Source organism: Lissotriton vulgaris, chromosome 5 (genome assembly GCF_964263255.1).
Source record: "Lissotriton vulgaris chromosome 5, aLisVul1.2, whole genome shotgun sequence".
Lineage (NCBI taxonomy): Eukaryota > Metazoa > Chordata > Amphibia > Caudata > Salamandridae > Lissotriton > Lissotriton vulgaris.
The window spans coordinates 1,953,253,254-1,953,325,342 of record NC_141693.1 but is presented as its reverse complement, the minus strand read 5'-3'; the positions used below and the strand labels follow the sequence as shown (position 1 = coordinate 1,953,325,342).

At 46.7% G+C, this 72,089-nt stretch overlaps 1 protein-coding gene across 1 annotated transcript; it reads right to left on the bottom strand.

Moving 5' to 3' along the window:
• Nucleotides 1–14,119: 14,119 nt before the first annotated feature.
• LOC147717849 (uncharacterized) lies at nucleotides 14,120–59,836 on the bottom strand. Its single transcript, XM_086924633.1, has 3 exons — nucleotides 59,526–59,836; nucleotides 37,568–37,678; nucleotides 14,120–20,873 (listed from the first exon to the last, which is right to left on the bottom strand). Exons 1-3 carry the CDS (start codon nucleotides 59,575–59,577, stop codon nucleotides 20,671–20,673), a joined length of 366 nt encoding a protein of 121 aa, XP_086780759.1. The 5' UTR covers nucleotides 59,578–59,836; the 3' UTR covers nucleotides 14,120–20,670.
• Between the last annotated feature and the right edge of the window lie 12,253 nt (nucleotides 59,837–72,089).

The following is a 72,089-nucleotide window of genomic DNA, read 5'->3' as shown; positions in this document are numbered from 1 at the left end:
AGAGATGGATGCGCGTTATCAGTGTTAGTGCAGATGCACGGCGATAAGCAGCGCCCTTGTGCATACTTTTCGGCAATGCTTGATCCTGTTGCGCGAGGGTTGCCTGGTTGTCTTCGCTCAGTTGCAGCTACAGCTGTGTCAATACGCCAGAGTGAAGGGATTGTGTTATCTCATAAGTTGTTAGTGTTGGCCCCCCATGCTGTTGATGCCCTTTTGAATCAGACAAAGACGCAGCATTTAACTAGTGCTCGTCTGACAGGATATGAACTTACGCTGTTGGCTCCTCATATTACGTTGAGGAGATGTGCAACACTGAATCCAGCCACGTTGTTGCCCTTCCCAGTGACTCAGCCTGAGGCGCAAGAAACACATGACTGTGTCTTTGTGACTGAGGAACAGACAAAGGGTCGTATTGATTTGCAGGATACGCCCTTTTCAGATGTGGATGGAGAGCTGTGGGTGGATGGGTCTTGTTTAAAGTTATCAGATGGGACCACCTCCGCAGCATATGCAATTACTACACTGCACACAATAATGGAGACAGCACGCATACCGCAGAAATCAGCTCAAGCAGCAGAACTGATAGCGTTGACGCGAGCATGAGAGCTTAGTGCAGGATTATGTCTGGACGTCTATACGGACAGCCGCTATGCTTTCGGAGTAGCGCATGATTTCGGCCTACTCTGGAAGGAAAGGGGCTTTTTGACATCACATGGAGTGCAGATAATGTATGGAGAATTCGTACAAAATCTCTTGACGGCACTGACCTATCCTAAAAAGATAGCTATAGTGAAATGTAGCGCACACAAGAAAGTAACAGATAAAGTGGGACAAGGAAATGCTTTTGCAGATCGAGTTGCACGTGAAACTGCGATGCAGCCTGGCTCCACTCTAATGTATGTTGTGAAGTCACAAGCTGAGCGGTGGCATGATGCTAGGGAAAAGGTGTTAGATATACAAAAGACTGCTACTGAGAAAGAACGAGAGCAATGGTCCAAAGATGGAGAATTGGACGATGAAGGCTGCTGAAGGAATAAGCAGATGGATAGGTGGAAGTTACCTACAGCCTTCGTACAACCTATGGTTCAGATGGCACATGGGCTAGCACATGTTGGAGCTTCGGCAATTGTGAAATTGCTTACACAAGTTTGGGAGCATCCAGAAATTGCTAGCACGGCTAAGAGAGTAGTACAGACCTGCATGATTTGCCTCAAATATAATCCAGGAAAAGGGACACGAACTCCAGCAGGAGGATTTGCAACACCCACTGCACCTTTTGAAGTATTGCAAATGGATTATATTCAGCTGGAACGCTGCAATAATCTAAAGTATGTCCTGGTTGTGGTTTGTGCATTCAGAAAATGGATTGAAGCATACCCTACAAAGGACAATACTGCAATGACTACTGCTAAGGTGCTGTTGAAGGAATTCTTTCCTCGTTTCGGTGTTTGTCGATTATTGTGGAGTGACAACGGGCCCCATTTTGTGGCGGACGTTGTTAAGTATCTCCTGAAGGGATTAGGCATTATGCAAAAGTTCCATGCAGTGTTCCACCCACAATCAGCAGGGTTGGTGGAAAAGTACAACGGCACGCTTAAGTTGAAAATTGCGAAAATACAGGCTTCTACCTCTCTGACTTGGCCAGATGCTTTGCCTCTGGCATTATTGTCTATCAGATCGGTACCGCACTCTCGGACGGGCTTAACGCCCTATGAAATTGTCTTCGGGTGCCCCATGAATATACGGGGGGTGCTAAAACCAAGTTCAGTGTATGATGTACCTTGTGTTTTAATGAATGACTATTTGGCAAAATAAACTGATAGCTTGGTTTCCATTCATCAACAGGTTCGAGAAGCACTCCCTGACCGGTCCACAGGAGAAGGCCATAATCTCCGGCCTGGTGACTTCGTTCTCGTGAAGTCTTTCGCGAGGGCGAGGAGCCGAGATGGTGTGGTCCTGAACAGGTCCTCCTCGCAACGAGAATGGCAGTGTGGGTGACCAATCGAAGAAATTGGATCCATTCCATCCATTGCCGGAAAGTGCAACCTGACCTGGTGGAGCCTGCTGTATTGACCGACCATCGAGAGATCCTGACTACGGAAAGAGGCCGTGCTGTGGTACCTGACAATTCTGAGGAGTTCTTCCCGGACCAGACAACGCCTGCATCGAGAAGATACAATCTACGGCCAAGGAAAGAATCTGCAATTGTATGAGAAGTTGTCAGAACGGTCCTTAGGTTAGTGAAACGGAGAGCCAATGAGGCAAAGGGGGGGGATCAGCCATGCATTAGAGTAGCGACACCCGTCTTGGCCCGATGGTGAAGAAAACAACGGCTACCTATGGTGTAAGAGTTCTGACAACACTTTAGTTTCAGGAAGGTACTGTGTACATTTGTTCAAGATGGACAAGAGGAAGATTTTTGGTTCTGTAGGGTTCATTATCGTTATAGCAGTCATCGCTACAGTCACGTGGTTTGTGGAGGATAAAGCTCCTGCTCGGGAGCTATATGCTGTTTCCACTCCAGTCCCTGATGAGCACTTTTTCTATACACTCCCGTATCAAGAGTTGAAACATCGACAGTCATATCTGAATAACACTTTTATCCAGATGTTGCATCATAACCACGTTGCTACAAATGCTACAGATTGTTGGATATGTGGGATGATGCCTGCGCATCAAAAGAAGGGGGGAACACCGTTCATACCTCTTCCTTTTTCTCATAATTGTTCTTGCAGAGCGTGGTATACTTTACTTTTTGCTATGAGAAAGCCTACAGTAGGAAGACTAATTTTCAAGCTGAATAAAGAATGCCATCAAGGTACAGACGGCTATCCACAAGCCAACGGAACTATATGGGAGTGGGAAGAGTATCGACCGGACAATGAATCGACACCTTATATCTTTACGAACACTAGAGACACTGTTGGGCAAGAGAAGTTTGTGATTTCAGTGGCCCAAGCACAGGCAGATTTATGTGTAGAGAGTGTGGGCCATATTCCTGTAGGTGTTAGTGATTGTGTTACTGTATTGAATATTGATGGTTTGAATAACAGTACTTTCCTTGCTTAACATAACACCTATTTTATATGTGGGAATAAGGGCTATTATCGATTACCAGCCGGATGGTCTGGAGTATGTTATGTATCGTTTTTATTACCACCTGTATTCTTGGCACCTGCATCATATCATAAAGACTTGAAATTATTGAATAATGTGACTGTAAATAGATTCAAACAAACTTTATCTGTAGATGAAGTTGACCAGACTGATACTAGTCTGCAGCAATATATAGATTTCAACTTAGGATTGTTTTCCTTTGTGGGAGCTGCTGTGAACAGCAGAAAGATACGACGATTAACAAGAGTAGTTGAAGCTGTCACTAACCAAACTGCTGAAGCCCTTGGGAACCTTACTGAAGAGCTACAAATTACTAGAATTGTTGCGTTACAGAACCGAACGGTTCTCGACGTTATGTTAGCAGACAGAGGTGGAGCTTGTAGAATTATCGGAAGTAGCTGTTGTGTGTTTATCCCCGATCATACTCCTTCTGTGTACAAAGCCATTAACAAATTACACAAGATTGCAGCTGATATACATCAAGAAAATGGATCTTGGACTTTCTCTGGGTGGTTTCGGACCTTGATTTCCACATGGGGTTGGAAGGTTCTCACTGGATGTGTAATTGTTGCCATATTATTCATGTGTTGTGTATGTATTCAATGTAGTCCAATGATATGTTCTCTATGCGTTTCTTTTTGTGTGCCTAATAAACAATCTGTTGCAGAAGTTACCCATAAGAAAACTATAACTAGAGAGATAGCTGATATGATGAGCATCGACATAAACGGTGAGTATTTAGATTATCCAAGGAAACTGAATGTCTTCAGCAAATGCTGAAAGGGTCGTCTGTTGTAAATAAAACAGCGATAGTATTAATCATTCGCTGAAGACATGCTATCATGTCTTTGTTCTAGTTTTCCCGCTCATACTTGAAATACGGCCAGACTCCATTTTGTTTTCTGGCATCCATCTTGTATGCTACACTTCGCCATGTGCTCACCACGAGGCAAGTCCTACCTCACTGATTGTCACCCTTGAAGTTTGCCCAGCAACAGGCTATAAATAGTTCCTTGTTTGTCCAGCGCATGTCCAGTAGGAGTCACATCTGTTCCTGATTAGCGTAGATTGGAATGTGTGTTCGGCGGGTCTCAAGAACTGTTAACTCCACCCATGTATCGATCATGTTCAAGAAATGTCCATGTATGGTTGTAAATCTTGCTTTGAGCTGTAACCGCCCACTTATGAGCCCCCTTCTTTGTGTATAAAAGGGGACCGCATGTCCGAGTTCTTTGTGCTACCTTGTACAATACTGTAGAGTGTTGTGTAAGCTGTAGTACCACCTTTAAAGGTTTATTAAACTATGTTTTTGTATTTCCAGTTTCCGTGCCAATTTCTTTTGTAGTCTGAAGACTTTAAGCACAGAAGAGCGAACCCTTTTGCTCTACAAGCCCTGCTGAAGCCTGTACTCATCATGGGGGTCATTCCAGTGCAGATTATAGTCACCAAGGAAATTGTCATTGGAGTGGGGGGAAACCTTAGCAGTAATGATTTCCATGAGGAGGTCAATTAATGTGTCGTTCTTACCTAGAGGGTGATAGAAGATGTGCAGTTTGCATAACTGAGTAGTGTTATTACAAATGGAGAGAACAAGGTATTCACAGGAGTCCGTGGGGTCTGCATGGAGTTCTGTGACGAGGAGGTCTGAGCAGTAGATGCATGCAATGCCTCCTCCTTTTTAGGTTTTGACTGGCGATGCGTACTTCAGTACGCATGCACCAAAAAACCTTTTGATGTGTGTGTGTGGGGTCGGGAATACGCCCTCTCCTCTCATTGGCTAGCTCCATAAATGGAGGCTAGCCATTGGGAGAGGGCTCCGTCCGTCAATCTCGGACCAGATTCGGGGGCGTTCCCGAGAATTTTTGGCTTTTGGCGACGTCACGCGACGTCAGCCAAAAGCCGGGAACGCCCCCGAATCTGGTCCGGCATTGAGCCGGCACCCGCCTTCCTGCTTGCGTGAGTGCTTTGTTTTTTTTGCCTTGTGTCTGTTCCCCCCCCCTCCCTCCGCTGTCAGTGTGTCCGTGTGTGTCTGTTCCCGTTCCCCCCCCCCCTCCCCAGCACCGAAGGCAGGCCCGGCCTGGCCATGCGGCCTTCAATGAGCCGACCACACACAGCAGCTATCCACACTGAAGTCCCTGATACTCTCTCCTCTGTCACGAAGGCCTGCTTGCATCACCGCTGCGGCCCCTCCACACTTCAGCTCACACTACACTGAGCAGGGCCTATAGTACTGCACCATGCATGGCTCACAACAGCTCTGCCACACAGGTCCGCTCCCAGCAGCAACACCGCTCCAGCACGCCCCTGCATTTCGGCCTACCAGCGTCACCGCCTGGCCCGGAGAGGATCTCCACTGCAGCCGTCGCACACCAGGACCTTTCTGCAGTGGAACGGATGAGGGGGCCTACGGCGGGGGTGGTAGTGTGTGGGAGGGACGGTTGAATCCCCTTTTCATCAAGTTGTGGTGAGCTGTGGTATGCTCACCGGAGGGGGTTGTTGCCCTACGATCCGATGTGGGCACCCGATCTCCGCTCTGAATCTCACATTGTGTGGTGTGGCGGACGTGTTTGCAATGTTGTGAACATGACGCTGAGTGACCCTTGTCTCAGAGGCGAATCCTGCTGTGTTTCCGCTGCTGCGTACATCAATCAGACACCAAGCCTCACAGGGGCCATGGTTCGACCCTGAGAGACAGATCAAAGGAGAGAGACGCAAATACGTCAGGAGAGCCGAGGATACATGGATGGGTGTACAGAAAGTCAGAGCCATGGATGGCTCAGTGCCGAGTACTGTAGGCATCAGATCCATAGATGGGCGGTGCACAGCCAGCCAGAGCCGTGGACGGGCACTTGGATGGATGGATGTACAGGCAGCCAAAAACTACAAGGGGTGGGTGGCAGCCTGGCAGACTAGAGACACAAGTTGATTGTGGTAGTTTTGATGACATATTAATGCCACTGAAAAATGCACATTCGTTCAATTTACATAATCTCTGAAACATACATTTTTCTATTATTCACTTAAAAACTCTTTCCAATCACGAATGCTTTCGTTCGAGCGAATGCGCATTTAAGATGTAGTAACATATAGCATTTGATTGAATTAAATAATGACTTTCATTGGGTTATAAAAATAATTTGTATGCAACATTTCAAGGTGGAAATACTGCGCCTGCGGACGTGGATCTATCTGTTTCTTGTCTTTCTTTCATGTGGGATAAGATAGATAGATAGATAGATAGATAGATAGATAGATAGATAGATAGATAGATAGATAGATAGATAGATAGATAGATAGATAGATAGATAGATCGATCGATAGATCGTTCGATGGATCTGGTCTCCACATTCTGTGATTCTCGGCAATTCACCTAATCCTGCCATGCCTAAAAAACATGATTGTCGCGTCCTGGTGTAACTGGTGTTCATGTAACGCGCTCCAGTGACTTCAGGTAGTGCTATATAAAACTGCACAGATACATGTTTGTGCGTGGGAGCACGACTTTGACGGCGCAAACTTGTTTCAACTAACAAAGCGCGTTAATGTGTTTTCGTTTGGCTACGCATGAGTGTGCGTGCTCATATATGAATTTATGGAAGTGTACTTACATACATAAATCTCCCAACACTCCCTCGACGTGTGTGTGACTGACTGCGCCTAGCGTGCACTAGGTATTCACGACTCTAAGCACTATAGCAGCAGACAGAGGTGGTGATGGTCTCCACCGTCTCCTCTGCACCCAGTTTTATACTTCTAACGCCCTCTACCTCCCGGGGCGAGTTAAGAGTCTTCTCTGCTGGGAGGTGTGGGGCGACAATTACAATCTTGAGCGAATACAGCCACATTCGCAACCGGCGCCTCGCTGAGGCCACGAGGCGCATTAAGTGTCCCGTCTTTTACATGGGATTCACTGAACTTCGTGTTAACCCACGGGGAGCACAGAGGGCAGCGCCTTCATGCACTGGGTACTCTGAGCGCTGAGTGTTTAACCACGAGGTGCACTGAGCGCATACACGGGGTGCAGCTAGCGCACAGTGAGTGACATTTGGGGTGCACTGAGCACTACGTATTGAACACATCGTGCACCAAGCACTGCGTGTTGGACACGGGGAGCTCTGGGGGCTACGTTTCCAGCTCACGAGGTGCACTGAAAGCAGGAGTTTAACACACGGGTGCACCGTGCGTGGCTTGTTAAAAATACGGGTGTCCTGCGTGGCTAACACACTGTGCGGCGAGCGCTGCGTGTTTGACACAAGGGTTGCTCTGGGCACGCAACGTTCGCCGCTATGTGTTTAACGTCATGAAGTACATTGAGCGGGAATGTGTTTATGCATCCAGAAATGCAAGTCTCAAGACAAAGAGTAAGGGTTGTGGGCAACTGCATTATTTATCTAGTGGTAATGCGAGTGGTATACATATATGTTAGAGATTGGGGTCATTGTTTAGCGTAGATGTATTTTAATGCCCATTTACAGTACTGCTTTTGTAAAAGCGCTGCAAAATATACTAGTATAATTATTATAACTGGTATTTATTTCCACGAACACGCGCCTACAAAGAATACATATGGGCACACAACGAAACCTACTACTAAACCCACGTTAAACGGGGCTTCAGGGGACAGGCCAGCTTCTTTCTTTCCTAGCATTACGTAACGCACCAGACGAGCCCTTTAACGACTAGGTTGTCAATCAGTGCCCATAAGTTCCATGCTGCCACCACCACCCCCTCATGTAGGCGCTGGAATGATGAAATGTTAAACCAGCGCTATCAGTCAGGAGTGTCTGCTGTGGGGCGGGCTCAATCACGCCCTATATTCAGCAGGGGGCGCAAGAGCCCACCGAGGGCTTGATCGGCCAGGCCAGGGGGTACATGTAAGAGGGAAGGGCCACTGCGAGCCCTGTCCCCGAAAAGGAGCCATTAGCCAAGGGCTCAATGACTGCTACGTTCATTACACCACGCGGCAAAGGCTGGTGTCCCCCCTCACCCGGAGAATGGATGGGGCACTCGCCCTCACCGTCCGTATCCTAAAGACGCGAGGCAAGCCCATGGCCTGGTCCTTTTGGAGGGTCTAACTAGACCCTCTCTAGATGCAGGCAGTACTGTGGCCTCTCTCCCGCCCCTTGTACCCACAGACCCTTCTCCTCCTCTCTCTCGATGCAGGCAGTACACTGGCCTCTCTCCTGACCCCTGTACGCACAGTCCTCCCTCTCTCTAGATGCACGAGATGCAGGCAGTACAGTGGCCTCTCTCCTGTCCCCTGTACCCACAGACCCTTCTCCTCATCTCTCTAGATGCAGGCAGTACAGTGGCCTCTCTCCTGTCCCCTGTACCCACAGGCCATTCTCTTCCTCTATATGCAGGCAGTACAGTGGCCTCTCTCCTGCTCCCTGTACGCACAGACCTCTCTCCTCTCTCTAGATGCAGGCAGTACTGTGGCATCTCTCCTGTCCCCCGTACGCACAGACCCTTCTCCTCCTCTCTCTAGATTGAGGCAGTACAGTGGCCTCTCCCCTTTCCCCTGTACCCACAGACCCTTCTCCTCCTCTCTCTAGATTGAGGCAGTACAGTGACCTCTCTCCTGTCCCCTGTACCCACAGACCCTTCTCCTCATCTCTCTAGATGCAGGCAGTACAGTACGAAGTACGCATGGGGTTCGTGCTTGCTGCTGGAACACCCCATTTCCCTGTTGAATCATAGTCACAGATTCAAATCCCAGCAGGTCCACTCAGCCTTTCATCCATCTGAGGTCGATAAAATGAGTTCCATTGAGTTGGGTAACAGTAAACACCTGTTATTCAGTGCCAAGATGCCCACTGGCTAACGTGCGCTTTACAAATACACACCTTATGTTTTGTTGGTGCAGGCGCGCCCCTCCCATTGATGGAGGGTCACCCCTGTCTGTCTTACACTACTCTTGCTGCACTGGCTCCCGCAGGGCCTCAAGCAGGCATTCATCCCTTGATTTCTGCTTGCATTGCATGCCAGTTCCTTTTTTGGAAGTCCTAGTTCACAGGTTTGGCTTCCCGGATACACCATCGAACTGGAGTGTTGTTTCCTCTGCCTGACCTTCGCCGGACCCCAGGACAATTGCTTGAGAGGAGTGATGTGTTTTTGAAAGGGGGGTGGGGGGGGGGGGGGGGGGGGGGTGGCGGAATTAAATGGGAGGCGTCGGCGAGAGCGCACAGGCACTGTAATTGTTTTCTGTACGTCCTTTTTGATCCTGCTGAATGTTATTTTGTGCGCAAGGTTATTTTATGCCTTCAAGGGTTTATTGTTCAATGTATGGAAGCGACACCTGCGTTTATTGCGTTACTAAATGGCAGAAGTAAAGGATGAACGCCGTGTAGAACAAGGCTTTATTATTTTGTTTCCACTTGAGATTTTTTTTGTTTGTTACCTTCATTTTGATTGCATTTGTAAATTAGTTTCAGTGCATGCACAATGAGTACGTGTGTACTTTTATTCACTTTATTTCTTAAAGCTTGCCATTTGAGTTAATTGATGCTTTTTTCTTTTTCTCCTGTGCCTTTTCTCTGGCCGTTTATCCGTGCACCTACTATGTGGTTACACTTTTTTTTCTTACGAGACATCCTTTTATCCCTTGTCACTATGATGAGGTGAGGCCTATCACGAGAATGTGTGTATGTACACAGCTCTATATACACCACCAGTGTCCCAATCCTCAAATTAACGTATGTAGGCTGCTCCTGGGTGGCATAGTTAATTTATTACTGTGTCTCAGAAACTGAGGGACTTGCTGTGTTTCGGCCTTGGGTATCTTGATCACATGATCCCACTTCAACTAATGGGTGCCATATTTAACAAAAAAACAGTGAAGATGAGACTGAAAATGCTACAATTGCATTAGAGCCAAAACCATAACATAAGATGGATAGCTGTTTACAATATCCGTATTATGATTCATTTCCAGGAGATGGTTTATTTAACAACATTGATAGGCATGCTGGAAGTGTTGGTCTGCCCAAAGGCTCGATTTCAAGGTAATCGGACTGGTGACTAAGCATGACTGCAACCTATATACCCAGTCCTACAATGTAACACAATTAATAGATGTTATTGGGGCTCTGTGTGTTTGTGTGTGTCATTTGCGAGAGATAAAGCTAGTGGCATTGTAAATGACAATGCCATTTATTTATATTAAAAAAACATAAATAAAAATAATGTCAAGAGCAATGCCAATAGCTCTAACTTTAACAAAGGCAAAACCATTGCATTGTAAATGCTTGTTTTAGTTGCTTATCAAGCCTAACAATATTGGAATTTGGCGGGCCCAGTAAATCAAGGTAAGGAGATGAAGATTCATTGAGCCAAGACTCAGTTTGGATAGCTACATCAGTTTTATGTCTCAGGATGAAGGCGGCGATGTCGGAGGCATGCTTCGCAGCTGAACGGCAGTTAAGTAGGAGGCCAGAGAGTGGAGCATCAGGACAAGTGTTGTAAGAAGAGGAGGATAGGGGTACCTGTGTTAAGTTTTTGATGTTTACTCCTCTCTTACGGAGCAATGATGATCTATTGGTGTTGATTGAGAAAGTGGGAATCAAGTAATCGACTTTCTTGTCAGGAGAACGGGGCGTCGGGGGAGGTCTTACAGGATGAGAGGAGGGCTAGAGTTTCCTCCGTAGTTGTGATGTTTACAATGGCAACAGTGTCTGCTGAACAGCGGCATGGGTTGAAGGGAAGGCATGATGAGCAGGGGAGGGACTGGGTTATGGGAGGGCTTGAGGGTGGCGATAGAGTGGTCAGTGAGAAGGATGTTCTTCAAATCTAATAAGCATTTCTGAATTCTCTGAACTATGTTGGATGCTCTGGTGTTCAGAGTTTCAAAGCACAAAGGTGAAGGTTGTACTTGTGGACAGGGGACCTGAGGGTCAGGGCAGATTTTGGTGGCATGAGCGGGAAGCCAGGCGGGGGAGCTCGACCACCCTAAGGCTTGGCTACTGGGAGAGAGGAGAGCTAGACAAGCTCAGTGGGGTGATTACATGACTGTTGAGATGAAAGTTAGGTGAGCTGAGGGTGAGGTGAGGGTTAGTTACTAAGCGAGAGGGCGAGGAGTGAGGATAGGAAGCGGGAAGCAATTATCATTAATAAAATTATCATTTTAGTTTTCCTTTAATTACTGCTCGCAGAGCAGTGAAGCAACGCTCCTTCACCTTAGTGGAGGAGCCGCCCCTGCATTCAGTCCCCATTATAACTCACTCCTTCCCCAGCTGCCGGTCCCTTCAAACACCAGAATACTCACTCATCCTAACCTAACCCTACACCCATCCTGTAGCATTAAGTAGCATGGCCACCTGGAAAGTATTTAAAACAACATTGTCATACTTTCAAGATGGCTGCCACGCTGCATGATTCACACAACCTGATGCAATATGGTGGCCATCTTGAAAGTATACAAAACACACTTTCAAGATGACCGCTGCTACATATTTTGACAATGCTTTTAGATTGTGTAAGCAGTGGCAAAGCCATAAGCTGCAGTCAAAAAGCACTTTTTACCAGGGCTTGATTCAACTGTGTTCCTTTTGCCATTACACTACACCTGGGGTGGAAATAGCAAAACATGTATTTGTAAAGTGTGCATTTACCCAAGGGCATCCTGGTGCTGAATAAGAGATGTTTTTTGTAAACCCAACTCATTGGTACTGAAAATCCAAATAAACCTCTTCCCCCTCTCCCCATCTACAAATTTGCCAAATGCGGAGAGAGGCTTTTCCATTTCCAGCATGTCATGGACAGACAAGGGTCCTCAACTGAGTGAGGGCCCTCTAAAGGGTGGGGTCTGAACCGACACTACTTGACTAAAAAACAAAGACCGAAAGGTCAAGTTAAAAACTAACACAAAGGACTTCATAAACAGTTCCACTTAAGAATTATTCCCCACCGGAGAGCAAGGACAAACAAATCAGTTGCACTCTCCCAGCTACAACAGTTACACACAATAGCAACTGATAATCTTGAAGAATGAAAAAAAGGAGTCCCACTCTATTTGAGGGTATATGTTTACAACCTCTGCGATATTCAAAGATATTGGATTAGAAGACTCACTCACATGCTTCATCATTGGCGCCCATCCACACTCTGGTAAGATGATACCACCCGGGCGGACTCAACCATAGGTGGAATGGGAGTTCTTGTATAAAGTAAAACTGAACAAGCAGGGATCCAGAAGAGTTGTTAACAATATCTTCAAGTATACCAAAATATTTTTCTTTATTAATAGGGTACCTGGGGTATGGATAAAATAAAAAGTAGTGTGGGGTTTCATTGAATATAATTTTTCAATTGTACCCCCTGTGTCAACATGTTTCGGCCCACTCCAAGAGCCCAATTAAGTCTGGGGTCTTTGTTAGGGCTAAACTCTGAATGTGCATTAAAGAACACAGGAGTATGTTTAGATGTAAAGAAACGATTACCAAGCTAATGCGCCATTTATGTACAGTTTGTCCCACAGATGACGATTTCGCATGGACGGTGATTGAAAAATTGCCATCTTCAGCTATCGAGAAACAGTTAATGAAACTTGAACAAAGATGGATATATATATATATAAAACTTTACAAATAAATACAGACTCTCCAGTACCACAAAAGGATTGAACAAAGAAATCCCTTGGAGTTCACTTTCATAAATGTGGCACATGGCTAAATAAGGAGCTCCACAACTATCTCTAAAAATAACACATATCTTTATATATGTTTAGGCATCGGAATCAATACAATCAGGTAGGTACATTTTCAAGAGAAATACGTTTGCATTTAAAAAGTCTACAGTGCATTTTTCAGAAGCTGCAATGGTATCCTATGGGAGGAAAAGCAAGTACAGCATTCAGGTCCAGTGCAGTGACTTATGTGACCAATCTCCTGGACTTAAGGTGAGTATGGGTCAAGACAGCACCAGCAGGCCACCTCCAGCAGCAATAGGGTGGCCAGGTGCAGTGGTGCTAAACAGCATTGGGTGCCCAATGTTAGTTAATGGGATCGGTCTGCATGAAAAGAGGCTGTAGGTTTTGACTAGGAGCCAGTCAGACTGAACCAACAGGTGGGTTCAGACCTCATGGTGCTCGAACACGGGGGACACATTTGTCCTCTTCTCCAGGAGCGACAGGGGCGTAGATCCTCGTCACTGGAAGCAGTCGTGGTAGATGGGGTCTGCAAATAGAGAATGCAGGTGCGTCCAGAAGCCCACTGCGGGGAGACCCCAGGTGGGTTTATAGTCTGGAGGGTCGAGAGACCAGGTTGGCACCATTGGCCCACTTCAGCTCGGGCTAGGCGGCAGTGGTGCTTCCAGGTGTTGGGTTTTCATGGTCTTGGGGCCTCACAGCTAAGCCTTTGATATCTGCAAAATGCAGGGTAACAGCTCTGCTATCGCACAAGAGTTCCTGTGTCTTTGGAGAACTGCTAGCTGTCCTGCCAGGTTTTGGAGGATCAGCAGCGTGCAGCGAGACGACTTTGGCGCAACTGTGTGAGAAAGGCAGATGGAAGATAGCAGCAAGATGTGGGGAGAAAAGAGGCATAAGTGTCCAAGAGAGACACAACAGGGGAAAGTGGTGTGACTGGAAGAACAGGAGGGAGTGCTTGAGACAATCTGAAGACTGCTGTCTCTCTACATACCTGCTATTGTTTAATTCACTCACATTTTCAAAATTGATAGTATCTTTTAATTTGAATTATTCACACCAAGCACCTGGATACCATCTTCAGTGGTTAGTACGCTACACAAAATAACATAACTTTGCTGTAACTGATTTATGTGACACTGGTTACACGCACTAGCTAAGCCAATAGGTTGGGTTTGTTTTAGGTGTGGAAAGGCGGGATTATTTCTCTAGAATTAGCATAGTATTCTCCAGAATCCCGTCACAGGTCGACTGGACCTTTTTACCTGTCATAGAGTGAAATAGGCAATCTATTTAAACAAATCATAAACCACTTTCAGTTGACTCCCATCAGTCATCCCCAAAGAACCACCGACTAAGGACTAAGTTCAAAAATGTATTACAAAGCCAAAGACAGTTGGATGTATAAACATCTCAGCAAAAGATTCAGGAGATAAACAGGCACTAATACAAACATAATCCTACGGAAGAGTCTCAGTCGACATAGGAAAAATACAAGAATTAGTTCCAAAATCATCAGGCTAACAAGAATTGCTATCACTTGAGTTTTAGTATGCATTTAAAAACAGAATAAAAGCCAGGTTAATCTGTCCCTACGCTGCACTAAGTGACATCCCTACTCAACAGTACCCAACCTAGCAAAAAGGTGTCAGCCGTGGTGACTTCCAAAGAAGTTCACTCACTTTCCTCCAATCTCGATCTTCAGATTACTCAGTCATAGCTAAGCTGTCTGCCTGACCAACCACTCTCTCTGACTCCCAGTCCATCTGCTCTACATCCACCCTCGGGGTGCTGTCCCTAATACAAAACCCCACAATGCGGACGACACGCCCAGAGGTACGCCCCTGTCGAAGGTGTTGACTTTTGGAAATTTCCAGCATGGCACCACTCCATCCTTGTCCGTTAGAGCATCCTTGGGTCCCAGACTCTTCTTCGCTTCTGGTTGCCTCCCTAAATTCCTCAGTCACTCCTCCATGTCTAGGTCTGCCATTTTAACATTCATACACAATGGGCCTTTTCTGCATTATCTACTTAGTCTGACGCCTGCAAAGGAACGCGTATGAATAGACTCACATTTCAAATGTTGCAGTTAACCTTTAACTAAAAGCAGCCTTCTAAAAAACATTTCTGCGATTAAATGTTAAGCAAAGTATTTTCAATCTGGCCTACACGAATTTCAAGAACTAGGCCTCTGCACGTTTATGTGTACTAATCACGCTAACACAAGTAATACATTTCATTCTTTGGGCCTTCATCATTGAAGCAAAACACATTTCTTCAAGTTAAGCAATTTTATCACGTCTAGGTATAACTGCGAGTTTAATAAAGCAGATCTAAAACACTCTGGTAATCTATCAAGCATTTCTTTGATTGGTGTAATTCTTCACTACAACCGACATTTCTAGGTTAATATGGAATCAATGCTTTTAAACCCTTTACGTTGCTTTAATCATCTTTAACACGTTAGTTCTTAGCCCTACGTTACATTCAAACACAATTAATAAGTCCTCTACATATGTGGGTGCTGACTACTCGTGGATATGATGCACCCCTACAGATTTTTCTTCATTTTTGCGCTCTCTCAGGTGTGTGTCTGTTACAGTGTGACATGACTGTTGATGAAAGCTCACAAAAAGGCACCAAAATACTTGTTGGGTGGTACTATGGTAAGCACAGGATTTTACTTCACCTGTTTAAGCCTCGCCATTAATTATGAAGACAAAGCCCCTTGGACAAGATTCCTTGTTACACATCTTATGGCAAGCCCCTTTTAGATACCCCACTTTTATCATTCCACTTAAAGCCCTGTCAGCCATTGTAACTTTCCATCATAGGCCCCAGCAGGGGCTAACCCCAATGGAGTTTACTGCCACTCTAGGCCGCGAGTCCCTTCTCCATGGCCCTGGCCGGGCACAGCTTCCAGCTTCCTTCATTGCTTGCACTGCAGTAGAGTCTTGATTGTGTGCTACTAAAGCGGTCTCTGTTTTTGCTTTTAATGTTTAATTCCTCGGTCCCTCTGATGAAGGATTTTCAGTGCAATGCAGGGACAACTTTACAATTCAGACATCTTAGCTGACGTCCACTTTTAATCTGGGTTCATAATGTAGGCCCCTGCAGCCACCATGGTGCAGGGGGGCACCCAACCCTAAGGGGGGCCCCTATTCAACCCAAGACCAATGAATATCTGTCACATATGGGAGCCTCAGGGGTCCTCTTCATGTTCTGCAGGGGGCTCTATCATGTTGCGTTACACCCCTGTTTCAATCCTGGTGAGACTCAAGGCAAAAGTAATACATCACGTTATCCATGGTTTATGTCTCTAGATAAGTCATAGCAAGGGGAGTCCGCGTTGGGCACTGTTCCAAAGTGGTATTTCAAACTCAGGCTGCAAAAAAGGCTCTGTTATCTGTAATTCCCTCAGGTTTGGGGGGCGGGGCTTTGGTATCAGCACACCCTCACCTACAGCTCACAGAGAGGTTGGTTACATTGTGGATTTAATCACTACAGGAATCGTATCAGATTCCCCATGGTTTGGGCCAGCCCATAGTTTCTGCTGCTCTAAGCAAAATGACTGAAGTATGTCCACTCATACGTCCCCCTTCATGCCACCCATGTACATATTCATGCACAGCTACATGAGCAAAACTAATGCATTTTCACTTACGGTAAGTCAGAGGCATCCCTTTCCTACATAAAATGCTTGAGGCTAAATGTCACTCAAAGTGAACTTTGAAACAAACTGCCACTTAAAGTAGCAGAGTTGAAATGCCCACTGTACATGGTCAGGAACAAAATGAAATGTGATGCTCGTATGTTTTTTTAAAAAAAGAAACGGTTCTGTGTGTTTACAGTGATGGATGGCAAAAAGCATTGGCAAATCCAATAGATCTTCTGCTCGATAACAACTTTTGGCTTTGTCAATTCTCGTTTTGCTTTGACATGGTTTTTGTAACCTTTGTTTTTGGGGGTACTGCTGGGCTCTCTCTAATATAAAAGACGAACATTAGTGAGGGCAAAAAGTACATTTTTTGTCTGTATCAAAAAGTACGCTTTGCAATCATAGTCACTGGCACTGTAGGGAATTACTTTGTGTGCAGATGAGCCTCTTGTGAAATAGCATGACGAAGTCACTCACAGCCAATAGCCGAAAGGGCGTCCCTGTTGCTGTATGCTGTAGTGGGCGGAATAAAAATGGGAATGACACAACAGACCCATGAATGAAGAAGAATTTGTGTTGGCTTGACAACACTCTTCCATTTGAGCCACAAGTCAAGGCATTATCAGGAATGTGTTTTGGCATTCTTAAAAGCCTTAAATCGATAATTGGCCTTTCTATCTCCTGCTTCAGCAAATTACTGTACAGTCTTTATCATCTCGCCACTAGACTATTGGACATTCTTTGTCTGGGCGCTGCCAGGGGCAGTATTACACAATGCCGTGCATTTACCTTGTTTGTATCGGGCGTACCTTTCCAAAGGTGCGCCCTGCCAAACAAGGAGAGTGCGCCATATTATATTGAATCCGCTGCCCCCAAAGCAGCCGCAAAGTCGTGCTGCCCTGAGGGCAGCGCATTCAAGTGAAATATGGCGTGGCTCTGAAGCAGCCGCTCCGTGTTTCACTGTGCGGGCGGCAACTTGCCTGCAGTTTTAAGAGGGATGAGGGATCCCCTTGCAGCCGGGTGCAGCAACGAACTGCACCTGCCTGTAAGGGAACATCTAAAAGGTCCTTAATACCCCCTTCTCCCCCTCCAGAGGCCAGCCATCAGGGGACTCCCTGACAGTGCACCTCCTGACAGATTCTTTGCTTCTGCAGCCACATCTATAATTCGTCACAGGCACCGAGTCAGAGATTCCCTCATTTGCATGGGGCAACGCCCCCATGCAAATGAGGTAACGCCCTCTTATGATAGCGAAGTCGCTATATGTGCTCCAGCGCTATCTGTATTACAGAAGGGGCCGCATAAGTGTCTGCGGCCCCTTCTATAACAAAGTGTCCCAGGGGCATGCAAAGCAGGCGCAAAACGCTTGAGGCTAAATGTCACTCAAAGTGAACTTTGAAACAAACTGCAACTTAAAGTAGCAGAGTCAAAATGCCCACTGTGCGTGGTCAGGAACAAAATAAAATGTGATGCTCGTATGTTTTTTTAAAAAATAAATGGTTCTGTGTGTTTAGAGTGATGGATGGCAAAAAGCATTGGCAAATCCAATAGATCTTCTGCTCGATAACAACTTTTGGCTTTGTCTATTCTCGTTTTGCCTTGACATGGTTTTTGTAAACTTTGTTGTTGGGGGTTCTCCTAGGCTCTCTCTAATATAAAAGACGAACATTAGTGAGGGCAAAAATACATTTTTTTCTATATCAAAAAGTACTCTTTGCAATCATGGTGACTGGCACTGTAGGGAATTACTTTGTGTGCAGATGAGCCTCTTGTGAAATAGCAGAACGAAGTCACTCACAGCCAATAGCCAAAAGGGCTTCCCTGTTGCTGTATGCTGTAGTGGGCGGAATAAAAATGTGAATGACACAACAGACCCATGAATGAAAAAGAACTTGTGTCGGCTTGACAACACTCTTCCATTTGAGCCACAAGTCAAGGCATTATCAGGAATGAGTTTTGGCATTCTTAAAAGCCTTAAATCGATAATTGGCCTTTCTATCTCCTGCTTCAGCAAATGACTGTACAGTCTTTAATCATCTCGCCACCTGACTATTGCAACATTCTTTGTCTAGGCGCTGCCAGGGGCAGTATTACACAATGCCGTGCATTTTCCTTGTTTGTATCGGGCGTACCTTTCCAAAGGTGCGCCCTGCCAAACAAGGAGAGTGCGCCATATTATATTGAATGCGCTGCCCCCAAAGCAGCTGCAAAGTTGTGCTGCCCAGAGGGCAGCACATTCAAGTGAAATACGGAGTGGCTTTGAAGCAGCCGCTCCGTGTTTCACTGTGCAGGCGGCAACTTGCCTGGAGTTTTAAGAGGGGTGAGGGATCCCCTTGCAGCCGGTTGCAGCAAGTAACTGCACCTGCCTGCAAGGGAACATCTAAAAGGTCTCTGCTGTAGGAGAGCAGTACTCGTTTGACTGGTGGTGGTTTTGTATTTCAAGGTTGAACAAGCAAAACAGAAAGCAGCTCCACATCCGGGCCGGGAGGAGACCTGGGAGGACGAGGGCTGCCCGCGCGTGCGCGGTACCTGTAATTTTTGCGTATCCTGCGGCTCGAACCCAGTGGCGGTGTGTGCGGCCGGTGCAGGAAGTGCGTGTCCCCTTCCGGGGCTCCCGTGGTGAAGAAGGAGCCCTGGCGCCAGAGAGGAAGTGCGGGAGCTCAAGTCCCAGGAGAGGGCTGGGGTGAAGAGCGGCAGATAGCATTGCAGTGCTCCCATGACTGAGGAGAGAGCCCCGCGTCGTGCTGGCAGAACTACAGAGGAGCTGGAGGGCTCTGGAAGCGCGCCGCAGCCAGCCTCCATTCAGGAGGATTCCCCCCCGCAGACCGGATGAGTGGGGGATTCTCCGTTTGTCCGGTGGTTGTGCCGATGAAGGCACAGTGTACACGTTTATTTCCTGAGCGGACCCATCGTAGCGGGCCGCTCCAACGATGGGCGAGTTTATTTAACAGGGGAGAGAAGGCAATTATGTAAAACTGAGCTCACGTTCGCATAAAAAAAAAGTGAAAGTGAAAGTGAAATTACATGAGGCTTGCTTGAGGACGGAAGGGAGACAGGAGATGTTCACAACGTGTGGCTGTACGTGTTCGTTCACGACCTCCATTCGCCCTGCGCATGCCCATCTCCAGTCTCCCTTCCGAGGCAAGTCAGCGACAATAGATCTCCCTGGTCACCAGGGGAGACCTAAAAAGAGAATAACACTATTTATTGGATCAGCAAAGTATTACTTTTAATATTTTCTTAATATCACTTTTGTGATGCAGCGGCATTGTAAACAATGTGCCACGTTGGAACACATTTACAACGTGAGGCATCTAGGGAGATGTGTCATGTTGTAAAGCCCTTTGTCACATTATACCTGCGTCAGGTATAATATACACAGGGTGGGCGTTCCTACGCAATAAAGCCTTGTAAAAGCGATGCAGTGAAATCTACAAGATTTCACTGCGTCACTTCTACGACGCCACTGCGTCAAAACCTTACGCCCGCTTGAAGCAGGCATAAGGAGTGACACAGCACAATAGAAAGAGGCATTTCTGAGCATTGCTGGAGTTGCGTCGTGCTTGCAACACGTCTACAGCAATGTGTTACCTTTATGCCAACAGATGAGTGACGCATCTGTCCATCCTTGCGCCATGGTGCGCCACATTGTAAATGCGGCACATCCATGGTGGCGCAAGTGTTTTTGCGTGACACAATTGAACTGACACATCTCTGCTAAAATGCAGAGATGCGTCAGTTCTTACAAATCTACCCCCTAATACTTTGGTCAATCTTTTGACAATGCAGCATACAGTGAGTAACATTACAATAATGTAATGGTACAGAACAAGGCATTTTGGTCCTTGACTACAGCCGTCCACTGGAGCATTGGAAAATCTGACTACTTAATAAAACTGCAAACAATATATTAAGTGTAATAGGATGGCAACGTCAAATTGTATATTACACATTGAAACTGAGGCACGCTAGAGACTACTTTATTGCATTAGGATTATCAAAGTTGTGCCCTCCCAGGCTACAGTGGAGAGAGCCAAAGAACGAGAGAGCAGATCTTGTAACTTCAGTGGGATCTAAGCTTGACCCCATGGAAGCCTAATGAATTTTGCTCCATTTCAGCCATCCTTCATCTCTCTCCGTTGTTGCCAAACTGTAAAATCTCAATGAGAAAGCTACCAAATAAGCTTGAGCAAATCACTGATTTCTTTGTCGGAGTTCAGTCTAGCAGGGCAGATGGTGTCAGCATGTGGATCCCTCAGAGGAATGCCATGAGCAGTGTAGACAACAGTGTCAGCAGGCCCGCCAGCAAGGATGGCCTCGTCAAGGAGCCGGCGTTGCAGAGACTGCCGAAGCAGCAGGAGTTGACAAAAGAAACCTCCTCTCCATTATAGACCTCCGTGGAGGTGCTCAGGCAGTTTAGGATACTCAGACAGTGTTTCTTCACTCCATTGACGCCGACTAGTGCAAAAGGAGAGAAAAAGAGATTATCAATTCTGAGGTTTTACAACAGGGCATGGGTTCTGCTTTTATTGGGATGCGACAATACGGGAACAACATGGAGAAACGCTTTGGCTAGGGAAGAATCAGTCAAAACTGTCACCACAGAGTTAGTCCCTTCACATCCACTTGTTTAATATCACATTATATAATGTGCATTTTCCCTTTGAAAGGCAAGGGTCTGAAGAGATAAACTTTTATTTAAATTAATTCATGAAAAATCCAAGTAATCTTTTCAGTCAGAGTATATATCTGAGAAAGACCCAATCAGCATTTTAAAGAAGGACGGCTATACATGCAGAGAGAAAGTTTTGAAAAGGAAATAAGAAATTTAAGAAACAACTGCAAAATGTAAATGCTAACTCTTCATGTTGCAATGTGAAGTAAATTAGCATGAGCGCTCCACAGTTGCTTAAGAAAGGCTGCTTTCTGGCTAAGGTCTGCTGTGCCACCTTGTCTTTAGGGTGACAACCTTAACCCAGATCATTACAGCCACAAGCTTCAGCCCTGAACTTTTCACCTATGAAGCATTGATTTCATGTGTGTTGGTCTAATTAGTTCAGCGAAAGCAAAGCAAGACTACAACACCCAAAATGCATTAGGCAATCACACAAAAGTCCAGGTCCAAAACAATGCCCATAGTGACACTGGAGTGATGTGGCCACTTTACTTACTTCCCTTAGTGAAGCACTGGCCCAGATTCTTGGTTATATCAACAGAAAACATCACTTCTAATTTAAACAATTAGGGGAGAGGATGTAGCCTTACGGCTAGAGCGGTCGACCTTGAAGCTGGGGAGCGGGGTTCGAGTCTCTGCAAAACGCTCAAAATCCTATGATTCTGGGCAAATCACTTATTCTCCCCATGCCTAACAAAACATGAATGTGTCCTCATGCAACGAAACTGGTGGTTATATAAAGTGCTCCGATACCCCATGTCTCGGGTCTAGTTCGCGCTATATAAAACTCTAAAAAATAAAGCTTTTCTCTGACCATTCTTTCACTCATACTGTTTTATGTCATAATAAACAATATGTGTAGAGATCTATGACCCCCAAGTGACCTCGTGTCTGGAGATGTCTCAGGTTTGAGCATGACTAAGGGAGTGTGATTTGCTGCAAATGGGTTGGGGGGCTGCAAGACAAGATCCACATCTGATGTACCCCTGAGGGTGTGCCTGCAGCCTGCGTAGCTTAGGCAACAGGGTGCTGATTGGCTGTCTGCCTGCGGTGCGTAGCTGTGAATGGATGATGCGAGAACGCTGACCCGGAATTTGGTCAGTTCAGATGTGAACCCGCCTCTCTCCCGTTCCACTCTCCATTGCTCCCCTCCTCTTTGTGCAACTGCTTTTTGGCCTCATCTTTTAAACCTTTTTCCAACTCAGCAGCTGTTTCCCTGATCCTTGTCCTATAACAGAATCTACCTTAACGATATCCTTGTTGCTGTCTGCCTGTTCCTTCAGTCTCTTGAGATTCACCACTGTCCTCCAGCACTCACACACCGTCTATCCCTCAAGCTTTAACCCCTTGCATGCGGCCCACATTTTCGTGCTGTGCGGGTGATTTGAAAAGTGTGCGGGATTCGGACTGCCCCTGGCCATCCTCCACACATGCCCACCGTGATGTCGATGGCCGGGGGCCGTCCGAAGCATGCAAGGGGTTAATCCCCATCACTGCTTGCTGCCATCCTCCTGGAGCGATATGACTCACCACTGCCCTCCAGCACTCACTCACTCACTCACAGGGCCACCACTGCCCTCCAGCACTCACTCACAGGGCCACCACTGCCCTCCAGCACTCACAGGGCCACCACTGCCCTCCAGCACTCACAGGGCCACCACTGCCCTCCAGCACTCACAGGGCCACCACTGCCCTGCAGCACTCACTCACAGGGCCACCACTGCCCTCCAGCACTCACAGGGCCACCACTGCCCTCCAGCACTCACTCACAGGGCCACCACTGCCCTCCAGCATTCACAGGGCCACCACTGCCCACCAGCACTCACAGGGCCACCACTGCCCTCCAGCACTCACAGGGCCACCACTGCCCACCAGCACTCACAGTGCCACCACTGCCCACCAGCACTCACAGGGCCACCACTGCCCTCCAGCACTCACAGGGCCACCACTGCCCACCAGCACTCACAGTGCCACCACTGCCCACCAGCACTCACAGTGCCACCACTGCCCACCAGCACTCACTCACAGGGCCACCACTGCCCTCCAGCACTCACAGTGCCACCACTGCCCACCAGCACTCACTCACAGGGCCACCACTGCCCACCAGCCCTCACTCTGCACTACCCCCAAGCTTCAAAACCCATCGCTGCAGCCCTCTTGGGTCCACAGGACTCACCACTGTCCTTCAGTACTCATACAGTATTCATGCCCCTAAGTCAAAAGTTATATTACACACTGAAACAGATGCACGCAAGAGACTTTATTTTTTATTTAAAAGGTTTTATATAGCGCTGGCTGGACCCGAGGGTATCAGACTGACTGACTGACTTAATATTTCTAAAGCGCACTAATGCCGAGGCATCTTTGCGCTGAGATAAAATACAGGCTAGTGCAATGTGACAGGTTAGCTTTAAGAGAAAAGCCATGTTTTTATTTGCTTCCTGAAGAGTGTCCTGCTGGGTTGAAGTCGGAGTGGTATCGGAAGTGAATTCCACAATTTAGCTGCTTGGTGTGAAAAACGCTTCCCCCCCACCTTACTCTGTTTATCTTGGGGCAGAGTACCAATCCAGTGTCTGAGGATCTGAGACAGCGTGATGGCTTGTAGCAAGTGAAGAGGGCTTGTAAATCATAAGCACCTCCTCCGTAGATGGCTATTTGGACTATACACAAGGCCTTAAAGTCCACCCGTCGTTTTACTGGAAGCCAGTGTAATTGCTTTACAATGGCAGATGTGAAATGGTGCTTTGGAAGATTAAACAACACTCTTATGGCCGCGTTTTGTAGAGATTGTAGTCTGGAAAACTGGGCTACACCGGGTCCCAAGTATAGAGCATTGCAATAGTCCAACCTCGACAGCACTAAAGCTCAGACCACCGTTTTTCTTAGGAAAAAAGAGATAAAAGGTAAGATCTTCCGAAGGATTGTCAGGGTGAAAAAACAGGCTGAAGACACCTGGTTTATCTGTGGGGCAAGAGTGAGGTCTCTGTCTATCAGGACACCCAGGTTTCTAGCTTTGGATGCCGGCACCGGGCAAATTCCGGCTTCAGGGGGCCACCATAGTTGGCTCCAAACAGATGCTTTTGTGCCAAACTCTACAACCTCGGTTTTACCTGTGTTCAGTTTTAGAAAGTTGCGGTTCATCCAGGTCATCAGATCTGTGATGCAATTTCGAAACCGTTTCACCGTTGCGTCTACGCTATGTGTCACAGACACCACTAGCTGTGTGTCGTCAGCGCAGGACACAAGCGAGAAGCCGTGGCTCTTTATTAATCTAGCTAAGGGAGCAACACAGATGTTGAACATAGTGGGGGACAAGGTTGAGCCCTGAGGGACTCCACCAGGAAGTGTGTACAAGTGTGACTGGAGTCCATTCCAGTGGATTAATTGTTCCCTGGCTGACTAGAATGATACAAGTAGGGTTAGGGCCTTTCCGCTGATGCCACCCTCCTGCAGCCTTCGTATCAGTACTTTGTGATTTACAGTATCGAAGGCTGCCGTGAGGTGGAGAAGTATAAGGGCCGCTCAGCCATTCCTATCCATTGATTTACGAACTTCCTCAGTCGCCAAGATCAAGGCAGACTCACTGGAGTACCGAGATCTAAAGCCATGTTGAGTGGAGTCTAGTACGTTATTGTGATCTAGGTATGATGTTAATTCTGCATTCATAGCTTTCTCCAAAACCTTGGAAGGCAGAGGAAGACAGGAGATGGGGCGATAGTTTTTAGCCTCTAAAGGATCGAGCGTGGGCTTCTTCAATACAGGTCTTATACAGGCCCTTTTCCAATCAGATGGAAGAATCCCGGAACTTGTAATGTGGTTTAGCAATGGCATCCGAGAGACAGTAATCTCCTCTGCGGCCAAATGTAAAATATAAGGGGGGCAGGGGTCGAGTGGGGACCCAGATTTAATTTGAAGCAGTAGGTCTTGTACCTTTCCTTTCTCTAATGCAGAGAATTGAGTAAAACTTCCTTGTGGTGCCTTCTCTAAGTTTTCCCCCTGATGGGTAATCCAGTCTGCTTCAGCTGTATCTGCAAATTCGTTGTAGACGTTCTGACCTTTGCTTTGAAAAAACACAGCCAGATTGTTCACAAAGTTTTGATCCGGTGCAAATAGAGCATCTCTCTGGGATCTAGACAGGGCATTGACAGTTTTAAATAGCTCCGTCGAGGTATTAGAGGCCTCCTGAATTTTAAGAGTAAAATAGGCTATTTTGGCCTGTTTTATGGCGGTCTTATATTCCGCAAGAGCTAGACAGTAGTCTTTTACAGAGCGTTTTACATGTGTATTAATTACAAATAAGGCAAAATCTTACAAAGAGGAAGTATACAGTAGGAAGGCAGCATAAATATGACACAATCAAATTACAAAAGTTGCAAAGGGCTACAGCAAATCCAGAGAGATTAGGCTAATGAGGGAGGGAAAGAATGGAGAAGAGGGGTAAAGGAATGGGGAGAGGCTAGGGGGGTAGGTTGAAGGCAATATCATACCGCTATACATTGATAATAAATAGTAATGTAACAAAATTACAATGAGGTAGTATTCAAAAACATTAAAAACAACTCCAGTTTTTCATGATCAAGTTACATGTATTGCAATGGGCTACTACAAGTCCAGAGCGATTAGCTAAGCGTGGGAGGGAAAGGATGGAGAAGAAGGGGGTCACAGTATGAGGTCGGATGAGATGAGTGTTCAGGGAAGGGATTAAGGACCCCAGTATTTGTTGAGCAAGAGACGTTTGAGGTTTTTTTTTAAGCTGATATAAGAGGGGTTGCAACGAAGATCTTTAGGGACGGAGTTCCAGATGTTAGGTGCATTCCCAGAAAAGGAGCGTGATTGTGTGGTTTTCTTGTTTAATAGAGGAGGGACAAGAGCAAGAGTGTTGGAGCTCCTCAATGCTCTAGAGCAGCCAGCTTTGTGAAGTTTATCTGAGAGGTACTGCGGGGAGCGTTGATGCAGGGCTTTGTGCGTAATGCATGCTGTCTTGTAGGAAGCTCTACCTTCAACGGGAAGCCAGTTGAGGGCTTTAAATGTAGGGGAGATGTGATCAAACCGTTTGAGATCGGTAATGAGCCTAGCAGCCAGGTTAAGAACAGATTTGATTGGGGCAAGGTGGGCTTTAGGAGTTCCAGTGAGGATCGCATTGCTATAGTCGATTTTCGACAAGACCAGCAATTGGACGACATAGGTCCATATATAGGTAATCTACATTTACCGATTCTAAAATACAACATTTTACCGATTCAGTATTTTAGAATCGGTAAATGCTATGTTGGAAAAAAATCGGTAAATATTACCGAATCGGTAAAATTCGGTAATTACCGATTCAGTATTTACCTATTCGGTATTTACCGATTCGGTAATTCCCATACATTCCTATAGGCCTGGAGGCCCATAGGAATGAATGGGAATTACCGATTCGGTAAATACCGAAACGGTAATAGGGGGAAGACTTACAAGGGTGGCAGGGTGTCACATTGACACCATGTTGCACCCCTGAATAGTGCATGGGTGCACATGTGGCAGACATACATGCCCTAAGGGCATGTATGTCTGCCACATGGCACTTTTGGAAAAGCACAAATTTGCTTTTTCAAAGGTTTTCAATATTTACCACCAACTTGTGGTTGGTGGTAAATACCAAATCCTTAAATGAAAAATGCACTCACTTGAGTGCTCTCTACATTAAGGATTCATAAATTTACCGAATCGGTATTTAAGAATTCGGTAATTTACAGATTCCTTAAATTACCGTTCGGTAAATTACCGAATCCTTAAACCTGCCTCCTACATCTCAAATGCCCAATATCGTTGGCAACGGCCGAAATTCGGTAATTTCGGCCATTACCGACCGGTATTGGGCTACCTACATCTGGCCCTAAGTCGTCTGCAGAAAGGAAGGGTTTTATTTTCTTGAGGTGATGGCTACTTTATTGCATTAGGATTATCAATGTTGTGCCCTACCAAGCAACAGTGGAGAGAACCAAAGAACAAGGGAGCAGATCTGGTAACTTCAGTGGGATCTAAGCTTGACCCCAGTGTAGTCTAATGAATTTAGCTCCATTTCAGCCATCCTTCATCTCTCTCCCGTCTTATATCTCCATTGTTGCCAAAATGTCAAATCTGAATGAGAAAGCTACCAAATAAGCTTGAGCAAATCACTGACTTCTTTGTCGGAGTTGAGTCCAGCAGGGCAGGTGGTGTCAGCTTGTGGATCCCTCCGAGGAATGCCATCAGCAGAGTAGCCAACAGGGTCAGCATGCCCGCCAGCAAGGAGGGCCTCGCAAGGAGCCAGCACTGCAGAGACTGCCGAAGCAGCAGGAGTTGGAAAAAGAAACCTCCTCTCCATTATAGAACTGCGTGGAGGAGGTGAGGCAGTTAATGAGACTCAGACAGTGTTTCTTTACTCCATTGACGCAGACTGTCCTCCAGCACTCACACGGCCACCACTATACTCCAGTACTCACACAGCACCTCCCCCCAAGCTTCAAAACTCTTCGCTGCCTCACCACCACCCTTCTGGAGCCACAAGACTCACCACTGCCCACCAGCTCTCACAGAGCCATCATTGGCCTCCAGGACTCACTCTGCACCTCTGCAAGCTTCAAAGCCCATTGCTGCCACTTTCTTGGGTCCACAGGACTCACCACTTTCCGTCAGTACTCATACAGCATCTATGCTCCTAAGCTTCAAAACCCATCACTGCCTCACCACCAGCCTCCTGGACCCACAGGACTCACCACTGCCATCCCGCACTCAAAAGGCCACCATTGTCCTCCAGCACTCACACAGCACCTACCCCTCAAGCTTTAAAACTTATAGCTGCCTTACAGCCATTACAGTACTATCCTCCAGCACTCAGATGGCACTTATATCTCCAAGCTTCCAAATCCATTGCTGCCTTAGCGACCGCTTCCTGGACTCGCCAGTCTTACCAATGTTGAAGCCCCACACACATCCTTTATTTTCACATGGATCACCTCTTGCTACCACTTTTCAAATATCACCCTTTGCTGCTCCAGTCCCCCGGTAGACTGTGCCATGGTCACTGACTCTGGCTGCTCTCAGCCCAGCACCTTGCACAATTGGGTTAGCCACATAGACAATTTGACAATGACCAAATGGCCCCAACTGGTTAATCGCACTGTTCATTGGCAGTCATTCCAAGAGCATCAAGTTCCCACTGGAGTCTGCGTCGTCTGAATATGAAGATTTGCAATTTTAATAATCAACATTAGCGAAATCTGAACCTTTTGCAGAAGCCAAAAGGCGTGTGATGGTTGTGGCTGTTCCACTCCAAGGCTGACCGCTATGTTTCGCGTGCAATCTGATGCCATTTGTTGTCTGGAGGTGCATGTTACAGCATCTCTGTGATTGTGATTGTCACCATACTTGTGCCTGTGATCCAGTCCCTGTGCTTTTTTTTTCCCAGCCAGTATTTTTGTTGGCTCACCTGCCTGGGCTGCTCCACCTCAAACACAGTATCTTGGTTTCATTGGGCCAGACCTGGCTATACTTTGGTGGCCCACCAGGGCGTGACATCATTGTTTGGAGAAAGAGTGCTAAAATACAGTTCCCCCTGCTCCAATTAATGTTACCACCAGGCAGGAATGAGAGAGGTGCAGAATAAACAGTGATAGAAGAGAAAGGACTCAAAGTCTGTCTGTAATAAATGACCCTATGACTTCACACCCTTTGCCAGTTTTATTTTTAGTAATTAAATATCCTGGTGGAGAAGGATACTGCTTTGTTGAATGGGTAGGCATGTGGACTCCAGCTCACTGATTAGTCAAGACCGTTTGAGTAAAATCTGTGTGTATGGACTATGCTACTTACCAGTATGCATTTCACTATCCATCTGGCTATTCCTGATTTTGAGATGCGATTACCTTTATGTTGCGGTGAAAAAGCAACAGACAGTTGCTTTGTTTTCCGAAATGATTTAGTCCTGTCAACATAATATAGCAGAGCTCTCCTTACATCTAGTGTGTGTAGGGCTCTTTCGGCTACTGACTGGGTTTTGGAAGAAAACTGGCAGTTCTGTTGATTGATTGATGTGGAAAGCGGATATGACTTTTGGCATAAACTTAGGATTGGTCCTAAGTACTACCCTATTTGCATGTACTTGCATGAAGGGTTCTTGAATTGTTATTGCTTGAAGCTCACCTTCTCTCCTGAGGGGGGTAATGGCAATCAAGAATGCCACCTTCCATGTTAGAAATTGCAATTCACATGAGTGGAGTGGTTCGAAAGGAGGTCCCATAAGTCTGGTAAGTACCAAATTTAAGTTCCAGACTGGTGAAGGTGGGTGCTTTGGAGGAATTATCTTTTTAAGGCACTCCATAAAAGCCTTGATTTATGGTACCCTAAACAGGGAAAGGTGTTGACTGTTTTGGAGTTATGCTGCTATAGCCGATTCTGATAACACAGAATCGGCTCTATCCAAACTAAATAATACCCTTCTGGATACCATAAACTCATTAGCCCCACTAAAGATAGTCAAAGAATCCTCGTCTGCCAAAAAAGAAACATGGTACACCGAAACCTTAAAAATAGAGAAATAAAAATGCAGAAAGCTGGAAAAACAATGGAGAAAGAATCACTCTCCCGCTAGTAAGGAACTCTATTTGCAGGCAATGTCCACTTACTATAAAAACATTAAAAAGGCAAGAAAAACCAGCTTACTATCTCAGCTTGATGAAGCCGGCAACTCAACTAGAGAATTATATAAAATCCTTAATACCTTTACTAATCCTTCGGCTTGCGAAAGCCCCGACACCTTCTCTCAAGAGTTGTGTAATAATATTTCTCAATTTTTCGAGGATAAGATCGAAACTATCTATAATAAAATCCTGGCCAAACACTCCAATATTTCGGAAGATCACAGTATCTCATGCCAAAAAATCCCCACAGAAACCTTCAATGACATTCCAGAAGCCACGGAGAGTGATATTTTATCACTACTGAGCAACATGAAATCTGGCTCCCCTCTTGATCTTCTCCCTGCCAGACTTACAAACAACCTGAGCAGAATATTATGCCCAATCATTCAAAAATCCTCAACCTTTCCTTTAAAGAAGGTAAACTTCTGCAGCAATGGAAAGAGGCAGTTGTGAATCCGATACGTAAAAATACCACCTCTCCTTGGACGGAACTCTCCAACCTCCGCCCTATCTCTCTTCTGCCCCTACTGAGCAAGTTGGCATAGAAATTTGTTAACACCCAGATTTCCAGTTTCATAGAGGCGACAGGGGGCCTGGGCCAATCTCAATTCGGGTTCAGGCCCAACTACAGCACCGAATCAGCACTCCTCTCCGTGACCGATAACATCAAAATGTCACAGGATAGAGGAGACTCAATGATTCTGGTGCTGTTAGACCTGTCAGCAGCTTTTGATACTGTATCTCATAAAATCCTGTTGAGCCGACTGCAAGGAGTGGGCATTGGAGGTCAAGCCCTGGCATGATTGGAGAGTTTCCTCTCCAGACGCTCACAATCTGTCAGCCTGGGCCCCTACCATTCCATCTCCAGGGCGCTCACGAAGGGGGTGCCACAGGACTCATGCCTAAGCCCCACATTATTTAATGTGTATGTGGCCCCCCTTGCTGAGATTGTGAGGAAGTATGGATTCACACCAGTGTCTTACGCCGACGACACTCAACTCCTCTACCCTTTCCATGCCCTTAATTCTAATGTTAGGGAAAATTTTGCGGAAGGTATGAGAGCTGTTTCAAATTGGATGGCTTCCAACTACCTCCAATGCAACATCGGGAAGACAGAGGTGATGCTCTTTGGGAAAGCTAGCATACTCTGGTCTCCCGACTGGTGGCTCTGGCCTTAGGACCTGTACCCTCTCCAAAACTGACAGTCAAAAATCTGGGTGTGAAATTGGATCAAAACCTAACCCTAAGAGAACACGTAAACGTGATCGCTGGAGCCTGTTTCCACACTATTGGCCTGCTCAGACGAGTTTTCCCTCTCTTACCAGACACCTACAGAAAGACCCTTGTGCAGACCCTGGTCATAAGTCGGTTAGACTATTGTAACGGGCTCCTGATACAAGCTAATGAGGATGCCATCAATCGATTACAGGTGGTCCAGAACACGGCGGCCAGATTGATTCTGAATGCTCCGTCAAGAACATCTTCCAGACCCCTGCTGAGAGAACTACACTGGCTCCCTATACGCCAACGTGTCAAATTCAAGATCTGCTGTACTGTCCATAAGTGCCTGTTTGGAAACGGCCCTAACTACTTAACTCAAAAACTACAGCTTTACAAACCGGACCGAGATCTGCGGTCAAGCAATCAACTTCTGCTAAAACCCCCATTTATCAAAAAGACCAGACAAGGCGGCCGAGCTTTCTCCTTAGTGGGACCGACCTTATGGAACAACGTGCCCCTTAGCCTCAGACAGATCACTAATCATCTATCATTTAGAAAAAGGCTAAAAACCAACTTGTTTGCAGAAGAATAATCTACTGTAGTCCCACCTCTGTAACCTCTAGCTCATTTGCAATGTCCCTGTTTTGCACCAACTTAGCGAGCAAAGCACGGAGATATCCCGTACGGGGTCGATTCTTGCGCTATACAAGAAATTAAATAAATAAATAAATAAATAGCAACAAGATGTAGCCTTATAGAAAAGTATGCTAGGTTGCATCTTTGAAGATGCAAGAGGTAACAGATAATGTTTTGGATGGAAGCATCTAATGGATTCATTTGGTTATTGTTGCAATAGATTACAAATCTTTTCCATTTAGCTGCATAGCATGCTCTAGTAGTTGGCCTTCTTGCCTCCTTGATAATGTTCATGCAATCAGGAGGTAAGTTAAGGTATCCGAACTCTAAGACCACAGGAGCCAGATCGCTAGGTTCATCTGATTGGGATCTGGGTGTTTGATTTCTCCATGGTTCTGAGTTAAAAGATGTGGCGAGAGGCACAGTTTTTGATGGGGGACTACTGAAAGTTCCAGGAATGTCGTGTACCATGGCTGTATTGCCCATGTGGGAGCAACCAGGATCATTGTGAGTGACTGCTGCCGTAGTTCGCGTGCCACCAGCGGAATCAGTGGGGCTGGTGGAAAAGCGTACGCAAACCTGCCTGACCAGATCATCTATATCGCATTGACCTGTGACAACGAATGTGGGAACCTGGCGACAAAGTACTGGCATTTTCAGTTTTCGTTTGTGGCAAACAGATCTATCTCTGGGTGCCCCCATTTCTAGAAGAATGGTTGGAGAACTTGGGGGTGAATCTCCCATTTGTGTAGCTGTTGGCTGTGTCTGCTTAGCAGATCTGCTACTTGATTGTCTTTCCCTGGCAGGTGTTCTGCTAGTAGAAAAATGTTTCTTGGAATTGTCCACCTCCATATGCTCTGTGCTAAGTGGGACAGCTGTGGAGAGTGTGTCCCTCCTTGCTTCTGGATGTAGTACATGGCTGTCATGTTGTCCGTCCGGATCAACACGGCCTTGTTGTACAAGTATTTTTTGAATGGTTTTAGTGCCAGAAATATTGCTAGCAACTCTAGTTGGTTGATATGCAGTTTCTTTTGTTTGATTGTCCAGAGCCCTTGGACTGTGTATTGAAGTAAGTGAGCTCCCCAGCCTGTCAGTGATGCGTCCGCTGTTAGTACTAGTTGTGGAACCGGCTCTTGGAACAGTCACCCCTTGGAAAGGTTTTGTGGGTTCCACCACTGCAGAGAGTTGTAAGCGCGACTGTCTACCAACACTAGGTCCTTCAGTTGTCCTTGAGCTTGGTTCCACTGCCGTGCTAGGCATTCTTGCAGTGGACGCATTTGAAGTCGGCATGAGGGACAATGAATATGCAGGAGCCCATCATGCCTATGAGCTGTATGAACACTTGAGCTGGCAAAGAGTGTTGTGGCTGAAATCTTTGAATGAGTCTGCATGTTGGCTATTCTGTCTGAATTTGGGTATGTCTTTGCTTCTGAGTTGTCTATTGTAGCTCCCAGATATTGCTGTATGAGGGAGGGCTGTAGATGCGATTTTGGGACGTTTATGGAAAACCCCAGGCTGTGTAGCAGCTGGAGTGTCTGAGATGTGTGGCTTGCACACTGCGCCTACGAGTTTGCTTTTATGAGCCAATCGTCCAGGTATGGAAACACGTGGATGTGTTGCATTCTGAGATGTGCAGCTACTACCGCTAGACATTTTGTGAATACTTTTGGGGCTGTGGTTATCCCGAAGGGGAGAACCTTGAACTGAAAATGTTGACCGTCTATTGTGAACCTGAGGTATTTCCTGTGAGCTGGATGTATAGGTGTGTGAAAGTATGCGTCCTTGAGGTATAATGTTGGTAGGTAGTCGCCTTGCTGGAGTAACAGGAGTACTTGTTGTAGAGTGATGACATGAAAGTGCTCTGAGAATATGTATTCGTTCAGCGGTCTGAGGTCCAATATTGGTCTGAGGGACCCGTCCTTCTTGGGAATAAGGAAGTATAGCCAGTATACTCCTGTCCCTTGGTGTTGAATAGGGACTGGCTCTATGGCCCCCTTTTCTAGCATGGATTTCACCTCTTGTTGTAACAGGGTGAAGTGTTCTTTGGACATAGGATGGTGTTTGGGTGGTATGTTGGGTGGAGTAGAAGTGAGTTCCAGGCAATAACCATACTGGATAATTTGTCTCACCCACCTGTCTGTGGTAATTGCGTTCCAGACTGGTAGGAATTGTTTGACTCTGCCTCCGACTGGTGTTAGATGGTCTGGAGGGAATGTGATGAAGTCACTGTTTGGTGGCAGTGGAGGCTCTGGTGTTATTGCCGCCACGTCCTCTGCCCTTGTTGTTATTGCCCCTATAACCTCCCCTGTTAGAGTTTTTGTTAAAGGAACTTTGGGTTTTGCTTTTATATGTAGAGGAAGTCTGTGAAGTGTTGCCTCATGCGGTGCCTCTGTAGGAGGAGCGACGAAAGGAACCTCTGTGTTGTTGAAACTGCAATGTGCCCATAGATTTAGCAGTTTTGGTATCTTTTTTCATTTTATCTAAAATGGTGTCTACTGCAGGGCCAAACAGGAAGTCTTGGTTAACTGGTTGGTTGAGGATGGTGAATTGCACCTCATTCTTAAAACCAGAGATGCGTAGCCACACGTGTCTGCGTAGTAATACGCTAGTATTAATGGACCTGTCTGCTGTGTCGGCTGCGTCAAGCGCACATTTAATGGAGGCATTGGTAATAAATTTGCCTTCTTGAATGAGGTCATTAGTCTAAGCTGTGTAAGGTTCTGGCAGGTGTTGCATTAAACCCTCAAGCTGGTCATAGTGTGCTCGATCGTAGCGAGCTAGTAGAGCCTGTGTGTTTGCGATTCTCCGTGAATTAGAAGCCTGTGAGGCCACTCTCTTGCCTGAGGCTTCCAATATCTTAGAATCTTTATCAGGAGGTGGAGCATCTCCTGTAGTTTGCGAGTTTGCTCTTTTGCAAGCGTTTGCTACTACCATTGAGTCTAGAGGCAACTGGCCTTTAATGTAAGCAGGGTCTGTAGGGGCCGCTTTATATTTCTTTTCAATCCTGGGATTGAGTACACGTGCTCTGGCTGGATCTTTGAATATATCTGGCGCATGTTTTAGTACCCCTTTTAGCATAGGAAGTGTCCTGACATTTTTCTCATAGGTAGGAAAAGTGTTGAATAGAAAATCTTCTTCTTTTGGGTCAGTGTGCATGTCGACCATGTGGTATTTTGCTGCCCTACCTAGCAGTTGGTTGAACACAATGGTGTCGTCGGTAGGCAACGGCTTTGTAGGGTAAGGGGAGGTATCAGGGCAATGTCTTTGGCTTACTGACTTGTTTGTGACTTTTTGGCTCTAGGGCCTTCGGTTGTGGAGTCTTTTGCGGCTCTACCGTTGCTTTGAGGTCGGTAACCTTTTTCGGTTCAACGTCTTTTGTTGGTTTAGCCGTCTTTTTCGGCTCGCCGGCTGTCTTTGGGTCAACGCCCTGTTTCGGATCGACTTGAGCTTTTGGTTCGATACGCTTTTTGTGCTTGACAGTTTTTTTAGGCTCAATATTTTTTGTCGACTCAATGACTTTTTTCGGTTCGACTGGTTTTTGTTGATCTCTACTCTTTTTAGGATCGACGGCCTTCTTTGGGTCGTGTGTTCCTTTCGGATCGACGACCCGCTTTGGTTCGAGGTTTTTCTTCAGATCTATGGCCTTAGACTCAATAACCTTTTTGGGTTGGGCGACCTTCTTTGGTTTGACCACCTTCTTCGGCTCGACGATTTTTGGCTCAATGCCTTTCTTCGGTTCGACGACCTTTGGCTCTACGGCCTTCTTCGGTTCGGCGACCTTTGGTTCGACGACCCTCTTGGGTTCGACAACCTTCTTAGGGAGAACATTACTTGGACCTGGGCTATCGGAAGGCTTTGTTTTTGGCTTTGTAGCAGAGCCGGAAGGCGGGGCTTCTGAAGGGACTTGTCGATCTCGGCTAAGGCCTTTAGGCGATGCTTCGACCGGAGCCTTCGGTTTCGGGATAAGCGGCATTGGGGGCTGTGTACTCACGGTTTGCCCCGGTGGGATCTCGTCGTCGGAGTCCGACTGGTCCTCTACGGTGACGATCTCTAGATTCGAGTCCGCCGCTTCCGGTAGGTCGTGTTCGTCATTGAAGATGTTGTTTGGTTCCGGTACTGGTCGCTGCATCTTTTGCCTAGCGGCCTGTTGAATCCGGATGGTCTTCTTCGAATGGAATTGGGTACAAGCTGGGCAATTTTCTTTGTTGTGCTCCGGTGATAAGCACTTGTTTCATACTGTATGTTTGTCAGTATGCAGGAATTTGGAGTGGCATTGTGGGCACCTTTTGAACGCACTCCTTTCCATCGACAGCAGGCCCACGTGGCGTCGAAAGGCCCAACGGCCCGCGTCGACGACCGGATCAAGATGGAAAGTTTGGTCGAGTCAAGAAGTACAGAGCGAGAACAATACGTCAAAGTCGAAGGCCTTTTGGCCTTTTAATGAAGTTTAGTTTTGGTTCCGAAGTTGGAGTAGAGGAATAACATCCGAACCCAATGGTGGAAAAATACAATCTGAGAATGGAGAAGATGCCCATGCGCACTGTAGTCCAGGGGAGGAGTCACCTATCTCGTGATACTTCGAAGACTCTTCCAGGACAACAAGGTGCAATCATCCTGACCCAACACTAGGGGCGATCTATGCACAAGATATGAATTCAGCAGCCCACATGCCTCGAACAATATACTTATGTATAAGAGCTTTCAACCACCTCTCTTCAACCCTTGGTCTATTAGTGTGTCATTCACATTTATCACCCACCACAGCATACAGCATGGGGCACAGGTCAGCCCACTTCAGTCATTGGTTTATCTCTCTGTCAGTGATGACAATCTGCTCCTGCACAATTACACACACATAAAAGTAGCCTTTCCCAGTTTTACAAAGGCCATTCACAAATGTTGGCGAAGTTGAAAGATGTGGTTCAATGCTGGGGTAATTGACTTTGCCAGTGTTTGTTATTAGCGTGTGTAAAATGCCACTCAGAGCACCTGTGAAAGTCAGTACTACATTTGTGCTGTCTTTTAAAAAAATGTTTATAATCATCCATCCTCTCCCCACCCTTAAGCCATGGCATCTTTTATTCACACTGCCAACCTCTTTGGCTGTTCTGACTGTCTCGCTCCAGCACCCCAAAGTTCACAGACAAGCAATGAGGTGCAAAAGGTCATAATTCACAACTTTGGGCAATTTTTTATGTTAAGGATAATGTTTGGCCCTATTTTGACTCTGGTGCCTGAATATGTTCTTTTTAGAAATTCCCTAAACATTGTCGCAGCCCCGAAATCAGTAAGGGACATGTCGGAGATGGGGAAAAGAAAGAAAGAAACAGAGAAAGAAAGAAAGTGAGGGAGAGAGAGAGAGAGAGAGAGAGAGAGAGAGAGAGAGAGAGAGAGAGAGAGAGAGAGACCTAGAGAGAGAGAGAGAGAGAGAGAGAGAGAGAGAGAGACAGAGAGAGAGACAGAGAGAGGGGAAAATTGACCTTAACAATTGAAGTGTGTATTAGGGACAGTTATCATGGCGAAGTAAAATCATTAAGAGTGCTTTATCAAACCGAACTGTTGGAACAATCTAATTGAATAGGTTAATAATTGTACATTGATATTGCTGCTATGGGCGTGAAGATGAGAATGGATCATAAATTTAATGAAATTTAGACGTCAATCAACAATTAGACTATGTATAGGCCTTGATAAAGTGATATGGATATTGCAGAACACTTCTTGGCCCCTTTTTTCAAGCACAAAATAAAATTGAGATAAACCCAGACGCCATCTCTTTGAAGACCAGTCCGGGTAGAGTGTTTAGGTAAACACAAAAGTGCAGTTCCAGTATAAATGCATTCCATTAAATGCCAGTGGTCGGTTACTCGTTTATAAAGGCGTGAAGTGTGTGTGAAATTGGGAGTGCACGCGCCAACTACTTGTTATGTGCGTTCGCGCGCAGCTGTCGTGCTACTCACCAATGCCGTATGTTGGCGTGGCGGTGTTGCATATCTGCCCAATAGAGCAGGTCTCGGTGGTGGGTAGAAAGCAGAGGCCGATCTTGCAATAGTAGCATGTCAACGCATCCCCTGCAAGAGAAAGAAGAACTGTGTGAGACAAGAAAGCAACGGAAAGGGTGATGGCAAGGTGGGTTGGCAGGACAAAATTATACTAGGCAACACCCTCCGCCCTCCTGAATGCGCCGGGCCTGTGGACTGATTGGGGACAGACATCACTCATGCACCATGTAGGACTCTGCATGAGCAATGGCCTCGTGTCAGGGACGGCTTGGTTTACGGGCAGTCGGGCATTGGCCGAAGGACCAGTGTCTCAGTGCCCTCTGTGGGCTGTTTTTTTAGGTCTCGAGTAGGCAGAGCTTGCGCTGTCTCTTTGAGATATGCTGTATTCAGGATATGTGCATAAAGCTCTGCCTACTTACAGCCCCTCTTTTTAATTGCCTCCTGTCCCTGTCCTTTGTAAATGGTGGCTTTTCATTAGTCATTAGGCTTTGTAGTCCCTCCTTAGTCTCTTCTTGTAACCTCCCATGAGGACACTCCCTGTTAAATGTGTTGTTACACCCTAGGTTTTAATTACAGTCTCAATGCACTATTTTCTCAAAGGCCTTCAGACAGGACACTCACTTGGTCCTAAACTAGATTGACAGTGGTTACTTTACTCGCTAGTACATCTCACATTTATATTAGACCTTCTATACATTTCCCTTCACCAGCTCCACATAGAGTACCAACTAATCCGGAATTAATATAATACTTCTTATGTCGTTTTTCAAAGCTACTAATCGTATATATGGACATAGCTATTAAATGTACATCTGCTACAGTCTTGCATGCAATGCATTATGGGTAGGGGTGATTTACCATATCTTCAAAGATTATGATGCTCACTAGGGACCTCTAAGAGCAGCTTGCAGTACTGCATCTACCACATCTCACATTCATATTAGATCTTCTATAAATTTCCCTTCATCAGCTCCACATACAGTACAACCTAATCCGGCTTTAATATAATAATCGTTTTGTCACATTTTAAAGCTAATAATTGCATATATAGACATAGCTATTTGAATATACTCCTGCTACAGTCTTGCCTGCAATGCATTATGGGTAGGGGGAATTTCCCATATCTTCAGAGATTATGATGCTCACTAGTGACCTCTAGGAGCAGCTTGCAGTACTGCACCAACCACATCTCACATTTATATTACATCTTCTATGAATTTCCCTTCATCAGCTCCACATACAGTACAATCTAATCCAGAATTAATATAATCATTCTTTTGTCACATTTCAAATCTACTAATTGTTTACTAAATGTCTACTAAATGTTTATTGCAAATTCTAGAACTTACACAGCCTTTTTGTGCCACACCCCTGAGGCTGGCGGCATATTTGTTTCATTGCATTTTACACAGCTATATTTGCCAACAACCATCCGGGCAGGCAGTGCTATCAGTCAAATTTACCTTTACTTTCAACACAAGTCCCATGCAATAGAATCGTTGCTACTTTCAATCATTTACGATATGAAGATAACAATCCCCCACCCCAACATCCATCCAAACAGTACTGTATACATTATTAGGCACTAATAACTAGCTTTACTATTCCTGTCTGCAAACTTATCCTATATGCAAACAGCTTATTGCGGTGTCAATCATGTCCTGTACCATTAGGGCCTCGATTCTTTACAACAACACTGATAAGTATACCTGTGAGTACATCATGTCTCGCCCAAGTGGAGTGCTGCAATCACAAGTCTCCTCCCCCCGACCTCAGCCACCCCGCAAATGGTTCCCAAATGTCAGATGGACGGGATCTGCTGTGGAAAACTGATCTCTGCAGTAAGTGACTGCTTTTATCCATCCAGCTGTCGTGGAAGGTGCAGGTTTCTTCCAATGTATGGCTACCTGACGTTTTGTCAAAAGTAGCAACATGGCTGTGAGCTTACGGTTCTCCTTCGGGATTTCCTTCACATATCCCAGCAGCGGCACTTTCGGTGTGTCTGGTATGATGCCATTTATTATGTGCCCTACATGTTTGAATATTTCAGCCCAATAGGTCGCTATAGACCCACAGGTCCAAGCGAGGTGAGTAAAGGTGGCATCTTGTGCACCACATCTCCAGCAACTCGCATCTAAAAGTAGCCCCATGCTGTGTAGCTGCAACGGCGTGCGGTATAGTCTGTGTAGGAAATTAAAGTGAATTAGTCGTAGTCTGTAGTTTGGCGATAGCTGTTCCATTTGGGAGCAGCAAAAGTGACATTGGTCTTCCGTTATGATCAAGTCAGCCTCCCTTTCCCAATCCTCTCTGGATGTTGTACTAATGACTGGGTAATCGCTCTGTGTCAAGCTATATATACGTGTAATTAATTTGCGGGGGACAAGTTACTTAAAACATTCTCCAGTGCTGATAGGGTGGGCGGTTCAGCTGGGAACTCGTCAAACCTGGCTTTAAATGCTGCTCTCAGCTGATAATACTTACAACAAGGGGTGGTGAGGGACAGAGTCTCTGAATTAAGCAGAAAACTCTCACCCAGTCAAGAGATCAGGGCTAGGTCCAACACCGTTTTTTAGCTCAGCTGATAATACAGCAGCATATCTGAGGCAGTAGGCACCTGTATGCCACACATATTTTACACGGTAAAAAATTCCCAGTTTGGGAAGAGATCACCCCCTGTCTCCAGTTTGTGTGCTCTAGCTCTCATCTTAATCGCCTTGTCCGTTAAGGGGCCAATCAGCGGGTTGTATCCTATGGGCATAGATGGCGCATACAGTACTTCTTGGTGTACTCTCTTAGCTATACCCTCCACGGCCAACTCATCGTCTCCACCATATCTATTTCTGCATGGGGTCGTTTATATGGGGCGTATACAGCCGTTTTCAGTAGCAAAGGTTTAACCCTGTCTATTTCTATCACCACATGGGGCTGAAAAGGCGTGGGGTGATGCCAATATTGTAGAAACTGGGCCTGTGCACTGTAAGCGTGTAGTTCAAAATTTGGAGCACCTAGCCCTCCTTGTGTAAATGATAGCGTTAGCACCCTCCATGAGATCCTGGGTTGTTTTCCTGCCCAATTTAATTCTAGCACGCTAGATCGTAGTCATTTTAAAGAATACGCGTTTAGTGGCATGGGAATATTGACAAATAAATAAAGTAGCTTAGGCAGTATAACCATTTTGGTAATGGCTATTCGCCCCATCAGGGACAGCGGTAACCTTTTCCACCTTTGAATTTTGCTTTCCAGCCAATCTATCAGTCGGCCATAGTTTGCTAGCCATAATTCCTGCAGTGACCTACTCATCCAAATGCCTAAATACCTTGTCTCTTCAACTACCCATTGTATCGGGAATTCCGTAACGAAGGGGACCGTATCATTAGTTAGCGGTATCATCACAGATTTTGACCATTGATCTGGATCCCGGTTAGACCCCCATATCTTATCAATTCCCTCATTACCGTATCAAAGTTATCATTAGGATTGGTCAAGTAAATCGTCATGTCGTCCGCATACATGGATATTAAGAGGCCTCTGGTCGTGAAACCTATGTTCCTCTGCGTGTGGTGTTGCCTAAGCTTAGCAGCTAACGGTTCCGTAGCTATGGCAAACAGTAACGGCGACAGTGGGCAGCCCTGTCTTGTCCCTCTGGTGATAACAAAGGGGTCAGATTTCTGTCCCTTAACTCTACCTCATGCTGCTGGGTTTGCATATAATATTTGAATTTGCCTGATGAATATAGGGCTGAGGCCCATACGGGTCAGTAAAGTAAAGAGGAATTTCCATTCTAGCGAATCAAACGCCTTCGAGGCATCCAAAAGTGCAGGGTTGGCTTGCACATGAGGGGCTAAGTAATGTAGTGTGCTGAAAAGCATCCTCAAATTATGCGCAGTGGAGCGCCCCGGTATATAGCCCGATTGGTCTGGCAGCGCTATCTGGGGCAGAATGGGTTGCAGTCTATTTGCTATTAATTTGGTATACATTTTGGCGTCCAAATTTATCAGTGATAATGGACGATACGAATCCGGGTTAGTTGGGTTCTTGCCTGGCTTTAATATAGTGATGATTGTGGCCTCGCGAAGAGTTGGGGGAAGTATAGCCGTTTCCATCGCCTCAAGGAATACCTGCAACAGTCTAGGGGCTACGATCTCGGCATATTCTTTGTAAAATGCCGTTAGGCCGTCCGCCCATGGGGCCTTATCAGCCGGCATGCTATTTATTACTTGTCGTATATCTTCTGTCGTTATTGACTGCTCCATGTATTCCCTGGCGCCGTTATTAAACCATGCCAGAGCCACGTCATCCAGATAATCATTTTTATCAGCCTGGGCCGGGTCTGTGTGTAAGGTATACAATTGTCCATAATAACGTGCCATTTCACGTAGAATATCAGGTGGTGCTCTCACCATGCTTCCGTCTTGCGATCTCAATTCAGTTACGTACTCTGATCCTCTGGGCGTGTGCAACAGTCCCGCTAACTTTTTTCCCGGTCTGTCACTTTCTCCGTAGCGCCTAGCTTGTGTGTACTTAGATAGATACTTTGTTTCCCTTTCTGCCTCTTCCTGAAATTCTGTCAGTTTAGTCCGTATCTGCGCTATGGTGTCAGGGGTTGGGTCTAATCGTTGTAAATTTTCTAGATCCCCTATCTAGATCCCCTGCTCTAATCTCTGTAATGTGTTGCCTAAATCCCTTATCACTCCAGATTTAAGCGCCATGCAGTGGCCTCTTATTACTACCTTAAATGCCTCTCATAACGTCCCCGGTGAGTCTACTGTGCCCTCATTAAGCTTGAAATATTCCAAGACCTTTTCCCTCAGCCCCTCGCAAATAACCAAGTCTTTTAAACCGGCCGATGGAAACCTCCACGTGAAAGTCTGGGCATATGCAGAAGGGATGTTCAATTGTAGCTGCGCAGGTGCGTGGTCTGAGAAGGTACGGGGTAGATGTGTGGCATCTAACAGCCAGGCATGAAGGTCCTTAGAGACCAACCAAAAATCTAGTCGCGATCACGCATTGCAGTGGTGTGTTACACATGTTCCCACCCTCGCTAAAGGGTGTAATGTTCTCCAGGAGTCGGACAAATGAAGGTCCCCTACTATAGTGTGCAACATTGCTGCCGACTGTGGATGATGCACCCGGGACGTTCCCTATCTCTCTGCGGTCGGCGAGAGTACAACATTAAAATCTCCCCCCCACATGATCGCCGTAAAGCCTAATGCCTGTATCTGTTCTCCAATGTGGTGAAAGAAGTCTGGGCTATCCGTGTTCAGCCTGTATGAGTTCACTAAATCCACAGGGGTATGACACAGCGTCCCCTACAGAATGATGTATCTACCGTCTCTGTCCTTTATCGTATGGTGTGTCTGCCAATGTAGCCCCCTATGGATCAATACCGCCACTCCCCTTGAATAGGTAGAATATCCAGATTCTATAATCTCTCCGAACCTCCTATGCCGGAGCACTCCTGCCAGTGTGTCAGTTAAATGCGTTTCCTGTAAAAAACAAATATCTACCTCATGCCTGGTAAGAGAAGAGTGGATTAGTCTTCAAGACACTTTAAGTTGGGTAAACTAGGTGAACCTGTCATCAGTAATCAGTAGTGTGCTGGGCGTATGGTATCTCACTATCGGACATTCCACCGCTGTACTGTGCTGGTGCCTGTGAAGTGCTTAACAGTGTCACATGTTTGCAGTGCTATATACCCCTAAGCTTGCAGCAGCTTTCCATTGCCCTCGTCACTCAGTGCAGTGCTCGGTACTTCCGCTTGGACGGTAAATTTAACAACTTTCCCCCCTCCACCCACACCAACCCCCCAATTAGGTTGTGCAATACCCCCCCCTTACCCACAACAAGAAACATCCTACATATTGTATCTGAAAGACGGGAATCATACCATGGGGTGCGTGGGGCTGCCGGCTAACAACCCTGGACTCAAGGCAGGGTGGCAGAGCATGTATCACCTCGCCCAAATAACAGGAATCTCACAAAGTATATCTACATCATGTCATTACAAGGAAAGTCAAACATTTATGCAATTGTAAGTATGGTCCTCATCACATAAACAACACCATCCTTACCAACGAGCTTCCGTCCCCCAAGTAGTGCTGCGCCACACGTTCAGTTCCATTGTGCTGTATTAACCACCCACTGCACACTTAATCATTGTCACTCAGTCTGGTGTCTATTTGCTCTTCGCCAGTCAACATATATATATATATATATATATGTTTTAAAATTAAATTCTTTTTTTTAAAGTTACATTAATTATTTATTAATTTTAAGTTTATTTAAGTATTTTAACTATTTTTAAACTAATTATATTCATCATTATATTACTTTTAAATTACTTTTAAGATATTTAAAAAATCGATATTTTGACTGTATTCTATATTTTTAACTCGATATTTTGGCAAGTCGATATTTTGACTGTCGATATTCTGTCAGTGATCCGTTACTAGTGTATTGTTATATGCCTGTAATTTAAGTGCATTATTTCTTTCTCAAGATATTTTTCTAAGCTTCATTGAACCATTACATTTTTATCTGACACCTCGCCCATCACCCTCCTCACTCAGGGCATGGTGGGCGTGAGAGGGTGGGTTTATGCTGGGGCCTCGCTGTGGGGGACTGGGGATGTTGTGAACTTGTGCCATCTTCACCTCAGCTCCTCCCTCCCCCGACCCTGTTGTCGTGTAGTTCCTATATTATCCATACAGGACCTGCACGTTTGGATAACATAAGCTGTTGGCTTGGTGGCAGATTAACTCTGATCACCCGGCCGCTTATATTAGCCTGTTTGCAATAGCTAGCTCACAGTGCCACTGGAATCTCCTCTTATCGGGGAGAGATTCATTTTTTGGCAACCTTAGAACATGACATCCCTGATCCCTCAGAATTGTGGAAACAATGTACTACTTTTTGCTCAGTCACTCGTGCTCACTTCGTTTCTGTCTCAGAGAGTTACACAGAATAAACAGGCATGTTACAATAGGAATTTATTGCAAAGTTTGTTTTTCTAGTGTAAAATATATGTGCTGCGACAACTGTTAGACAGTAACAGAGATATATGATCAGCAGTACTGTGAATAGAAAAGGATGGCACAGTTCTACTATTTTGCAATAGTCATGAACATATACATGTATATAAAATGCATTTATAAAAGAAAGCGCATACTCCTATGATGCCTGTCTAGATGTACCTAAGTGTACGTAGCATGTGAGTAGATGCTAAAGAGCCAAGAATCCAACTAGAATTTAGTCAAACCCCATTATCTGGAGAGAGAGTGTGTGGGACCTCGCCCTGGCCTCAAGTTGGACACCCCGCAAGGGATGTTTAGACCACTGTCAGCTGGAGCGACTGCTTGCAGGAGCTTCAGCGTCTCTAGTTAGTGTGACAGCCTTGAAGTCTCAGTTACCTCTAACTAATGCTAGCAAGAGGTGCTTTGTCCCGAGTCTTGTGTTAGCCATTGTTGGGTATGGAATAAACCGGGTACGTAGATGTTATGCAGGTGGATTTTAGCCCTTGCCTGTTTTCCAAGAATTCTTATGAATATTTAATCATACTGGAAGAGCACGTCGAAGATGTTATAGGAGGCCATTGTTTGGGAAAAACCCTCCTTCTGTACCCAGATCAGAGACTAGATAAGGTTCAGCCCTCAGTGCCCCTTATTGTGGAGTATAGGGAACTAATGTAGGTGAAAGAATATGCCTATATTAGAGTGTGGTTGTGTGTGTGTGTGGTGTGTGTTGTTGTGTGCGTGGTTGTGTGTGTGTGGTTGTGTGTGTGTGGTTGTGTGTGTGGGTGTCGTTGTTTGTGGGTGTGGTTGTGTGTGTGGTTGTGGGTGTGGTTGTGGTTGGGTGTGGTTGTGTGTAAGACAGCAAAAGTGAAAGCCTTGTAAGATACAAGACGGCAAAAGTGAAAGTGCTTGTAAGATACAAGACAGCAAAAGTGAAAGTGCTTGTAAGGGCGAATTAACTCGAGACACGGAGGGGGAGGTGCAGAGGCAGGAAGCAAGGGAGAGGATAGACAGATGGTGCTAAAGGCTGGCGGTTCACGCGTGCACGCTCACGTGAACGCAATCGCTAGGCCAGCCAGTAGCACTTTGAAAACTCACCTACTAAATGTCTCTCTGAGCAGCATGTGCTGGCTCAGCGAGACCTAAAAAGACCAGCTGACAAGGGCCATTCCTGCCCCTTAATGACAAAACCAGTAGTGTCCTTATAACCTCATGTTCCTACTCTGTGGGCTAGGCAAACTGTCTATTTCCTATTCAAAACCCTCTATAAGCTCTGTGGAAATGTTAATTTAACCATGCTTACTATATTTACCAATGTTTTTGTGTATACAAGGACTGGGGGCTGTATCTATTTTCAAATGTACCCTTTAAGGTGATATATGGTGCCAGCCTTTAAACCGGTTTATTTTGACAACATTTGTAATTCTGATTATCCAGCAATTACAGTTCAGACATGGCCTTATGCAAATCAGTCTGACCCTGTGCCTCATGGAAACAGTCCAGCCCGAACTGCCAAGCCATGCCTTCCATGGACCGGAAACAAGCTTCCTAGGACTGGTTTCTGGCATTCCAGCCATCTTCAGCCAGGCTTGCTTCAATCCAGTGTACACGCCATTGTAATCGTAATGGGCCTGCTCTATGTGGCGCAATCCCACAATACACTGCATCGGCTTTGGCAGCAGCTGTATATGTCATCAACTGTGGTGTTTAGCTGGCGTATCCCCACTGTGCATGAAGGAATCCTGCATTTCCATGATGTACCTGTTCTGTGAGAAAGCGCAGTCTGCACTGTGATGCCCTGATGTACTGTTCTGTAAGAAAGGGTAGCGTGCACTGTGATGCCCTAATGTACCTGTTCTCTAACAAAGGGTAGAGTGCACTGTGATGCCCTGATGTACTGTTCTGTAAGAAAGGTTAACGTGCACAGTGATGCCCCAATTTACTGTTCTGTAAGAAAGGGCATCATGCACTGTGATGCCCTGATGATATTTTCTGTAAGAAAGGGTAGCGTGCACTGTGATGCCCCAATGTACCTGTGCTGAAAATAGGGTTTTAAACCCAGATCAGTTGACTGGGGGTGGGTGCTTGCAATGTTCAACGCTCCGTCCATCATCCCCTTTGGTTTTGCTTTGTTCGCCCTAAGTTGGCAGGGTATGCCCAGATGTGGGTCCCTTGCTTACCTAGCCACTGGATTCAAGATAGCCTGGCTGATGAGAGTTATGTACCCGAAACACGGGTCTAAGTCACCCTCCCCCCCTTCAACCCACCCCACACAAGGGAGTTGTAAACTCTGCTCCTTGGTGTACAATGGGTGGCAGTTACTGGTCGTTGGCTACGCTCCCGGGGTCTCCAGCAAGGAGCCAACAGCGGCGGCTGCTCCATTAGGGTGTTGGAGCACCGCTTCACTGCTTTCTCGCAGAGGGAGAAGCAGAAAATAAATTTAATTTTCAAATACCATTTTATTTTCTGCTTCTCACGCTGCGAGAAAGCAGCAGGCAGGGGTATGCCTGGTTGCGAGTGGCTGGGAGGATATGCCTGGTTGGGGCGGGTCAGGGAGGAGTGGCTTGCACCACTCTGAGTGCCCTGAACAAAGCAGTCATGCGCACCTTACATTTTCTCTGTGTAGGCTGCATTCAGCCTACATAGAGAAAATGGCGTCCCTACTGGTGCCCGCCTAGACGCCGTCCGGGACTCCTTACCAATCACGACCCTGCCATTCCAGCGTTGTGATTGGCTTAAAGGAGGGGAGGGAGCAGCATGCCTGTTCCTGTTCACAAAGGCGGCGCGGGACCCGTCCCAGGAGCAGAGGCGCCGTGGACTCGGTCGGGTAAGTTTTCATTATATTTTTAAGACCCGCGCGACCCCCCTTCCACCAGTATTAAGAGCAAAGACTGCCTCATACTCACCTAACATTATATTTATATATATATATTTTTTAATTAAAGAACAATTGAGTTTATTTTTTGAACAGATGAATATAATACGAATTTCCTTAGTTCTTCATTTTCATTTTGCAGGTACATATCTTAATATACATAATATTACTTCCAAAATGTAGTGCTGCTTGTTTAAATATTATTGATGTAGTACAGCCAAACAATTTCAAGTATTAATAGAGTAACTTTGCATTCATATCAAGAGCAGTAATTGGTTTCTTTGATTATGATTTTTAGCCCACACATGTTTTGTGGCTTAAAGCGAACTGCCACTTCTTTTTTTTTTTTTAACTCTTTATTATACGTTGGTTAACATATACCAGTTCAGTTACGGATTAGCACGGATACATACGTGGTACATGGCACAAACAGCCTCTTCCTACGGGGTTATACAATCAATACATTATTAACACAGGGTTGTTCATAACATCTTTTCGCATTCCTTTATTCGCTATTGTCCATTGCCGACTTATCAGGTGGTGGGTCACAAATGTTACCTCTAAAATCATTCCATTTTGCCCAAACCCATTTCCACTTCTTGGGGCACCCCCTGTGTGTGTATACTGCCTTCTCTGCCATGGTGCCCTCCATGTCGCTACACCAGTCCCTTGTGTTCCCCATTGTCTAGTGATGTTACGTTTGGCTAACATCATGCCCAGCGTTGCCCAGTCTTGGGCCTCGTGGTTTAGATGTTGAGGAGACACCTCTTGGGTTCTAGGGATACGGTGGCCCGCTGACTTAAGTGCGTGCCCCAATATGTTGTAATCCCAGGGCATTCCCAGATCGTGTGATGGAAATGGCTGAGTGCTCCGCAGTTCGGTAAAAAAAGTGGGCTGACGGTTTTTCCCTTTTTTGTAGGGTTACCCTTGTGAAATACATTCGATGGAGTATTGTCAATTGTACTAGTTTTAATTTGGTCAGTATTGCCACTTCTTGTGGGGATGCTAGGGCCTCCTGCCAGTCGGTTTCATCCAGCTCTCCCATATCGGCCTGCTATTTCTCTTGAAGAGGTTTTGTTAGGTCTGGTTGGTTATTAATAATCTTGCGGTAGGTGAGAGAAATGGCCTTCTTATCCATATAGTCGGTAAGGAGCCTATTCTCTAATGGTGAGACCTCCAGGAGAGTAGTACCTCTTGGAATGACTGCCTTGAGTGATTGCCTAATTGGAGTGTAGTGGAACCTTTCTGTGGGCGTCATGTCATATTGTTCCTGGAGTTCAGCAAAGTAGATGACCTCTCCCTTACACCAAAGATCTCTGACTTTGGATAACCCTATTAAATCCCATCGGTGGAAACCCTTACTACTGCTGAGTATACCCAGCCGTTGGGTCTCCCAAAGCGGAGTCAGTTGTGTTATGGTTCCGTCCCATCCCAACTTTTGAAGCATTATATGACTGTATGTGTGGTGGGTCCCGTTAAGGGTGTCTTTCGGTATTTATGATCTAGCGCTCTCATGAATTCCCCTCTCCCAGGTTAAATCTATCCATGCGGAGTGCCGGTTCCGTTTGTGGGGTATGGAGCCACTGGTTAAGCACGATCAACTGAGATGCCCAGTAGTATGTTTGTATATTGAGAAGGGCAATTCCACCATCGTACCATCGCTTAATCAATTTACACATAGTTTTGCGGGCTTACGCTTCAATTGCCTTAAAATAGGTGAGGGGGACTAAAAATTGGGTATTTTGTAGGGCGTAAAGAAATCTCGGGAGTGCCATCATCTTGAAGAGTGCGGCTCTACCCAGCAGTCACAATGGTAGTGAAGTAGTGTGGCTCACTGGTTAGAGGCAGCAGACCCGAGAGCAGAGGACGGCCCGGGACCAGGGTTCGATTCCCGACGCGGCAGGTTTCTGGACCAGGGTCAGCGGACTCGATAATTCTCTCGCCTCGGTGCCCACTCTGATCAGCGATCACACTCGGCAACTCTGGGCATTAGCTTGCCTCATCTTCACTAACGGCCCCACCAGACCGCCGGGGATGCCTGGTCTCACCCTGGACATACCCACTAAGGGACCATCTCTCAGGGAAGCCAGGAAGGGTTTCGCAGCGGTCGAAGCGCGGAGATACTCCTCCGGGAGTCGATCCTAGCGCTATATAAACCTGCAATTAATTAATTAATTAATTAATGGTAGGGATTGCCAGTGTTTGGTGTCACGGCGAAGCGTCTTCAGGGTTACCAATAGATTTTTTTCCATGAACTCCTCAGGGAGTGGTGTAATATAGAGGCCCAGATACTTTAAACTGTCATCTACGACCTGCACCGTACATCCCTTAGGGAGTTGGGGTGGCGAGCCACTCTAGACATAAAGAACCAAATTGGTCCAATTGATTGTGTATCCATAGAATCTACCATATGCTTCACAAATGTCTAGGAGCCTATTAAGCAAGCTCTTGGGGGATGCTAAATATAGCAAAACATCATCCGCATATAAGGAGATATGGTCTTCCCATTCCTCTGTCCAGTGGAATCCACGAATAATCGGATCTCTCCTTATTCAGTCTGCCAGTGGTTCCAGCACCAGGGCAAACAGGAGTGGTGAAGGGGGCAGCCCTGTTAAGTTCCCCGCCCCAAGGGGAAAGCAGCCAATATTTGACAGTTGACTACCACCTGCGCAAGAGGCCTTGTAAGTAGTATCTGCATCCAGGTACAGAAGTTGGGGCCAAAGCCCATATGCTTCAGGATGCCAAAAAGGAAGGGCCATTCGACCATGTCAATGGCCATACGTGCGTCTAAAGATAGAATGACAGTATTCTCTCTAATGGTAGGTTTAAGTGCCAGTACGCTGTAGAGGTGTCTCAGGTTTAGTGCTGTGTTCCTACCGGGCATAAACCCGGATTGGTCTTGGTAAACTAACTTTGTAAGATAGGATTGCAATCAGACGGCCAAGGTTTTTGCTAATATTTGGCCTCTGCGTTAAGAAGTGATATTGGCCGGTAGGACATACACTCCTGCACAGGCTTACAAGGTTTGTTGAATCGCGACTATAGATGCCAGTCGCTGGTCCCTGGGTAGTTCACCTGCTTCTAGGCTAGCCTCAACCATGCAGAGGCGGTGTGGTGTGAGTTTAGTCACTGCTTTTTTGTAGAACTCAATGGGTATGTGTAAGACCTGCAGCACGGATTGTGCCACCCACGTGAATAGCCCGGAAAAGGTACCGCAGACCTGCCATTGCAGAGTCTGCGTGCAGTTTGTAACTGTCATGTCGACTTGGCCCGTGCACACACTGGCCAGTCTCTAACCTTCCTTTTTAGGTCTCGCCTCTAAATGCGCATGCACATTGAGCAGAGCGAGACTATAGGGCTTTAAACAGACTTTACCCAACTGGCGATTTGGTGCTGTGCCCATGCGGTTTTAAGCGCATTGACCTAAAATGCACGTGCACAGCACCAAATCTCCATCTGTTCCCTCAGCCGCACTCCTCCCACACCCCCGCTCCGCCCCCTCCCCTGCCTGCGGTGTCGCATTTCTCCTCCCCCCTCCCCACAGCAATGCCCTCCGTCTTGGCTCGCTAAACTACTCGCTGCCTCCTCCCGCTCTCCTTAATCCGCTCTCCCTCCTCCCACACCCCCACTCCGCCCCCTCCCCTGCCTGCCGTGTCACTTTTAAATCTGTATTTTCCCCGAGACACGGCCGGCCGGCCGTACTTTCACTTTCACGGCCTGCAGCCGCAGGCCGTGTCTACTTTTAAAAAAAACTTTAAACACTCCCACACCCCCGCTCCGCCCCCTCCCCTGCCTGCTGTGTCGCATTTCTCCTCCCCCCTCCCCACAGCAATGCCCTCCGTCTTGGCTCGCTAAACTACTCGCTGCCTCCTCCCGCTCTCCTTAATCCGCTCTCCCTCCTCCCACACCCCCGCTCCGCCCCCTCCCCTGCCTGCCGTGTCACTTTTAAATCTGTATTTTCCCACCCTTTCACACCCTTATCGCCACTCCCCCCGCTCTGCCCCTCCCCTGCCCGCTGTGTCGCATTTCTCCTCCTCCTCTCCCCTTCTCTGCCTTCCCTCCGTCTTCTTTTCCTAGCAGCACCCCCACCCCCACCACCCTGTCCCCTACCAGCCTCCACTGAATGCTCCGATTTTTCTGTGAAAGTAACTGGGCTCGTGAGAAGTTACGCTTTTCTCCTTCCAGTCCTGATGTGCATTGAGTGCGGCTCCGGCAGCTTCCAGTTCTGCAGCACTTCGCCTATTGCTTTTGGAAAGCTGCATTTCATCTGTTTAGATCAAATACTTGCTTGGGTAAAGGTTTACCTGTATGTTTCCGTTATTATATGCTTTTAGTTTTTGCCTGTTTTCTAAGCTCTGCCCAATTATTTTTTTGAGGGGCGTCGCTGGCAGATTGTGGCTTGTAGTCATTTGATTAATCTAAGGGATGATTTACCTAGGATCACACAGTGTCATTAACCAGTGAAGCGGCAACATGGTGTTTCGAATAACAACTCTGTGACCAGTGCTGCATGTACTGTTGTAAGCTATAAAAAAGATTCTGAATAAACATCTCAACCTTTGTACTCACTGTGTACTGTCGCCTGCCCCAGAAGTGTGCAGCAGGAATGCCTCTGTAAAGTGGAAGCAGGCAGTCGAGGTTCCTGCTTAAAACATCAGTAGCTTCATTTCAGTCCTTAACTAAATCGTGTGGTTTGTATATCAGCCTTAATTATCTTCATGTGAAATGGCTAGAATGAAACTGGAGTTCTTTTACTTCTGCTTGTCACACCACTTAATGTAGTAGTACTCTGTGCTGCAGGTAAACTGCAGATGTGGCCTAACGACCAGAGCTGCCATCTAAGTCACGTAAATACAAAACATGTTGCATTACAAATGCTACAGGTGTCACATTCGCGAAAGTTATAACTATTGGCATTGTAAATGACAAAGCTATCAATTTAGCTATTTTAAAAACCAACACATAAATAAAATATTTTTCATTTACAAGACCAATAGCTACAACTTTTCTAATGCGAGACCTATTGCATTTCCAATGATTGTTCTTACATGTCAGGCACCCCTAGGTAGGCCCAAAGTACCCTTGTGGGCAGGGTGCGGTGTATGTGAAAGGTAGGACACGCCCTGGTGTGTGTGGCATGTCCTGATAGTGAATTACAGCCCATTTTGTTTTTCACTATTGCAAGGCTACCTGTTCCCCATTGGACAGAATGGGAAGTTTGTTTATAACATCTTATAAACATAACTGGCCCTGGAAACTAGGTGGAAACATTCAATTAAGTATGCCTGAGCTCAGAATCTAACAATGCATCTTTTAGTAAAGGTGATTTTTACATTCTGTGTTTGAAAATACCACTTTTAGGAAGTAGATATTTTCTTGCTGAGTCATCCTGTGTGCCTCTGCTGGAATGTGGATCGCTTGTCTGGGTTTTGGACGACAGATGATTAGGAAGCAAGGGTGGCTCCCGATAGTCTAGGTAGGTCAGGAAATGACTGAATAGACCTGGGCTGCAATGGGGGAAGAGGTATGAGATTTCCTTGCACCTCAAAGGGCCTGGTCTGCCTCTGACAATCCTGCCGGGAAATCACACCAGAGAAGGCAGAACTGGTTCTGGCTGGGCACAGACACCCTCTGCCTAGAGGATCCAAGGATTTTTGGATACAAATACTGGGACCCAGACCCCTGAACTTTAGAACTCTTTTGGATCAAGAAAACGGCCAAGAAGAGCTGGAGAAGCTGCGAGGAGGGACAACCACTTAGCTGTGTGCTTTGCTATGTTGGCTTACAGTGTCTGCTTCTGTCTTGGGCTGTGAAAGGACTGGACTGAATTTTCTGCAATCTACTTTTGTGAGTTTCTCCAAGGGCTTGAGGTAGAGCTTTCCCCCTGTTCAAGAAGTCTCAGGAATAGCAAAGAATTCAAGCTCTTCTGCCCTCAGCTCTGGGGACTGTGTGTTTTGTGCTGCAACAGAAGAAAAGCAACTCAATGACGTCTATGACGCCGCTGCCGACTCAGTGTCCTGAAGGCACAGCAGAGGGCACTGCCACAACGGCACTCTGGTCTCACCGCCGCCGCCTGCTGTTGACGCCCCCGAGCCGCTGCTTGCACTGCGACCTGTTTGCACCGCACTCCGTACTGCCTCGCTTCACGCCAAAGCCTGTGCACCGCAGAGAGCACCGCCGCAACGCGACCCGGGTCTCACCGACGACGCCTGCTGATGTCACAAACGAGGCGTTGCTCGCACCATGACCTGTGGGCACCGCCTCGCTTCACAACGACGCATTGGCTTCCATGACGCCACAGCTGCATGCCGAAATTGACACCACTGGTTGCACCATGGTTTGAGGACATGGCTCGTAAACTTACACGACGCACCGCCCTCATCCCGCACCGCAGCTTTGGCCTACCAACGCTGGCACCATCGACTCCCGCTCGTCTTCTGACGACAGCGCTTCAGCAACAACACTGCTGCAGCTTGCACTGTGACCTGCCAGCACCGTAACGAGCAACGCCTTAATCTCGCACCGTTACCCTGGTCTCACCAACGCTGTCATCTGATGCAGCCGCCGCTGCTTGCACCACAACCAGAGGGCAATGCATGCCGCACTTCGCACTGCAGCACCCGATGCCTGCCGACACCAGCTTCATCTGATGTGTGCTGCGCTGGCCTCTTCCCCAATTGCAGCAGACCACAATCAACTTCGTGTTGAGCAACTTGGGTAAGTGGCAGTACTCACCACTGCCCATCCATGTGAAGGGGAGTCACACGTGGCCTTTCGGGTTTCCCACCTCCAACTGGTTGCGTCACTGTTATACTGCTGCTGCAGGATGGGGTCGGGGGGGGGGGGTTTCTTACGCAGTCTCACTGCACAAGCTGCCTGTTATTGCAAAAAAACATACGCCTGGCCTGCTTAATGGATCTGTCCTGGTATCTCCCCTGGGTGCTTACTCCACTGCATGGGTATGGCACTTGCTGCCCCCTTGGCGCTGGGGTATTATGCATGTTGCACAGAGTCGCTGGTATTTGCCAGCGGGGACGAGGAGTCAGCACACAGCGGAGTGCGGTGTCAGCCCTCCCACTAGCGTGGGTCCCTCAACATTACTGTACTGTGGCTCTTTGACTGTACTTACAGAGCTGCAACTGAGACCAGCCTTTTATCTGCCATGAGGTGCCACAGCTCTGTGTCCCGCCGTTATGTAGCCTGCCTCAGCCGTTGTTCTGCTTTTCAACTAATGCGCTCAGTTTGAGGGCATTCAACAGTGTTTTGGTGCGATATGATCGGGCCGATCGTTCGTGCTTCTGCTCGTGGCTGCTGCATTGTTCAGATGATTTACTGCACCTTACGCCTCTGAGAAGTTGGTCTGGTATATGCTGTCCACTAATTAAAGTGGACACCTTGCACCAGTCCAAACTACCCTTATTGATGATTAGGTTAAAGACAACCTTTAACCTTTAAAGAAAGCTATCCTAGTGGTAGCTGTGGAGAGAAGCCTTCAGGCTAAGTCTCGAAGGAATGTAAAGCAGTTTCATTTACTAGTCTATAACCTCCTGAATTATCAAATGAAAGGAGAACCACACAAGGAATATATAAAATATATGTATCTATTACTAAACACTCTCTACTAACCTCTTTATGAGATTAGAGGACAAAGCACATAATATTAAATCACTAGAACGACAGTTGTTGTATGTGTTGTAGTGAACAGTACCCAAGCGAAGCTAACTGGTTGGTTTACGTATCTCTCTCCCCCATCCCCCCAGACAGAGCGAGGCCCTTTGTGCAAGCCGCTCCTGCTCCACAGAGAGGGGCCTAGACCATGAGATTGTTAACTTGCTTTAGTGTCCCAGGACCCTGCCTCTCTCTTTCGGGTGCCTGGGGGGGGATACAAAAATTGTACAACGGTAGAGAGAGAGCCTCTGTCACAGAGACCTGGCCAGGGCTGGAGAGAGTTTGCACTTAGCACCCATTTTTTCTGGGGGTATAAGCCTTGTTTTAAGCATTGTAATGTGTTGTATTTCAACTTTTGTGTAACGCTCCAAACTGCTGACGAGGCAGACAAGCATTGGCAACTGGGAACTGTTTCAGAAGTACAGTAAACGGTGTTGGATGCATTATACCTACATGGGAAATGGTGGATGACCTTTGAAGGTGTGCTCTAAGCATGGTTAGTGATGTACATATGAATACACTGTTGCAGAGTTTGTGAGCGAATAGGTATAGCAACATTTATCTACTACATTTGAATGCATTACAGTCCCCATCTTCTGTTTAGAATGGCGGGAAGAGCCATTTTAATGCCCCCTAGTACTGGAGGTGATTGTCAATGCTCCTTATTTGAGTGGGCTTGGAGTGTCAGAGTTTGTGTGTGTGTGGTTCTGTGTGTGTGTGTGTGTGTGGCTCGAAGTGTGTGTGGCTCTGTGTGTGTGTGGCTTTGTGTGTGTGTGTGTGTGTGGCTCTGTGTGCGTGTAAGGCTCTGTGTGCGTGTGTGGCTCTGTGTGTGTATGTGGCTCCGTGTGTGTGTGTGGCTCTGTGTGTGTGTGGCTCTGTGTGTGTGTGGATCTGTCTGGCTCTGTACCTGTGGATCTGTGTGTGTGTGTGGCTCTGTGTGCGTGTGTGTGGTTCTGTGTGTGTATCTGTGTGTGTGTGGCTCTGTGTGTGGGGGGCTCTGTGTGTGTGTGTGGGGCTCTGTGTGTGTGTGGGTCTGTGTGTGGGGGTCTGTGTGTTTGTGTGTGGCATTTGCGAGAGATTAAGCTTTTGGCATTGTAAATGACAATGTCATTTATTTATCAGTTTTCTAAACCACCACATAAATAAAAATGTTGTCATTTACAATGCAAATAGCTCTAACTTTTGCAAAGGCAAGTCCGTTGCATTGTAAATGCTTGTTAGTATTACGTGATGAGAAGATATTTTGTTTGTAATCTAAATGTGTTTTTCTTGGAGTTGTAAGATGTTGTGATTGCAATGATTTTAATTAATCAAGCAATAAAGAATATATAAAAATAAAAAAAATGGTTAATCAGTCTACTACACATGTTCAATTGCAGAATCTGCAATGGCAATCTTTGTTTTTCTAATTTTAGCTGTGTGAGTGCTGGCTTTATAGCAGTATGTGTAGTTACTGAATGCTAATAATGTGTGAAACTGGAACCTGCATATTTGGTTACCTGCACCTGTCATTGCATCACAAACTGCAAAGCAGGCAGCTTGAGTGGCTGATTGGCACAGTGAGCTGTCTTCTGTCACAATGAGCATCAGTGACCGTCACATGGGTTGTTCTGTGGTATGCTTATGCTGGTATATCATCATACTATTAGAAGCAAACCTCGTTATTAAAGCACATGTAAAATGTTGGGCATTAGATACTTTGGAATAAGGGGGGAGTCAGGTCCTGGGACGTGTAGTCGGCTGGACCATAGGTTATCGTTATATGAAAAAGCTATTTGCCAACTACACACTTCTTTGAGTCCTCTATTTTGAGGAAAAAACCAAGGGATACTCCTGGGTTAATTGGGTATATTTCACTCGTACCCTTTTGTTTTATTATTTTCAGTTTTTCACTATTTCATGAGTGAAAAGGACACTTGACGTTTTACTTCATTTACACATAAACACAATACATTTCTACAACAAAGATACACCATTTATATATACACACGAGTATTTTTTTGATATATACACAAACATTTGTTTTCTTGCAAAGACAAGAGTCACGCTTTGGACTCAAAGTTCAAATAAACAACAAGTTAATGCAACCAAAGTTTTTTATACAAAATAAACCATAAATTGATTCTGTGGTCTATTAGGCAACTGATGTCTGTTCTCTTTATGTGCAGACGCGTTTCGAACCCGGTGTGTTCACTTGTCGGGTTCTCCTCGGGGCTCTGTCTTTTAGGTTTATCTAAAAGTGTATAAAACAAAAAAAAATGTTAACTTATTTTTCTCCAGGTTGTGTATATATAAATGGTGTATCTTTGTTGTAGAAAGTTTCCTTTTCACACATGAAATAGTGAAAAACTGAAAATAATAAAACAAAAGGGTACGAGTGAAATATACCCAATTAACCCAGGAGTATCCCTTGGTTTTTTCCTCAAAATAGAGGACTCAAAGAAGTGTGTAGTTGGCAAATTGCTTTTTCATATAAGGGCATTAGATACTGGCACAAAGTTTCCAACTTTTGAGATGCAACTAGGCCAACTGTATCAGGCCAGCACAGCATTTTCTGTGGCACCAATGATCCATCACTTTGCATCCATGTTTGTATTTGGCACAACATTTTTACAAGCAGATGATTTTCTGCTTTGGAAATATATAGCTCCTAGGTAATGTGGCAGCCCCTGAATTATTGCAATATTACATGCTGCCTCCATAGACCTGACTGAATATTGTATGGCTTCAAGCCAATGTATTTGATTAATTGTGCTATAATTTTCACCTATTATACCCATTTTTATAAAACCAACTTTGTGGGAGTATCTACATGTTGTTATATGACTTCCCCTTATAAATGTAATACCTGCACTTTCACAATTGATTTATCAACCTTCTTACTTCTCAAATTTGCTTGAAAATGCACCATTTACCCACTCTTTTTTCAAAATGTTCTCGGGGAGAACCTCCCTAATCCCCTTAGGATGTTCGTTCTCGCTCGCTCGCCACAGTGCATCCCGACAGAAAGTTTACGCCGCACCACTTTCATATGTCACCAGCCACCACTGGGCTGCTTGACAGCTAATGAGGAGATTGGCCCTGGTTTCCTCCTTGACCGTCACCTACCCAGCCGGACATTGGGCATAGTTCCTCCCCTCCCTCCTACGAATTATTGAAACATTGTTTATGTGCACTGTACCTTACTATGCTCTTGTATCTGATGTAACTAGAAGCAACGATCCTAAATGTAAAGCGCTCTGATACCCTCTTGGGTCATGTTCGCGCTTTTATAAAACTTTACAAATAAATAAAATAAATCAATAAATAAACTGGGTTCCAAGTCTCCTGTATGGAAGTAATGCGACCCCCAGGGGCAGATCCTGAGCACCCCCTGTAGGGCGCCTCCGTCTACTACACACTCTCTACTAATCTACTACTCAATCTCTACTACTCACTCTACTACTCTCTACTACACACTCTACCAACTCCACACTCTCTACTACACACTCTCTACTACGCACTCTCTACTACTCTACTACACAATCACTACTAACTACTCTCTACTACACAATCTCTACTACTCACACTACTACTCTCTACTACACTCTCTACTACACTCACTACTCTACTACACACTCTCTACTACTCTTTACTATTCTCTACTACTCACTCTATACTACACACTACTACACACCCACTACTCTCTACTACACACTCTACTTCACACTCTCTACTACTCACTCTCTACTACACACTCTACTATACTACACACTCTACTATACACTCTACTACACACTCTCTACTACTCTGCTACTCAATCTCTAATACACACTCTACTACACACTTTCTACTACTCACTCTCTACTACTCACCCTACTACACACTCTCTACTACTCTACTACACACTCTCTACTACTCTACTACACACTCACTACTACACACTCACTACTCTACTACACACTCTATACAACTCTCTACTATTCTCTACTACACATCAGGAGACAGGGGGTGCAGCCACAGGCAGCAAAGACCGAGGTGCACGGACAGTACAGCAAAGGGGCCCTGTGCATGAAGGGAACATAGTACCATGGGGAAGAAAAGAGGCGCTGAAACAAGAACCAAAGTTTAGGGTATTTTGAGTGAAAAATAGAGGAAACACATGGAAAAAAATGAAAGAAACAACGAGAAAGAAGAAAAGTCAAAAGAATTCAAAATAAAAAAGGAAATAATAGAACAAGTCCCTCGGTGATGCCCCGGCCTCATGAAAGTCTTCGCCTGTTACTTTCTCCTTTTCCCACTGTCCCCGCCACCTTACTACCGGGCTTCAGCTCTCGAAGCACCCCGTGTGCGGGGGAACGGGGGGTGGGGGTACCCCACTTACCGGCTGAAAGGCAGCAGAGAAGGCAGAGCCCGGCCAGGAGCCCTCGATTCATCCTCGGCTCTGGGTCCGGGCGGGGCGTGAAAGTGGGGTCAGTCTTTAAATCGGGGGTGGGAGGGGGTGCTCTGGGGATCACTGATATAGCGGTGATCTGGGGTTCTCAATATCCGTTGGGGGGCATTCAGAATCTATGGTCATAGTCTTTCGAGCTGGGGGGCAGTGTCGATGTCAGCGAGGATTTCGGGGCGCAGTCAGTGGAGTTTCTATCTTCGGGACCAGCCGGGCAGAGTTATACCCGCGCCCCCGTGGAGGAACCACACCCTCGCTCACACCAGGCAGGGGGGCGGCACGCACGTGATGCCGCCTGGGCAACGGTTTCGGTTTCGTTTTCGTTTCAGGTTTTTTTGCATCGGGGATGCCTTGAAATGAGCTGAAATAGAAGAACACACAATAGTATCTCCAGAGAGGAGAACCCACCCGCCACCATCCACAATGCAACGAGGGCGGGGTGTGTGTGTGGTGGGCGCTGAGCCACCGTGCTATAACTCACTTCAACCTCAATGGCCAATGCTACCCTCCAAAAACCCGCCATATCTAAACCACAACACTCGCCCCAGGACTCACTCTCACCCCGATAACCTCCCTGGCCCCAATCCCAGCCACCCTACCACCAACCCTACTCCGACCTCAGAGCTCATTCAGGCCCTCTGGAACTCCCTCCACCCCTGTAGTATGTGTACTGTCACTTTAAATTGGAAATTGAATCTGTGTATATATGATTATTCCTGTGCATTGGAACGGTCGCTCCCGTTGCCTGGTGAGGGCTTCACCTGATCAGCTGTTTTCTTGCCGTGGGTCATCGTGGACTTGACCTCAATACATTGTTTCATCTACGCTACTGAGCTAACAGCATCTCCCCTCAAAAAAACAGAACACTCACTCATCCTAACCCAACCTTACACACACCCAGACACATGAAGCAACGTGCCAGTCACCATGAAAGAATTAGAAAAAAACATTTTCATCATCTCAAGATGGCTGCCCGCTGTATAACCTGATACAAGGTAGTATCCATCTGGAAAGTATACAAAATGCAATTTCAAGATGGCTGCTACTACTGACTTGGACAAGGCATTTAAATTGTGTCAGAATTTGGCAAAGCCTAAAGCAGTAGTCAAAAAGCACTGGCAAGGCAAGATGTAATGGTTTTACCAGTGCTCATTTCAGCCGTAAGGCACCTGTGTAGAAATCAAATTAAACCTTCACCCCCTTCCCCAAACTATTTGCCACATGCAGTGAGGAGCCCTTCCATTTCCAGAATCCTAAGGACAGACAAGCGTCTTTAACTAGCTGGTCCTCTCCAGACTGGACTACTGCAATTCTCTTCTTACTGGCCTCCCCAAATCCCACCTATCCCCCCTGAAATCGGTCCTACACTCAGCAGCCCGTTTCATCTATGGGGCTAAAAGAAGCGACCACATCACACCGCTGCTATCCTCCCTGCGTTGGCTTCCCATCGAGGCTAGAGCTATCTACAAGACTGCCTGTATCACCCACAAAGCCTTGCACTCCTCCTCTCCTCGCTACCTGTCGAATAAACTGAAACTCTCTGGAGGCTCTAGACCATCTCGGAATGCGGAAAATCTTCTGCTTGAACCCCCCACTTTCAAGAAGGAAAGATCGACGACCCAATCCTTTTCAGGCAACGCAGTGAGAATCTGGAACTCTCTCCCGCCTCAGCTCCGGACTACCTCCTCCTCTCAGGCCTTCAAACGGGACCTTAAAGTTCTCCTCCTCCAAAGACACCTCCAAGTCTAACTCACACCCTTGCCTTCGTTTGAAGGAAGACCTCCCATTACTGGAAAGTCTTTTGGCCAGGAGTATGGTCTTCCTCCCCAGTGTGTTCTGGTAGTTTAAATGTTTAGTAATCTCCCAATACCTGTGTATGGTACCCTTTTGGAACTTGCACACGTCACTTTTGTTTTATAACACACTGTTTGCTACCTCACACATTTTGTTTGTTTTAGATACTTGCACAAGTGCCTCCATTGCCTACGTAACATTTGTTCTTGTGATGGAGTGTCTGCCTTTTATTGCAGTATTATTCTTCGACTTGTATTTTGTACATCTTTGTAACCTGCACCCATTTCACTTTTTTCTCCTGTAATGCACCGAATGCTACCTCGTGTATTTTGGTTGCTCACTAGTGTCACTTTTGATCCATGTCACTTATTGTTTGCATTTGCATTTTGTTCCTGTATATCATTATTGGTCCTTATGTGAAGCGCTCTGACACCTTCGGGTAAAGTCTGCGCTATATAAAATTGCATAAATAAATAAATAATAAAGGGTGGGGTTCGAGCCGCACTTTACTCCTGTGAGGGGGGGGGGCACTAGGGTTGCCATCTGGACGGTTTACATCAGTATTTGATTGTCCCTGCATTTATGGAAATTACCTGACGCTGGTATTTGTTCCCCTTATCAGTGCGCACTTTCAACAGTAAATGTTAGAAGAAAACACTTTAAAATGGTTTCTGCAGTAAATTAATACTGACTGATAAACAAAGACAGGAAGGCCATGTTAACAAGCATTTGTAATGCAATTGGTCTAACCTTTGGGACCATATATGTATTTAGCTATGCAGCACATTAGCCTGGGTGCTGAAACATCTACTGTTCTTTAACATGGAGGGAAAGTAAGCACCAAACTGCGTGACACGCCAGGTATGGGAACGCAATGGGTCTGGTGCATAAAAAGTATGTCACTATGTGATAAAAAGTTACCCTTGTAAATAAGCCCCATTGTTCCCACAAACATGCTGTAACGTGGTTCATAAGGCACTGGGGAGCAGCCTGGCGCTTATGTGCCAAGTGGTTTGTTTGTTTACAGAATGATTGCATGTTGCTTCTTCCACTCCTCGCTCCGCATCAAGCCTTGTATGTGTTTAAACCTCATGCTCTCCTAAATCCTTTATTTCTGTCCCACCCCTTCCCGCGCTCTCTGTCTGCTGCCCACTCTTGCACTGACAGCTCTCTGCCACTGCCACCCCAGCACCCCACGGCTCCCCTGCCCCTCCCCGTCGCTGTTTAAATAAATAACTAAAAGGAGACGTAGCCCAGATCCTAAAGGAGGTTGAGCCAGCGTTCACGAGAAACTGCTTTTATTGCACTTTCATGTCAGTAAAAGCAATGCAAACGATGCCATGCATCTGCTTTTCAGCCTGAACCTTTGCCATAAGCAACTCAGACAGCTGCCTCTATGTATGCTGCACTTATAGCGCTTAGAAATGAGCCGAGCTTATGCGCTTTAGGTGGGGATGTATGCTTTCCCTTTTACTTATGCTTTTTACAGCATCGGGCATTGTTGCTGTGCAGCATAAGCAAAAGGCCCTGGTCATGCTAATGGTTCCAAAGACCAGACCTGTTGGCTCTACCAATGCTTGTTTTTACGGGAGGCGTGTTCCTTCAGAGGTGTGCGCGTACAGCATCCCAAGGCCTCCTTTCCAAGCCTCAGCCCTCCCAAACTCTTGCCTGTTTTTGAAGCAATGGAGCAAGAGAAGGCATTCCTTTTATTGCGAATGAACCGCGCGCTGCTGCTCGGCTATAAAAAGAAAAGCTCGAAAATAGAAGGCCTCTTCGGAGAGAGAGCGACCTCTAGCGCTGTCAGCGCCCACCTTCATGTTCATGGTCCATGTTTGTCAAGGCTAAACTGAGCACACATTCCATGCAGTGATTCGGACGCCATAGTACCGTGGTAGTGGCAGTGTAAAGACCTAGTGTCCTTGTACTTGTGTTTGGTACTTTTTTGTAACTGGCACACACCACTTTTCCCTTGTAACACACAGTGCTACCGCTCACATTTTGTGTGCCTATGATACTTGCACAAGTGCCACCTTTGCCGACGTTACGTTTATTCTTGTGCCTGAGTGTCTAGCATATATTGCAGTACTATACCTCTAATTGTACTTTGTTTTCTCTTGTAACTTCATGCAACAATGAGTACCAATCACAGGTTTATAGGGAGCACTGCATGATTGGCAACAACTCGTAACTGAGAATTAGTACTTGGTACCCTCGATTAAGGCACATGTGTGGTCTGCCATGCTTGGGAGGGTCATTCGTTGAGTCTCCCCCCCCCCCCCTTCTTGGATCTCCTGCCTTCTTTTCCTAGGCTCGGGGGCCCGCTGGCAGCTCACCCGCAGTCTGCTGCCTTCAGTGTAACACTCTATTCAGTTATACAGAGAACAGCTGTGGCTTCCACAGCCAGAGTACGGACTGCCAATAATGGTTTGGGGTGGGCCCGAGAAGTCTTTTAGGAATTCAGGCATGTTCCGGGGGGGCAAGTGTTCGCGGCTGTCCCCGTGGCTTCCAGTTTGCCTCTTGTAAGACCTATTCGCTAGTCATTCAATATATGCTTTGCGCACTGCAATAGACTCTGTATCCGGGGGAGGATTAGTCGCTTATGCGTAATCTTGCAGTTGATTATTTCCTGTGACAGCGCTTGTTTCCCGGGGGAGAGTCTCTGCAGGGGGGCCCTTCCCATCACCTGGTCTCTTGCCTGGGATAGTCTTCCCTCATGGGGCAGTGGGACTGTTCCCGGGTGGTTAGGCACATTGGTGTCGTGGTGGCTGGTACTTCCCATACATGCCCCGGCGCAGGTCAGCCTTGGGGGCTCCCTGCCAAGCTAACTTAAACAATATCTTGTCGGTAGCCGCTCCCAGCCTAAATCCCAAGGGGGGCAGGGGATACCGGCTGCTTGAAGACAGACCTGGGTATCGTTGCCAGCATGTTCCGCGAATGCGAGGTCTGGTGGTCGGAAACAGTGCCTAGAAGACACTGGCGGGGCGCTAAGTCCAGCGAGGCTATCGTGAGAGCAGGAAGGCGCATATATGCGGCCATGACAAAGTTACGCAGCGCAGTGGGCTGTTTTTCATTAACCATGACGTGATCCAGGAAAAGGTCATGGGGTACTTTGAGGAAGATGGTGTTCTCCTCTCGCCTGTTGGCTTAGACCTCTTTCTGCTGGACTTGTAATAAGAACGCATGAGCAGAGGTTGCAGGTAGCACAGGTAGCAATGGTGGGGGGCCTGTGCGGCAGCGGTGACCACCGCACAGGCTGTGGCGGAGTTACGGGGCGATCCGGAAGAAGAGAGGTGCAAATGATGTACTTCAGCGGGCACATAGGGGTGCCAGAGCCTAACCTGTAACCTCATGGGAGGTGCAGGAATCCGTGTCGGCACCCCAGTAGTCCTTCGGGCGGTTGTGGGCCTGTGCAGCCGGGGGTTTGCCTAGTCACGCCCAGCAAATGGGTGTGTCAGTATTTAATTATATTCTACAGCAGTTGGGTGGTTCGCCACTGTGCTGTTTGGCTCAAACAGGCGGACAGGTGGCGAGAATGCGGCCTGTCCTGGATCGCCCGTAAGCTAACCCACCATCTTTACATATGTTGTATGTAAATAAATCCTGCAGCAATTTTTTACCCAAACTCTATTTGTCTGTGTTTCCTTTGCGGGTTTGGGTATGTGGGGCGGGGGAATGTTATGTAGCCCTGAGTTGACTATGCGCCTGCCCGAGGCCACGCAGTGGCCATCAAGAGGGCGGGTACCTAGTCAAGGAGGGCGGTCCCGCCCCCACTTGCCTGTCCGGCACATCCGCCTCACCGGTTGGAGGAGGCGGCCTGCCGAGAATCTCGTCCGGGCGGCGGGGAGGGGCTTCTGGGGTACTTATGCTGTGGTGCCCCTATCCTAAGCCTCTTTGCCGCCCGGACGCCGTACGATCTTGCGGGACACTCTTTTCCCTCCCGTCCTCTTACCCAGAGTGTCATGAGTAGGGGCTGGGGGGGTGTTTTAATGTGTCTTGTTTTTCGTTGCAGGCGGAGTTACGGGGCGATCCGGAAGAAGAGAGGTGCAAATGATGTACTTCAGCGGGCACATAGGGGTGCCAGAGCCTAACCTGTAACCTCATGGGAGGTGCAGGAATCCGTGTCGGCACCCCAGTAGTCCTTCGGGCGGTTGTGGGCCTGTGCAGCCGGGGGTTTGCCTAGTCACGCCCAGCAAATGGGTGTGTCAGTATTTAATTATATTCTACAGCAGTTGGGTGGTTCGCCACTGTGCTGTTTGGCTCAAACAGGCGGACAGGTGGCGAGAATGCGGCCTGTCCTGGATCGCCCGTAAGCTAACCCACCATCTTTACATATGTTGTATGTAAATAAATCCTGCAGCAATTTTTTACCCAAACTCTATTTGTCTGTGTTTCCTTTGCGGGTTTGGGTATGTGGGGCGGGGGAATGTTATGTAGCCCTGAGTTGACTATGTCTGCTGCCCACTCTTGCACTGACAGCTCTCTGCCACTGCCACCCCAGCACCCCACGGCTCCCCTGCCCCTCCCCGTCGCTGTTTAAATAAATAACTAAAAGGAGACGTAGCCCAGATCCTAAAGGAGGTTGAGCCAGCGTTCACGAGAAACTGCTTTTATTGCACTTTCATGTCAGTAAAAGCAATGCAAACGATGCCATGCATCTGCTTTTCAGCCTGAACCTTTGCCATAAGCAACTCAGACAGCTGCCTCTATGTATGCTGCACTTATAGCGCTTAGAAATGAGCCGAGCTTATGCGCTTTAGGTGGGGATGTATGCTTTCCCTTTTACTTATGCTTTTTACAGCATCGGGCATTGTTGCTGTGCAGCATAAGCAAAAGGCCCTGGTCATGCTAATGGTTCCAAAGACCAGACCTGTTGGCTCTACCAATGCTTGTTTTTACGGGAGGCGTGTTCCTTCAGAGGTGTGCGCGTACAGCATCCCAAGGCCTCCTTTCCAAGCCTCAGCCCTCCCAAACTCTTGCCTGTTTTTGAAGCAACGGAGCAAGAGAAGGCATTCCTTTTATTGCGAATGAACCGCGCGCTGCTGCTCGGCTATAAAAAGAAAAGCTCGAAAATAGAAGGCCTCTTCGGAGAGAGAGCGACCTCTAGCGCTGTCAGCGCCCACCTTCATGTTCATGGTCCATGTTTGTCAAGGCTAAACTGAGCACACATTCCATGCAGTGATTCGGACGCCATAGTACCGTGGTAGTGGCAGTGTAAAGACCTAGTGTCCTTGTACTTGTGTTTGGTACTTTTTTGTAACTGGCACACACCACTTTTCCCTTGTAACACACAGTGCTACCGCTCACATTTTGTGTGCCTATGATACTTGCACAAGTGCCACCTTTGCCGACGTTACGTTTATTCTTGTGCCTGAGTGTCTAGCATATATTGCAGTACTATACCTCTAATTGTACTTTGTTTTCTCTTGTAACTTGCACACTTGTCACTTTTTCCTCCGGCACTTTTTGCCACCTCATGTATTTTGTTTGCACACAATTGTCACTTTTACCTCATGTAACTTAATGTCTGCTTTTATAATCTGTTCACGTGTAATGTTCTCCTCATGTATCAGTTCTGTTCCTTTTGTGAAGCGCTCTGACGCCTTCGGGTAAAGTCCGCGCTATGTAAAAACGCATAAATAAATTACCTGACCATCGGATCCCAATGGGCACTTCAGGCACCTGACACTTCAAATAACTATTAATGGTGAACTAGGTCTGCTCGGACTGGTGACTACAGATTCAGAGTAGCTTGGCAAAACAGGGCCCTGCCTACACTGACCATTTCAGACAGTGGCTGTTCTTGCAACTGCTTGAGTTGGCTACACAGTAGCCATGACTTTATTTAACTGTTTAACGACTGTGCACTACTTTGTAAATAAGCACTAAAATACGGCATTTTTGTTTAAAAAAAAAAGTATATGCATACAAAGAAACACAACACACAGGTAGGCACGCATGCACAGACCAGCACACATACAGGTATTTTTTTTTAAGTCAGCAAACATACAGAACCCCTTATTTGAAATTTTTGAACCATCCTTTCATTCTTAGCGCACTGAAGACGCATTTCTATCACTGCAGACTTTTTTTCTGGCTCCACTGCGTATTGCCAGGATAGTTTCCATACTGGCAGTTCAGTGTTTTGTTGTCTCTTCTTCAGTGAATCCTGCCCCCGGTTTAAGCGCTTTTTTGCAACATTTGGTCAGTGAAAACGCTACTCTTAAACTCACATTTACGCGAGACCTATTGCATTGCAAAGGATAGACACCCTGGAATATATACCACTCAATGGCTGCAGGAGGAGCAGTCCCCCTCATGAAGCGGCGTAGGTCTCGCAGAATGGAACAGTCTCACTCACACTGGTTCGCACAGAGGATCACAGGCTTGTCGGTGGGTGCTCCTGGCGCCCTGGAGCAGGGTCACTTCTTCATGCGTCACTGAGTTTTGTGGCAGCCCGCGGTCCACGCAGGGGGCCCCCATAGGAAGGCGGCTCAATTTGTGCCACATGATTGCACACAGCAACAGTCTAGTGTTTTGGGGACCCCCCTCTTGGGTGTGCTCTACTTTCTGTTTTTTACATGAACCTGCCTTTTGTGTGTTTGTGGCTGGAAGTGTGCATTCTTTGAGGTGACGTCAACACCCCTAGCCAAATTGTCCTTCCTCTATGCGTGTTCGCTGTACTGGTTGTGGGTAGTGCTGGTAAAGCAGTAGCGGTTACAGTAACAAATGTCTAGAAGACCTGCATTTCTGCAGTGTCCACTCATCTGTACCGGTTGGGATCGCTTCAGGAGATCATCTGTATGGGGAGAGCTCATTCACCGACCACAGACTGTGCCAGAACATTAACGGCTTGTAGCCCGTCTTGTGCAATAACAGTTCTTGGCCCAAGTCCAAAAACATAGGAGCCCAGGGGGTACAAGTGGGCAGGTTTTACATTGAGCGGAGAAACCGGTTCTCTACAGAAGCAAGATGGTTTGTGTTTCCATTGCCCCACCACTATTCGGCCCCGTAGAGGGCTCCCCGCAATATGTCGGTACTACACATTTCTAATGCTGGGGCCACTTTCCTGGGGTCACTGTTTTTTGTGGATTTTACTTCAGTGAGCAGTTTGTTGGAGTACTGATATTTGGGCTTTTTCGATGTCGGGTGCCCAATTTAGCTTTGAGGTTAGGTGGATACCCAGATAGTTAAAGGCAAAAACGTGCTCTAGGCGGCTATTTCCAACATACATTGATCTTTTCGATGGCATGGAATGCCCCTTGAGAAAATCATATATTTCGTTTTAGCCTTGTTTTGTACCAAGCCATGCTCCTTGCAGAACTCAGTAAAATTATTCAACAATTGTTGCAGATCATGGGGGATTTAGAAATTAAAAGTGTGTCATCAGCGAAGAGTAGGACTGGTACTCTTCTCTCCCCCACCTTTGGGGCATCGCATCCATCCCTGTCTAGATAATCAATCACCCCATTTATAACAAGCATTTACAATGCAATAGGTCTCGCATTAGGAAAGTTTGAGCTATTGGTATTGTGAATGGCAATGTTTTTATTTATGTGTTGGTTTTGAAAATAGCGAAATTAATAGCTTTGGCATTTACAATGGGAATAGTTTTCACTTTTGCAAATGTGACACCTATACATCCTTCGGATGCGTATTTCCAGGCTCGACCTAAAAATTGTGAAAGTTTGCCTTATGCAGATTAACTGTTCCCAGGACAGCCGACACTCTTGAGGCTTCAATAACCAAGACAGCCGTGCATAGAAGGTCAGCTGAGGTGTCAGGGGCCTGGCTTTCAGGTGTAAACCGGCCTTTCAATCACAGAACAAGGTGTTCACCATTACTCCGTGGTATGGTGCATCTGCACACGTGTGAATGGTAAAGCTGTGCATTGTTAGGACGTCACCATTACTCCGTGGCTCCTGCACTCTGTACATCTGCACACGTGTGAATGGTAAAGCGTGTGCATTGTTAGGACGTCACCATTACTCCGAGGCTCCTGCACTCTATACATTTGCACAACTGTGAATGGTAAAGCGTGTGCATTGTTAGGACGTCACCATTACTCCGTGGCTCCTGCACTCTCTACAAAACATATGTTCAATATGTGTTGAGGATTTTTGGGATCAGTGGTCAAATTCATCTTCCAAGCCACAAAGCCAATTCTTAGTTGCCATTTTGGCACAAGTTGTAAAGCTCAATGGAATATTATAATTGTTTCATCATGGCTAGGACCGATAGGGCATTAATAACAAAAGCGTCTTGCTTCAAACGTGTCTCCTGGGAAACGCTGAAATATTATCCAAAAATATGCATTTCTCATTTTAGCTCTGAATAGGCAATTTTGCTTTCTAATACTGCATAAACCACATAAATTATCACCGCCGACAGGCCCGGGATTCCAGAGGAAACGCTGTGCCCGCCTCCCTGCTCGGGGCCGCGCTGCCATTGGCGGACCCCTGAGGCAGGAAGCCAGGCAACGGGAGAGAAGACGTAGGCCGGGCCAGAAGAAAGAAGGAAGTCCCGCCTGCTGCTGGGCTATGATTGGCCGCCCGCCGGGATGGAGCAAAGAAGCCGAGTCCTCCCACGGCCCGGGGCTCCCGTGAGCTAGGGAGAGACCCGGGGCCGCCCCAGAGAAGAGAAATCCTGCGTAGCCGGTGAGTGGGGTCCGGTGCTGGTGTGTGTGTGTGTGTATGTGTGCGATTGCGGCGGCGGGGGGAGTGGGGTCTTTGTATGTGTGCGTGCGTGTGTGTAGGTGCGCTGGTGTGTGTGTGGGGGGGGTCTCTGTGTGTGCGTGTAGGTGGGCTAGTGTGTGTGTAGGTGCGGGGGCGGGGGGGGTGTGCCTGTGTATGCGTGTGGCTGTGTATGCGTGTGGCTGTGATGTGCGCATGCGTGAGTGTGGGTGCGCGTGCACGCAGCTGAATCCAGCCGGAGAGAAGCGCGTGGCAGTTTCTTGTCCTTCATTCCCCCGAGTCAGCTAGCTATAGTTCTCCACCTGGACCGCATCCTTCGGATGCGTATTCCCAGGCTCGACCTAAAAAGGGAGAATAATGTGGGCGCTAGGACGCACCCTTGTCTCACTCCACATTCGACAGAGAGTTGCTCAGTGAGTTGATTGTTATGCCCCCACCTAACTTGTGCTGTATTTGAAGAATGCAACCAAATTGACATTTCAAATAGGTTATGAGGTATGCCCATCTCTGCCAACACTCTCCACATCTTGAGTCTCGGTACCAGATGGAATGGAGTGCGTAGGTCCACAAAGGCAACATGTAGTTTGCCCCCTCTGATGTTGACCTTCCTCCAGTAGATACACAAGAAGCAGAAAACCTGGTCAAATGTGCTTATTGTAGCATGAAAGCCTGCTTGGAAGTCGCTCAGAATATCATGCTCTGAGTCCTGGACTCGGCTCAACACCTGTTTGCAGAACATTTTCTGCAATGAGTCGTTTAGGCCTATAGGCCTATAGCTGGCTGGATTTGCTCTATCGCCCTTCTTGTAAATAGGGATTATCTCCGCTATGTTTCACGCTACGTTCCACGAGGGGGAATATTCATGCCTGCTGTATTGGCATTTGAAATTAATTGAATCCTTTTTATACAGATCGTTTGGGATTCGTTCAGGGCCGGAGGCTCTAGCTGTGATACTAGAGCAAATTGCCACCCAGGTTTCTTCCATGGAGACCACCAGGTCCTCCACAACATCATTCTGGTTTTCCCCACTCTCTATATGTGGAGCCTCCACCTCAGTACTCCCTAGTGTCTATTAAAAGTTAGCTCCCCCTCTTTGATCTGATTGTGTTCTCCCATTTGCGGCTCTCAAGTTGAATTGCAATGAGAGGGCCAGCTCCTGACTGCCTCTCTTTTTCCACCTAACTGGGGGGAGATCTAGCTGTGGGACCTGCCAGACACTATCCCACTCCTCGCTCAGGTCTCTGGGGGATCATGGCCAGAGGTTCAAAGGTGCAATTCAAACTCCCTGCTACCAGGGCTGGGGCACTATCAGTGGATTCGGATAATACATGGTCTAAAACTGTGATAGTATTAGTATCTTCAGAGCCCCGAACTACTCTATTATAGACATTATTGATCCTGATTGTCAGATCACTACATGGTTTCAGGTCTATAGCTAATATATCTGGAGAATCTACGTTGACCGAGTTTATATTTAAGCCAAGAGCATTTCTAACCCAAATTGCCAGGCCTCCTGATGGCCTCCCTTTCTCTTTCATGGTAGCATTTAAGCCTTAGGTGGAGAACCCACTCCTATAGGGGTATGCAGACTCCACATTTCTTGGAAGCGTATTTCATTGTGTGAGTCCGCAGAGGAGCCCCAATCAGGGTCAGCTAAAAGTTTAGAAATCGGTGCCACATTCGGGACCAAAATTCTTAGTTGGCTTGGATAGGGATTGGTAAGGATATGGTTGGTGCTGCTCTCAACGGATGCTCCCCTAGCTCAATATTGAGGTCATCACTAACCCCGTCTCCTCCTAAGTCCACATTCAAATGCACACTCCTTCTCTCAGTGATAACAGGCACGCGATCCTTACAGGTGCCTGTGCTACAGATCCATCCTGTTTTTGGCCAGGGGGGTTACACATTCATCTAGGGGCAGTGATCCTCTCTGCAGTCATACCTGTGCTCCTGGACCACTTGTTTTAATTTGGTCCCCCCACTCAATGCAGACCCGGGAATCCTTGATAGCTCT

Coding starts and splice junctions, on each gene's coding strand:
- LOC147717849 (XM_086924633.1), bottom strand. CDS start 59,577: ATGAATCGAGGGCTCCTGGCCGGGCTCTGCCTTCTCTGCTGCCTTTCA. Junction 37,679..59,525: donor TCTCTGCTGCCTTTCAGCCG/GTAAGTGGGGTA, acceptor TTTCTCTTGCAG/GGGATGCGTTGACATGCTAC. Junction 20,874..37,567: donor CACGCCAACATACGGCATTG/GTGAGTAGCACG, acceptor CTTTTGCACTAG/TCGGCGTCAATGGAGTGAAG.